This window comes from Zingiber officinale, chromosome 4B, assembly GCF_018446385.1.
Source record: "Zingiber officinale cultivar Zhangliang chromosome 4B, Zo_v1.1, whole genome shotgun sequence".
Lineage (NCBI taxonomy): Eukaryota > Viridiplantae > Streptophyta > Magnoliopsida > Zingiberales > Zingiberaceae > Zingiber > Zingiber officinale.
The window spans coordinates 83,749,173-83,820,294 of record NC_055993.1 but is presented as its reverse complement, the minus strand read 5'-3'; the positions used below and the strand labels follow the sequence as shown (position 1 = coordinate 83,820,294).

Below are 71,122 nucleotides of genomic sequence, written 5' to 3'. Positions count from 1 at the left end.
GCTATCACTAGGAAAGCTTCATCAAGGTTTTTCAAATCAATTTTAAAATACTTTTAAAACCATTTGAATTTAGGACCATAATCTTAGGGCTAGATGTACATGACTTGTACACAAGCTTTCCCTATGATCCTTAATTTCTTGAATTAGGGTCATCTAGGTACAAGGACAATGCACCTTGATCCTAACTCATGATCCTAATATCTCACACACATCTAAGGTGTATCAAACCACATTCAAGTCAATTTGATGTGAGATATGGATTAAGGTCAACTTAGGCTAAGTTCTCATGCATTTTCTAAACACAAATTTGATCTCAATATCAAAATGTGTTTTTCATCCTTAAATCAATTTCATTGATCATTAATGCACAAGATGATGACATGGCATATAATGATGTCATACATAATAACATGTGCCAATGTCATGATGTCATGGCATAAAGTTTGAAAACTTAAATAAAGCATGACATATAAACTAGCCTAAGCATTATCATGACATTTCAAATGATAATAAAATAAATATGATGTCATGTCATGGCATATGGCAACCAATCATGGCAAGTTAGCACAAATAAAATACCTAAATTCCCTATCTAAGTATCCTTAGCCTTAGCTAACTTAAAATCTAACCCTACATTGCCCATATATCCCTAAGAGAAAACCAAAATCCCAATTATGGTATTTCTCTAGGTTTTCTTAAATTGTGCCAAATAAGATTAAAATCGATATTTTTCAAATATGGCGCAATTTACTCTTCAAGGAGTAAATAATAATTCTTTTTCATTTTCAAAGGTTATCAAAACCTTGAAAATGCTCCTTGAGTGTCAATTTCCTCAAAGTTGGGTTAACTACCCTTCTAATTGGAGTTGACACTCTCTAACCCATCTATGGGATAGAGAAGATGCTCCTAGGAACCCAATACCTATTTGAGCTCATTGGGTTCACTAAATATTCACTAGGGATGACTTCCCTAGCAACCCTCCTAATGACCCTCTTAGGCTTTAAAGCCTTGGTCATTTGGGACTCATCAAGATCAACTCTAGGGGTGACTCCCCTTGTGACCTTGGTGGTGGTCTTCCTAGCCCTAGGTTTTGTTCCATAATCGAATGGAACATTATGATAAGTGGGCTTGACCACTTGGGACTTAGGTTTGTGACCCAAACCTTTCTTGTCCTTGGACTTGGGTTTTTGACCCCTAGACCCTAGAGTCAAATCCTCAAGAGCCTTTTCTAGAGAGTCAAGTCTTGACCTCAAGACTTGATTTTCTTTCTCTAATACCTCAAGCTTTAATTTATCATTTTTCTTTGAGGTATTCCTAGGCATATGTCTAGATGATTTTGGATTCCTACCTAGGTTTTCCTTAGCCTTAGATGGGTTAATTCTAGGGTTGGCTTTCCTAGTGTTATCCTTATCTAGGCTCACATGTTTGGCACCTAAGCATGTGTATCGATTTCTATAATTAACATGCTTATCATTCTTGACAATAGCAATAAGGCTACTAGCATGCATCCTACTAGAATTGCAAGAATGTGCCTTAGAGATTACCTTAGGGTTTGCCCTAGCTCCCCCTATACATGTGCTCGATCTCTTGTCCTTGTGAGATTGCCTCCCTCTCGGACATTGGCTCCGATAATGTCCCCTTCGCTTGCATTGGAAGCACACCACGTGCTCCTTGCCCTTGCGTGTTGGGACTCCGGCTTCCTTGACCTTTGGCGCCGGTGGAGTCTTTCTAACTCTCTTTGGACATTTACTCTTGTAATGTCCATACTCCCTACACTCAAAGCACATTATGTGTAATTTGCTAGAAATTAAAATGCTTGAGTTACCTAGGTTTGAGGGTGGATGAAAGCTCTCTTCTTCATCCCTTCCGGAGGTAGACGCTTCTTCTTCTTCTTGCTCCGAACTTGAAGAAGAACTCTCCTCCTCTTCTTCTTTAGATGTTGAGTGGCCCTCAACTTCTAAATCCATTCCTTCATGAAGTGAGCTCCTTGGCTCACTTGACTCCTCTTCATGACTTGAAGTGGAGTTCTCCTCATGGAGCTTTGCCAAGTTATTCCACAATTCCTTGGCATCGTTATACCCACCTATCCTACACAAAACATCATTAGGTAAAGAAAATTCAATGATTTTCGTTACCTCATCGTTGATGGTTGATTTGTGGATTTGCTCCTTCGTCCACTTCTTCTTCTTGAGAGGTTTTCCTTCTTCATCCTCCGGAGGAGTGAAACCTACTTGCACACACCTCCAATTCTCAAGATTAGTCATAAGATAATATTTCATTCTTACCTTCCAAAACGCGAAGTCGTCGCAATCGTAGAAGGGTGGAATGGTGATGTCCTCTCCGAGTTGATCCATCTCTAGCTTGTGCTCCCTCGGGTGTTAATCCGGCGAAGAGCGACCTCGCTCTGATACCACTTGTTAGGATCCTACGTACTCGGCTAGAGAGGGGGGTGTGAATAGCCGCCCCAAATCACTCGTTTCTTCCTACAATTCGTTAGCGCAGCGGAAAAATAAACTAGAAACAAAAGGAAGAATATCAAACCTTAACACAGCGATGTACGAGGTTCGGAGATGATGCTCCTACTCCTCGGCGTGTCCGTAAGGTGGACGAACCCAATCAATCCGTCGGTGGATGAGTCCCCGGAAAACCGGCTAATAAAAACTCTCCTTCTGGGTGGAGAAACCTCGCCACAGAAACTTCTTGCAACAGCAAGAAAAGAGTACAAGGAAAACAAGAAATAAAGTACAATACAAATGTAAACTTTCTTGCCTTCTCTTTGAAGAAGCAGCCGCTCCCAAGCGCCTACAACAGCAGGTGACCGGAAGCTCACGCGAAGCTTCAAAGCAGCTCAACAAAGCTCAGACAGCTAGAAGCGGCACCAAGAACAGGAAGAAGGAAGAAGAAGGAAGAAGGAGGCTCGCAGCAGCTCCTTTATAAACTGCGAAGAAAACGAAGAAACACGAAGAAATCTGGCGTTGCGTCAGCAGCTAGTGCCTGATCGATGCGTGGACCGATCGGGCTCCATGTGGATCGGTCCACGGACCGATCCTTCCCTCACTCCTCCACCTCCGATCGGTCCGGGACCGATCAGCTTGATCGGTCCCCGGACCGATCAGCCCTGCGCCTGCTCGGCTTCTGATCGACTCCTGATCGGTCACCAGACCGATCAGTTAACACACAGTATGCTACTGATGTGTTACTGATCGGTCACCAGACCGATCAGAATATTCTCGGTATCACTGGATCGATCACCAGATCGATCCAGCTCATGGTTTTCGCCCAAACCAAGTCCAAACCAACATCCGGTCAATCTTGACCTGTTGGTACATTGCGCCTAGCATCCGGTCACTCCCTTGACCTGCTAGGACTCCCCGCTAAGTGTCCGGTCAATCCCTTTTACCCACTTAGACTTTTCTCTCCGTACCAAGTATCCGATCACTCCTATGACCTACTTGGACTTCCCATCACCAGATGTCCGATCACCCTTGATCCATCTGGATTTTCCCTTGCCCGGCTTCACTCACCAGGACTTTCACCTAGCTTCACTCACTAGGGTTTTCACACTGCCTCACCTAGATTTCCACAAGCCTGGCTTCACTCACGTGACTTTCCAACCGCCTAACATCCCAGTTAGGACTTTCTCATTCACCTAGCTTCACTCACTAGGATTTTCACCTTCACTCACCGGAGTTTTGATGCCCGGCTTCACTCACTGGACTTTCACCTTCACCTAGCTTCACTCACTAGGATTTTCACTGGATTCACTCACCATTTCCACTGCCCGGCTTCACTCACGGGACTTTCAAATCCCTAACATCCAGTTAGGACTTTCCCACGGCTTCACTCACCAGGACTTTCCACACTGCCTAACATCCCAGTTAGGACTTTTCCATGCCAAGTCTCCATACTTGGACTTTTCCAGTGCCAAGTCTCCATACTTAGACTTTTCGCGTGCCAATCTCCCTGCTTGGACTTTTCCAGTGCCAAGTCTCCATACTTGGACTTTTTCCCGAATCAGGTCAACCAGGTCAACCTTGACCTAAGGTTGCACCAACAATCTTCCAAACATCTATTCTTGTCCCATATCAAGAATACAACTCTTCCACGAGTGTCAAACATCAACATGCAACTCAACTAGGTTAACCTTGACCTAAGGTTGCACCGACAATCTTCCTAAGTCAAACATCAAAATACAACTCGAGTCAGGTCAACCAGGTCAACCTTGACCTAAGGTTGCACCAACAGTGACGTGGTTTAATACTCAAGGGTGAGTATTGGATACAATGAAGGGTATGAGACCTTTATTGTAGTGTTGTGAACAACATGTGAGGTTGTGAACAACGTTGAGTAACTCTTCAGGGGGAGAGTTTTTGATGTATGCCAATAGGAAGAGAATATAGGGTTTAAGTTAGACCTTCATTGCCCCTCTAGAAAAGTTTGGGGGAGAATGCTCTCTCAGAAAGGGAGAGAATGAAGGAAACCCTCATTCATGCATTGACATGAAAAATAGTTGAGGCTATGGGATTAGCCTAACTTAAAAGTATTGTCAAATATCAAAAAAGAGAGATTGTTGGTGCAATATCCTTGGGTCAAGATTGACCAGGTTGACTAAGCTTGAGTTGGCTCAAGCTTGAGTCTTGATGTTTGAGTTTCGATGTTTGACAATATATGAAAATTGCAGAAGCAATCGTTCGATTGAGGAAATTATTGGAGTAATTCTCCTCTGGTCAAAGTTTAACTACTCTGATGTGAAGCAGAGTCAAGTAGGTCAAAGGGTTGACCGGATACTTTACTGGGAAAGTCTTAACTGGAGGTTAGCCAGTTAGAAATCCTAGTGAGTGAAATCAGGTGAAAGACCTAGTGAGTGAAGCTAGACGGGTGAAAGTCCCGGTGAGTGAAGCCGGGCAGTGGGAAAATCATAGTGAGTGAAGCTAGGTGGAAGCCCTGGTGAGTGAAGTCAAGCAGATGGAAAGTCTTGGTGAGTGAAGCCAGGTAGATAAAAAGTTCTAGTGAGCGAAGCTAAGCAGATGGAAAGACCTGGTGAGTGGAGCCAGACACGTGGAGATCCAGGTGGGTCAAGGTTGACTGGACACCTGGTGTTGGGAAGCCCAAGTAGGTCAAAGGATTGGCTGAATACTTGGTACGAGGAAATCTAGATGGGTCAAGGGTGATTGGATATCTGGTGGAAGTCCAAGTGGGTCATGGAGGACTAGACACTTGGCACGAGACGGTAAGTCTAGGTGGGTCAAGGTTGACCAGACACTTGGTGAAGAAGTCCTAGCAGATCAAGGTTGACCGGATGCTAGGCACGAGGAGTTCCAACAGGTCTCGGTTGACCGGATGTTGGATTTGGAGGCCCTTGAGCTTGAGTTAAGAAAGTCAAGGGTGGTTAATTGATCAGCTGATCGATTGGACCAAAGCTCAATCGATTAGTCGATCGATTGGGAGAATGCTGCGATAAACAGCAGCCTAATCGATCAGTCGATCGATTGGGGGTGTTTATCGCACAAACAGAAGTCTCCCCAACCGATCAGCCGATCGATTGGGCACCACCGATTGATTGGGGGCTGGAAATCGCGTGTGACGCGAGAAAGCTGAATTGTTCGGTCGATCGATTCAGGCTTTTCTAACAAAGAGCATAGAGGCGCTCTAAATCGATCAGCCGATCGATTCAAGCCTCTCCAATCGATTGGGATATGACCGTTACATAGGATATAGGTTTTGAACGGTCGAGATCACTGGGATCTGACGTGGCAATCGATTGGGAGGAGCCCCAATCGATTGGAAGCCCTAGAAACACAGATATAAAGGTGACAAAGTGTTTAAACGCGGCAATTCTTCTTCCGAATCTTCACACGATCTTCTCCGACACTTCTCACCAGTTCTTGGAAGCTCTTGGGGACAAGTGTTGGTGCACTTCAAAGGTTCAAGAGGCAACTACAAGCAACAAGTGAACAAGAAGAGAGTTTTTCATTTGTATTCATTGTATTTTTCTTCTTGCATTGAGTTGTTATATGTGTGAGTGTTGTATAAGGTTTCTCCACCTCCGATAGTTACCAAGAAGAATAGTTTTATTAGCGGAGTGAGTGTCGTGTGTCAACAGGGGCGTAGCCACCTTAAGGAGAGGGGGTTCGATCACCCCCTCTTACATTTTATTAAAAATTAATAGTATATATATATATATTTGGAAGTCCTTATCGTCACTTTGAGTAGTTGATTCATCATCATTCAATGTCAAAAATTGAAATGGATCACATATTTGAAAAGTTCATGACCTAAGTTATCCATTGGTATCACTTCTACGAGAAAATATCATGATTTGAAATGTTAAGTATTGAATTTTAAAAATAAAATATATAATAATAAATGGATGAACTAAATCGTAGGCACAAAATAAGGAAGCTAAATTAAAATTGAATTGAGTTTGAACAAAATTCAACGGGTATATATGGAGATAAGAATTATGTTGGTTCAAATTAGAATTGATTTGAAGTTGAATTATGACCGAACCAAATTTAATGTTTAAATGAGTTAGAACGATTTAAAAAGAATTAGGATATTTTTGACGAAACTTTCATTTTTTTTTCTCCCTCTTCTCCCTATGCATGTTACATCCTAACGTACCGTATGCCACCCCTTCGCCCATTTCTCTCTTTTATTTTTTTTCTTCCTCTTCTTCCTCATTTGCTTCTTCTCCTCTTCTCCAATGTTAGTAAACCTACAATTTTTTCCTCTCCTCTTCTAAAGCACATGAGCTTTTTTCTTCTCCTTTCTCTTCTCCAGCAAGCAAGAAATACAACACCAGTTGCTACCCTCTTCTAACAACAGCGATCAACCACCCTATCTTCTTCCTCTTGTAGTATTTTTTAGGATTTTATTGGCACGACAAAATAGTCATATTTTATCTTAGATTGCTCTCTTTGTGTTATTGCCGAGCTCACCGAAACTAGTCAAGGTTTCTAACGAAGAAAGTAAAGTTCTCTTATTTTTTTACTTCTTCCTCTCTATTTTATCTTCTCTATTTTTCTCAAAAGCAATGATCTTCCAAGAGTTGTAAGTTATTCCTTTCTCATTTCATGAATTTTTGAAAATTGCCCCTCCTAATCGAAAATCCTGGCTACGCCCCTACGTGTGTGGATCCTTGGATTAGTCACCTCTTCTTGAGGTAGATACCAAGTAAATGCTCTTGTTAGCGTTGTCAGTGTTTGCTTCGAGTTCTTTTCCGCTGCACATCATCACGAAGCATCAAGACAATGAACACGACGAGTTATTCACCCCCCTAGCTACAAATCAACCCTAACACCCAAAATCGGCTGATAGATCAAACGACCTCAGATTGACATGAAACTAGTTCCTATATGTTCATCTATCTCTCTGACTATATTCATGCCCTCAAATGTCAATTTAACTCAATATATTAAGAGCAACGATTTTTTGAACACTAATATGTTTAAAAAAGTCAATTCATGTTCAAAAAATTATGGCTTCCAATATATTGAGTCAAATTGATGTTTGGAGGTATAGATAAAATTAAGATAACTAGAGTAACACCTAGGATCTAGTTTCATGTCAATATGAGGTCATTTGGTCCATCAGTTGGATTTTTTTAACACGAATTAAAATTTTCAAATATTTTCATGTTCAAAAAATCATTGCTCTCAATATATTAAGTCAAATTAATACTTGAGGGCATGGATATAATCAAGAGATATAGAAGAATACATAGGAACTAGTTTTATATCAATCCGAGGTCATTTGATCCATCAACCGATTTTGGACAAAATCAGCTAATGGATCAAACAAGCTCGAATTGATATGAAACTAGCTCCTATGTGTTCATCTACCTCTCTTGATTATATTCATGCCCTCAAACGTTAATTTGACTCAATATATTAAGAGCAATAATTTTTTGAATATGAATATATTTAAAAATTTTAATTCATGTTTAAAAAATCATTGCTCACAATATATTGGTCAAATTGATGTTTGAGAGCAAAAATATAATCAAGAGAACTAGCTGAACATATAAGATTTAGTTTCATGTTAATCCAAGGTCGTTGGGTCCATCAGTCTGAATTTTTAAACACAAATTAAAATTTTCAAATATTTTGGTGTTCACAAAATTATTGCTCTCAATATATATAGTCAAACTGACATTTGAGGGTATGAATATAAACGCAACATTCGAGGGACGAGAAGCTAGAGCGGAAGCCTACTCAAGGAGAAAGCCAGAATTGGTTTAAATGAGCCCTATTTCGATTGGCCGCAATCACCCAGGCTATTGGAGCAGTAGAAGAGCAAAAGAAGCTGATGAAAACTATTGGAGGCACCCTCAACAGGAGTTGAAGTCGCCTCCAAGGCGCCCGCGCGCTTCTGCCACCTTCAGGCGGAAGGCACCTCCCATGAGCATGGAAGGCGCCCTCCGTAAGCATGGAAGGCGTCTTTGACCAGGAAAACTGACCGTTGCCAAGGGATAAAACTCTATCCCTTGGCGCCTCCCTGGAGGCACCCTCTATGTCCTTTGGAGACGCCCTCAAGCTACGAATAGAATTTCTAAGAGCTATTAAAAGGCCTGTAGAGCTAGAAAATAGAATAACAACTTCTGTAATCACTTTCCTAGTTATTTTTAAGTTTTCAGTGTGTGTAAAAGGTTTCTCCGTCTTCAAAGAAGAAGATTCTTAGTGAGCTTTTCAACCGTCTTGGATTAACAATCAAGTAGGTTGTAACCAAGTAAATAGTGGTCTTTTACTTATTTTTTTAAGTTGTTTATTCTGTTTTTAATTACGTTTCTAGTCTAAGTCCAAGGATCAGGAAGGGATTTTATTTTTCTATTTCAGGCAATTCACCCCCCTCTTGTCAGCCCCGCTACGCCAACAAGTGGTATCAAAGTTCAACTGTCTCAGAAGGACTAACCGCCGACTAAAGCATCAAAGATCAAAGACGATGGTCGGACCGACAATCTACCACCAAAATTTGAGGAAGAATTTGTGTCATGGAAGAAACTGTTGGTGCAATATCCCTTAGGTCAAGGTTGACTGGTTTGACCAAGCTTGAGTCTTGGTTATAGTTTCGATGTTTGACAATACATGTAGACACATGGACAATGCAGGTGCAGTTGTTCATATGGGGAGATTCTGATCAGGGACTGATCAGTGTGAATGAAGAAGAGTCAAGTAGGTATACCTGACTGGAAGGAAACCCTGGTGAGTGAAGCCAGGTGAAAGTCCTAGTGAGTGAAGCTAGGCAGATGGAAATCCTGGTGAGTGAAGCCAGGTGAAAGTCCTAGTGAGTGAAGCTAGGCAGATGGAAATCCTGGTGAGTGAAGCGAGGTGAAAGCCCTGGTGAGTGAAGCCAGGCAAGGGAAAATCCAGATGGATCAAGGATGATCGGATATCTGGTGTTGGGAAGTTCTGGCAGGTCAAGGGAGTGACAAGATGCTAGGCATGATGGACCAACAGGTCAAGGTTGACCGGATGTTGGTTTGAGAGGCTTGGGACTTGGTTTTGGGCAAAAAACCAAGAGCTGGATCGATCAGTGGATCGATCCAGGCCTTTCCTAGCGAACAAAGAGCCTCTGAATCGATCAGTGGATCGATCCAGAGGTCCCAATCGATCAGCCGATCGATTGGGACGTTGCTGCTTCGCACGATAAGCGCTGGATCGATCCGTGGATCGATCTAGGCGTTTTTCCATAGCACAGAGGCGCTCTGGATCGATCCGTGAATCGATCCAAAGCCTCCCCGATCGATTGGGAGTTTTCGAATTGATCGGGATCCCACCGTTGCGTTGTATTTGAGCTGCAGGCGGGCGTCTCCTTCAACACTTCTTCACCGATTCATTTCAGATCCTCACCAGCTCCTCCACAGCTCTTCTCAAGCTCGAGATCGCCAGTTCTTGAAGGTTCTTGGAGGTTCTTCCAAGTCAAGAGGCGGATCAAAGCAAGGAGAAGAAACTAGGGTTAGGGCTTTTGCACTCATTGTAAGCTTGTGAGCTTGTATTTCATTACCTTTCCCTTTCTTCTTGTATTGAGTCTTGTAGGGCTTCTCCGCCCTTAGTAGTTACCATAAAGGAGAGTTTTATTAGTGGAGGGTGTATGTGTAGGTGTGGATCCTTGGACTAGTCACCTCTTGTGAGGTGGATACCAAGTAAACCAACCGTGTTAGCGTTGTGTGATTTGTTTCTGTATTTTCCGCTGCACATCTTCGAAGAAACAAGCAACGCCGAACATCGGGCACGCGACGAGCTATTCACCCCCCCCCCCCCTAGCTACTTTTGGTCCTAACAAGAGTGGAGAAGCCCTACAAGACTCAATACAAGAAGAAAGGGAAAGGTAATGAAATACAAGCTCACAAGCTTACAATGAGTGCAAAAGCCCTAACCCTAGTTTCTTCTCCTTGCTTTGATCCGCCTCTTGACTTGGAAGAACCTCCAAGAACCTCCAAGAACCTTCAAGAACTGGCGATCTCAAGCTTGAGAAGAGCTGTGGAGAAGCCCAAGGAGACCATTCCCGGAACAAAGAAGAGCAAGGAGCACATTGTGTGCTTCTTGTGCAATCAAAAGGGGTATTACCGAAGTCAATGCCCTAAAGGGAAGAAGGTGGTCAAGGCTCATGGAAGAAGCTCAAGTCAAGGGGGAGCCTCCAAGGTAAAAAGAAAGGTAACTTTCATTGAGTCTACCCCTTTAAATTATGGTAAAAAGCATGATAGTTCTAACTTATATAATTTTAATGCTATTTACCATGAAAAAAGGAAGCATGATAGCGTTAAGGAAAAACATATAGCTTTTCATGCTAAAACCACTACACCTAGGGCTAGAAATGTAGGTAAAAGTCTAGGCAAAAACTCTAAGGATTTTAGCTACAAGCCTAGAAATAAAAATGCTCATAAATTTAATGGAAAACCAAAAACTAAGGACTTAGTGATAGAAAATCAAGTCTTGAGGTCAAGGCTTGATAAAATGGAAAAGATCCTAAAAAGGATGGAAAATATCCTAAAAGGGCAAAATGAGCATAGCCTAGGTCTAGGGGTACAAAAGTCATCCAATGGCCATAGAGGTTTGGGATACAAACTCAAAGCCAAAAAGGATGTGCCTAGTTATCATAGGGTTCCATATAGTTATGGAACAAGCCCTAAGTCTAGTGGGCAAGCCAAAAATACAAGGGAAGATATCCCTAGAAGTATCTTTGCAACCAAAGTGACTAAGACTTCTAAGAAATCTAAGAAAGTCACTAACAAGGTCACAAGGGAGGCTATCCCTAGAGTTGACCTAGGAAATGTGACCAAGGCTTCTAAGAAGCCCAACAAGGTCACTAGGAAGGTATCTAGGGAAGTTATCCCTAGTGAGTACCTAGAGCATCCAAGGAGCACCAATAGGTGTTGGGTTCCTAGGAGCATCTTCTCTACCCCATAGATGGGTTAGAGAGTGTCAACTCTAAGAAGAAGGGTAGTTAACCTAACTTTGAAGAAATTGACACTCAAGGAGCATTTTCAAGGTTTTTGTTAACCTTTGAAAATGAAATGGAATTATTATTCACTCTTTGAAAGAGTAAAATGTGCCTAATGGTGGAAAAATTGATTTTATCTTAAATGGCATAAATTGAGAAAACCTAGAGAAATACCAAGTTGAGATTTTGGTATTCTCTTAAAAATTTAAGGCAATTCGGGCCTTGATTTACGTGTTTACTCTTGAGGAAAAATGGAATATGCCAACATTTGAGGATATGCTAAATTTTTAAGTAGCATAAACAAATCAAGAGAAATAGAAATGTCAATTTAGGTTTTGGCACTTCTTTGAAGCATTTGGGGCAATCTAGGTTTAACGTTTTAAGTTAAAACAAGTGGAAATAGCTAAGTGGTTAAGGATACTTAGATAGGAAATCTAGGTATATTTTATTTATGCTAAACCTTGCCATGATTGTTTGCCCATCATATGCCATGACATCATGTCTATTTTTACATTCATGTCTTATTATGAAAAATCCAAAAATATCATGTCATGACATTCATACATCATGTAGTTATAGGACATTTTCTTTTGAAAAATTATTTCCTTTTGATGTATGTCATAACATAATCATGCATTAAGGTTAATTCCTTGTAATTAAGGACAAATGGCATTTAACAACACTTATTAACAAGTGACATCCTAGGTGGATGTCTAATATCTCTAAAATGCCTAGATAGATATGCATGATCCCTAGAATAGGGCAAAACCAAAATCTCACATCTCACAAAGACCTATAAGATGACTTGTATGTGTTTTAATGCACATTAGATACAAGTGAGATGTTAGGATGATGAACAAAACTCAATATGTTGATTTAGTGCATTCTTTTGAGTTTTAAGTTCATCAAAACATATAGTTATGTATTTTCCCATCATTGGGAAAGCTAATGTACAAGTCATGTGCATTAATCCCAAGGAATATGGTGGGAAATTAGTTTTGAAAATATTTTCAAAATGATTTTGGAAAACCTTGGTGAAGGCTATCTTTTGATAGTACTCACCATTGAATAGTTAGACATAAACTTGAAGAATACGCTAAAGTTTTAGCAAGTTTTCAAGCTTGTGTCAATCTTTGAAAATATGATGTATTTTCATAGAAAACTAGTTTTCCATGATAAAGTATACCCTAAACAATGTCTACACGAAATTTCATGATTTTTAAATTTTTGTAGAATTTTCTAGGGGTCTCTGAAGGTGACTGAAATCATTTTTCAGCAACTATCAGACCTCAATCGATCCACCGATCGATTGAGGGTCTCATTCGATCAGTTGATCGATTGGGAGCAAGCTTCTCGCGAACAGAAGCTTGCTGGATCGATCAACCGATCGATCCACAAGGCCTGAATCGATCAGTGGATCGATTCAGCAAGGTTCAATCGATTGGAACCCAACTCCAATCGATCCAAGTTGCTGATTTTGGCTGGGAAGGCCTGATTTCAGCATTTTGAACCTATGTTAGTCTAGGTAACCATTCCAAACCCCTCAAAATACATTTGTATACATAAAAAGGGTGTTTTCGTGTTGAAAACAAGGATGGATTGGTTAAGGAAGACTATATTAAAGTCTAGGGTGAGATTTGTTTCAAATTTTGAATATTTGAACCTCAAAGCTTCTAAATTTGGGTTTCCTAAAGGATTAGGGATTCCAAGTCATTGTTGGTGCAATGACAGAAGTTACCACCACGTCTTTAGGGGGAGGGACTCTTTAAAGGCATGAAAATTATTTTTCATGAACCTTGGAAGGTGGTTAACCTTCCGTTAAGTGGATAATGCTCAAGGATGGGCATTTGCCTACATTGAGGAAGAATGTAGGGTTAAGTATAAATGAAGGGAATGGGTCCTTCATTATCGTGTTGGTCACAACGAGTGAAGTTGTGAACAACGATGAGCAACTCTTCAGGGGGAGAGTTTTCAACAATGGGGCATTTGTTGAAGTGTGCCCAAAATTGAGGCACGGGTTGATGTGTGCTCAAAGATGGGTTGATGTGTGCCAATAGGGGGAGAATGTGTGGTTTAAGTTAGGCCTTCATTACCTATGGGGGAGGTCATAGGGGGAGAATGAAGGGAACCAACATTCATACTTTGGCATGAATGGAGTTAAGGCTATGGGATTAGCTTAACTCAGAATGGTCCAAACTTAAAGGTATTGTCAAACATCAAAAAGGGAGAGATTGTTGGTGCAATATCCCTTAGGTCAAGGTTGACTGGTTTGACCAAGCTTGAGTCTTGGTCATAGTTTCGATGTTTGACAATACATGTAGACACATGGACAATGCAGGTGCAGTTGTTCATATGGGGAGATTCTGATCAGGGATTGATCAGTGTGAATGAAGAAGAGTCAAGTAGGTACACCTGACTGGAAGGAAACCCTGGTGAGTGAAGCCAGGTGAAAGTCCTAGTGAGTGAAGCTAGGCAGATGGAAATCCTGGTGAGTGAAGCCAGGTGAAAGTCCTAGTGAGTGAAGCTAGGCAGATGGAAATCCTGGTGAGTGAAGCGAGGTGAAAGTCCTAGTGAGTGAAGCTAGGCAGATGGAAATCCTGGTGAGTGAAGCCAGGTGAAAGTCCTAGTGAGTGAAGCTAGGTGAAAGCCCTGGTGAGAGAAGTCAGGCAAGGGAAAATCCAGATGGATCAAGGATGATCGGATATCTGGTGTTGGAAAGTTCTGGCAGGTCAAGGGAGTGACAAGATGCTAGGCATGATGGACCAACAGGTCAAGGTTGACCGGATGTTGGTTTGAGAGGCTTGGGACTTGGTTTTGGGCAAAAAACCAAGAGCTGGATTGATCAGTGGATCGATCTAGGCCTTTCCTAGGAACAGAGAGCCTCTGAATCGATCAGTGGATCGATCCAGAGGTCCCAATCGATCAGCCGATCGATTGGGACGCTGCTGCTTCGCACGATAAGCGCTGGATCGATCCGTGGATCGATCCAGGCGTTTTTCCATAGCACAGAGGCGCTCTGGATCGATCCGTGAATCGATCTAAAGCCTCCCCGATCGATTGGGAGTTTTCGAATCGATCAGGATCCGACCGTTGCGTCGTATTTGAGCTGCAGGCGGGCGTCTCCTTCAGCACTTCTTCACCGATTCATTTCAGATCCTCACCAGCTCCTCCACAGCTCTTCTCAAACTCGAGATCGCCAGTTCTTGAAGGTTCTTGGAGGTTCTTCCAAGTCAAGAGGCGGATCAAAGCAAGGAGAAGAAACTATGGTTAGGGCTTTTGCACTCATTGTAAGCTTGTGAGTTTGTATTTCATTACCTTTCCCTTTCTTCTTGTATTGAGTCTTGTAGGGCTTCTCCGCCCTTGGTAGTTACCATAAAGGAGAGTTTTATTAGTGGAGGGTGTGTGTGTAGGTGTGGATCCTTGGACTAGTCACCTCTTGCGAGGTGGATATCAAGTAAACCAACCGTGTTAGCATTGTGTGATTTGTTTCTGTATTTTCCGCTGCACATTTTCGAAGAAACAAGCAACGCCGAACACCGGGCACGCGACGAGCTATTCACCCCCCCTAGCTACTTTTGGTCCTAACAGAAATGAATGGAGATATTCTTCAAAACCGATTTTGAAATATTACTAATAATTAAATACAGTTTTGTAGCTCCAACCCCCCCCCCCCCCCAAGAAGAAGAAAAAGAAGAATATCAGTGAACCAAGAAGGAGCAAGCAGACTTCGTAGCAAATTGACGAACCAAGTTCCACCTACTCAGCATACTTCCACCCCAAGAAGTAAATCGAATCGGAGATTTCAACTCAGCAAAGGAACTTTGGGAGAAGTTCCTGGAACTACACAAAGGAACTTCCAAAACAAAGCTTGCGAGATGGGACGTGCTCCGAAATCAACTAACGAACCTTCGGATCGAAGAAGGAGAGTCAGTAGCACAACTACACGGAAGACTCAAGGAGCTAATCACCGGATTATCAAACATCGGAGAAATGGTAACGAATCGAGACACGCAAAGGTATCCATTAAATGTGTTCCCAAGAACACCGGAATGGACATCTATAGTACACTCCTACTATATCTCAAAGGATCTCGAGGTAAGTACACTAGACAATCTCTTTTCCATTTTTGAATTACACGAATCTTGGTGTGCAAGACAAAAGAGATCGAGCTAGAACATTGCCCTAAAGGCAAGAACGAACGATTCTGACTTCGAAAAATTAATTGATGAAGACGAAGCTGCCCTAATGGTAAGAAAGTTCAATAAGTTTATTCAATCTAATAAATTTAAATTGCAGACGAATAAGGATTATCGAAGCAAAAGGAAGGTCTGTTGTTACAACTGTAATGAAGAAGGGCACATCAAGGATGAATGCCCTAAACTAAAGAAGAAGGAAAAAGAAAAGTACAAAAGACCAACATCCTCCAAACACAAGAACTTGAAGGCCACATGGGATGAATCATCATCCTCTGAATTCGAAGTTGAGGCTTTTTCAGGACTAGCCCTAATGGCCAACCATCAAGTAGAAGATGAAACCAGCTTAGAGATGAGCATCGATGAAGGGAGAAGGTCATCAGAAGAAAGCAGTAATAAAGGGGGAGCATCAGAAATTGAGGTAAGTAAGGTATGTCCTCTATCTCCCAAGCAGTCTTTTAACTTTATCAAAATTCTTTCTAAAGATTTAGTGAAGTTAGAAAAGAAAATTGTTGAGTTAAAATTGAACTTAGTTAAGACATGCCCCTTAGAATTATTTAACAATTTAAAGTTAGGAAATGATAAATTGAAAATGAAAATCGAAAGTTTGGAAAAAGGTGCATGCTTAAAACCAAATAACTTTCAAAAATCAAAACTTAGAATTTATGGAAGGTTAAATTGGTACATTAGAAAATATCAGGGACAACTTAGAAGAATTCCCAAAGGATATGTACCCCTTGATTCTTAGCTAACATAGTAGGAAGGAACCTATATTGGGTTCCAAAATCATACTTAGATTAACATTTTTTCTTTAAATCTAAGGCTTTCAAAAAAGTTAAATGTTTAAATTCTTTAGGAGGCTTTGTCTAGAAGTGGTTGATGATCTAATAACCAAGAAGGCCTAGTGCCTCGCCACAGTTTGGAAGACAATTACTGAATTGAATATTTAATTGACAAACTGATAAGCTTGTGAAATTAATGAAATGTTTTCAATCTTTGTCAATTATTTAAAAACTACAACTTAGAAATTGTTTTAAATTTTAGTTATTTTCTTATTGTACCCTTTTTTTGATGTGATCACAGGGGAAGGAATAGGTACAAGTTTAGGGGAGTTAGAATTTTTAAGTTTAGGGGGAGTTAGAATTTTTTGAATTCAACTAACTATATTTTATTAGATGTTGCAATTTCTTTTATTTGTAACTTTATGCTTAAAATGTTTGTTTTGCAAATTTTTTGATTGCATCTTATTCGTTATTATCCTAACTTGAACTTGGGTTGATGCACATCAAAAAGAGGGAGATTGTTGGATCCCGTGGTTATTTTGGTGTGATTAACCAAGTTAAGTTAGATCCTGTTTTGGTTCGATCCTTGTGTCTAAGTGTGCAGGAGCTTAGGAGTACAGGAAGTCGAGCGGAAGACGCAACTAGTGAAAAGGATGGCACGGGAAGGGAGCCGACGGGCTCGGTGCATCCGATGGACGAGGTGCTGCGGAAGAATACACCGGTGGACGAGAAGAACATACGTAACATTCAAGGGATGAGAAGCCGGAGCAAAAGCCTGCTCAAGGAGAAGGCCGAAAATTGGGTTCGAGTGAGCCTTATTTTGGTTGGTCGCAATCACCCAGGCGATCAAAGCAGTAGAAGAGCGAAAGAAGCTGATGGAAACTGCTAGAGGCGCCCTCAACAGTAGTTGAAGACGCCTCCAAGGCGCCCGCGTGCCTCTGCCACCTTCAGGCAGAAGGCGCCTCCCATGAGCATGGAAGACACCCTCCGTGAGCATGGAAGACACCCTCCGTAAGCATGGAAGACGCCTTCGACCATGAAAACTGACCATTGCCAAGGGATAAAACTCTATCCCTTGGCGACTCGCTGGAGTCACCCTCAAGTTACGGATAGAATTTTCAGGAGCTATAAAAAAGCCCCTGGAGCTAGGAAATAGAATAACAACTTCTGTAATCACTTTCTTAGTTATTTCTGAGCTTTCAGTGTATGTAAAAGGTTTCTCCGCCTTTAGAGAAGAAGATTCTTAGTGAGTTTTTCAACCGTCTTAGATTAACAACCAACTAGGTTGCAATCAAGTAAATAGTAGCTTTTTACTTATTTCTTTAAGTTGTTAATTCTGTTTTTAATTGTGTTTCTAGTCTAAGTCCAAGGTTTGAAAAGGGGTTTTATTTTTCTATTTCAGGCAATTCACCCCCCTCTTGCCGACCCCGCTACGCCAACACTTCTCTCTCTAGACCAAAGGGGAGAGACATGACATGTTTAAAAAAACATGTTATGCACGAAGTTGTTGTATCATGCAGTATCTCCTAATCATGTTGTATCAGCTTCTCTCTAGACCAAAGACAGGGAAAACTTGTCGTGTGACCGCAAGTGCATGATTATATCGCCAAGTAATAAAATATCGATCCCACAAGGATGCGGATTAAACACTAGCTGAGTCTGTGAAGCAAGTTATCTAGACTTCGAAATTCAGATGTCTGAGAACTAGAACGAGCTAGAGAGAGTAGGAAAGCATGAGGTCCAGACAGGATACAAGTGAGTAGGGGAAATTGGTTTAGAAAACAATTCTGGGATTTTGATTTTATCGTAATGGTAATTGATGTACTATGAATTGTTTATTTCCGATCCTTTATGTTTATGCTCTTGTAAAGAGTCTAACTAAATACCGGTCCGACCCCGCAACGGTTGCACTAGAGTGTTTACCCCTTTGGATTTCAATGCTATTAAGTAGAAAATGTAACGTAGAAATTCCGGTTAAAAGGATATCCCCTATTACATGAGGACTCTCGTTCATATAATCTAAATTACACAAATTACTTCCTGATATGAAATTGGTAAAAACTCATTAAGCTTTAAGTAGATAATCCCTAGTAGAGACTTGACCTTCATTTCAAGGAAATATTCTATAAGGTCCGGTTAAAGGGATATCATTTATCACTAAGGGTCCCCGGTCATACGATTTAAAGCATCTCCCCTACGTGTTGACCAATCCTTTACATTCATTCAATCAAACACTCAATTTATCAACCATTCTTCACACACACATTCAATTAAACAAGAACAAGGCATAAATATGTCATCACAATAGGAAATTGACAAATCCATAATGTTTACATCAACATCATATCACAATTACTCCCTACATCCTAGAATTCAAAGATCTACTTCATACTAAAGGAAATAGAACCGAAAGATATCAAAGAAAGCAAGGTACAACCCAAATCTAGATGAAGAGAGAAGAGAGCTTAGCAAGGGGAATCGGAGTTTTTAGGAAGATATCCTTGCTTGGATGATGGACGGGATGATGAAATCGGCCTCGGATCGTCGAAAAATCGCCAGAATCTACTATGGATTTGGACCTCGTGGCTTTCAAGATAGAACAGTGGAAGGTTGTGTGGACTATAACTAGAAAAGTTGAATAAGATATATATGTTGACAAAAGAGAACTTTTAGCCATTGTTAATGTAACGAACACAATTCAATTGATTTGAATATTACTTCCGTTACTGCTTTGCTATAGAAATGGAGGAACAAAGTCCATAAAGCCAACCCAAAATAGTTGTTTTGTTATAAATATAGTTGTTGGTCAGGAATGTGTGAAGGATATTCCCCTTAACTTTCACTCAATCTTGTAAAATGGAATTAGACCATGAAACAAGTTCAAGAACTATGCTCTAAACAGACCAAGGCATTTTAAAGATACATGTATTTCAGTTAATGGTACCAAAGCACTATTATTATCCAATCTGTTTGTGCCCTCACAGAGATATAGTTATTATTTTAATGAGATAAGATGACTTAGCTTCCTAGTATGTTTACAATGATTTCGTAATCATTTAGCATAAACTAAAATATTCAACTTCATGCATATTCTGAGTGCCTATAGTTGTTCAGAATGTAGCTAAATAAATCTTTTTTCCTGCTCAAATTCATGACTTAATATTACCAGTTATTGATTTCTGTGTGTTCATGCAGGGATTTGTGGCTATCTCTTGTCAACATATGAATCTAAAAACATGATGATATATATGAGCTAATCTCTCTCCTTTTTTTTAGGCTGAAAGAATTTTGCTGGTGTCTGGCAGAACAAGGGAAGCTGCATTGTGAGAGTCCATTGTAGGTCCAGGATGTTCTTTTTTTTCAATCCAATTGAAAACTGTGTTACTGCAATTGCTGAACTTTAATATCTGATAGTTTCTTTTATTTATATATATATATATATAATTAATTTTTAGAATTATTTGGTAGTTATTAAAAAGTAAATACTATTTTAAAGAAAATTTGCACATTTCAAAAGTGGACGAAACTCAAATAGCTCATTTCCCAATCTAAAATCGATTTAAAGATATTTTACATCATGAGGTTTCTAAAAAATTGAATACAAGACCATTATTTGTATCTATTTTTCTAACTAACAACAATGAAACAAAATTCGTGTATCTTTAATATGTCATTTATTTAATTCTAAGATGGAAGAAGAATACACTCATGCAAGTGAATCACATGAACAAATTCAATGAACTCCCAAGTCATTTGAAGGTACAGATCAAAGAAGAAGATGGTTCTATATAAAATAGTTGCAGTTTTGGCACTTTAGAAAGCTTTCTTTGACAACCTTCATTCTGTAATGTTCATAATCAGGATCAACATTTGTCAACTTTTACCAATCATTTTGGCTGCTGCTGATGATTTGTGCCAGCCAACACTAAAGGACATGCATCTTGTCATGCTTTCACATGCTGCACCAATCTGTATTTATTGACTCTAATCCTCTCGCTACCTAACCAGTTATCAAGGATTCTCTCTTAATTTCCACCATCATATCCAGATCTTCCTCTCTTTGCTACAGATTGAGAGTTTGACACCAACTTGACATGGCTGAATCTACTGCACTAGCACTTTACATTGCTATCTCTTGTCTCGCCTTTGTCGCATCGAAGATCATCGTTTCTTGTCTCCTCTACCGACGATGGACGCGCAAGCGTAGCATCATCCAAGACACTTTGTCAGGTTACCTACCTCCTAACAGCACAAGCTTTAGCCATCCATGGCGCAGTAGGTTCATTGCTGACTTGCATGGTGACAGGTGGAAAATTCGTCCTCTTTCGGTCTGCATCGACGCACTCTTTGAGCTCGAGGTTGTTCATTCAGAAGACCATGAAGTTGTCGAACAAGGACATCATCGGTTCCGGTGGCCATGGAACTGTCTACAAACTGACAATCAACGATACCACTGCCTTCGCTGTGAAGAGACTGAACAAAGGGAATTCCGATGCCAACCGTGGATTCGAAAGAGAGCTCGATGCCATGGGCGATATAAAGCACAGAAACATTGTTATGCTTCATGGATATTACGCTTCACCTGCCTTCAACTTCCTTGTGTACGAGTTGATGCCAAACGGAAGCTTAGACGCATTGCTTCATGGTATCGAAACTGATCTCTCTAACAGCTCGGAATGAATTCCATCATTTTGCAGTTTCATGCGTGCAATTCTGATGCAGGGAATAATTGGGGCAAAGCGAAACCGCTCGATTGGCCTACGAGACACAGAGTAGCTGTTGGGGCAGCAAGGGGCCTATCATACCTCCACCATGACTGTATTCCTCACATAATCCACAGAGATATCAAATCTAGCAACATCTTGCTGGATCATAACATGGAAGCAAGGGTTTCGGATTTCGGTTTAGCCGCGCTGCTCGAGCCAAACCAGAGCCATGTTTCCACAATTGTTGCAGGAACCTTTGGTTACCTTGCTCCTGGTGAGATGATCATAGACCAGCTTTATGCTTCAGATTCATAACAAGAGATTGGGTTCATTGTCTTGTGTTTATTTCAGAATACTTTGACACTGGCCGAGCAACTACTAAAGGAGATGTTTACAGCTTTGGTGTGGTTTTGCTCGAGCTTTTGACTGGGAAAAGGCCATCAGATGAATCATTTATCGAAGAAGGAACAAAACTAGTGACCTGGGTGGGTAAAATTGATGTAGAATTGAGTTGTTTCTTATAGGCATGTTTTTTCCCTTGTGATGCATGCTTTGTGTAGGTAAAAGGAATAATCGAAGTGAACAAAGAAAAACACGCGATCGATCGAGCTTTGGAATGGTATCCGATCGGAGAAGTAAAGCGAGTATTCGATATAGCAGAGAAGTGTCTAGAATCAGATCCATCAGAAAGGCCAACAATGGCTGAGGTACACAAAATGCTGGAGCAAGTTAGCACATCAGACAGACACCCTGACTGTTCCTAATTAGGTGCGCCTCTGAACACAATCTACTTGTTTCCTTTTTCTAGATCCGAGTTACTCTGTCACAAGCTTCTTCATTGTTTTCTGTAGACCTGAAACTTTTTTATTAGGGATGTAAACGAGTCGAATCAAGCTGAATAGTATTAGGCTCGAGCTCAACTTGTTTAAGTTATATTCGGGTTCGAGCTCGGCTCGAGCTCGAATCGAGTTTTTATCACAAGGCTCGAGCTCGGCTCGTTTTAGAATTATCAAACTCACGAATAATTCGAACTCGGGTCGTTATTAGCTAGATTATCAAAGTTAACGAGCCTAACTCGTTAAGCGAGCTCGGGCTCGTTTAGAGTTCGTTTTTGACTCGTTTTAGAGCTCGTTTTTTTGACTTATTTTAAAGCTCATTTTAAGGTTTGTCTTAGAGTTCGTTTTTTTTTTGACTCATTTTAGAGCTCATTTTTTGACTCGGTTTAAGACTTATTTTTTTGGTTCGTTTTAGCACTTGTTTTTTTAGCTCGGTTTAAGACTCGTTTTTTTTACTCGCGAACTTATAAACGAACATGTTCGTGAGCTCACGAGCTGAATATCCTTAAGCTCGAGCTCAGCTCGATAAAATTGTCGAGCTCGAAATCGAGTTCGAAATCGAGCTCGAGCTCGAGCTCGGCTCGATAAGATAAACGAACGAACTCGAACTAATTTTTTACCGAATCGAACTGCGAATAATTCATGAACCGTTTGATTTATTTATATCTCTATTTTTGATGCATGTTTTGTATTGTTCCATAGCATGCCTGCAAGCGATACTCGTCCATCAGTTCAATCTTAATCACATCTTAATCTTGATTAAAAAAATATTTTGACCATATTTAAATATTTTTATCTCATAAAAATGTGTCAATCTTAAATATTTTTTAATTTATTTTAAATGATGGCAGAATAAGAAGAGCATGACGATGATGAAGAGGAGCACGCTTTTGTTGGTAGAATAGAATATTCCAGTTTCATTCTTTGCTCGTCTTTCTAGGTGTGAGTGGAATCCATGTCTCTCTATATTTTAATCCCAACACCGTCCTTTAAGTAATCCATGTAATTAATTGCTAATATTTTCGGAATCAATCCACAAGAAATGATTAACCTATAACGTTAACATTCCCTTTTTTTCTAAAAAAATATTTACTCGATATCTTATTATCTTCAATTGGAAGAAAGTTATATGAAGTTTATTGTAAAATTATTTTTTTAGTCTTATTTTTAAAAAATGGCAAAGAGGATATAATTAAATTTTATAAGATTGGATAATATCAATTTTTGTTACCTTTTTTATCTTATTTTTTTTATTAAAATAATAAAAAAAATAAGAGATAAATGTTTAAGAAATTAAAAGAGATGCACTATAATTATTATTTATAAAAACATTGACAATTATAAGATACGGAGTACCCGTGTGGTCTAATTTGGAGATAATTTCAATGCGACAAATTAATTAATTCAATTAAAATTATATTTAATAAACATGAAAAGACTTTTCCAAAGGTAAAATTATATTACTTGTTGTCCACAGCTTTTTAGACAATTTTTTTTAAAATAATAATAACAATAAACAGGACTGGGATCCTCTGCAGAGTCTACTCTGCCAAATAGCTTAAAATCCGTGAGCCATCACACGAAGACCGAATTATTAGCCATCGTCGGATCGAAATTGTAAAATCTAGTTTTCTAGTGCGGAAGCACGGGATCCTGACGTGTGCCGCAATTCAAAGCTGATTTATTAGCAATAAAGTAAATCTGACGGTTTCCTTTTTTAAAAGCAATATTTTAAAAAATAATTGTAATATTTTCCAGTTACAATGTGAATTATGAATTAATATTTCCAGTCAGAAGATGGTTCAATTTTGTTATGTGAAGGTGCTAAATTTTCATTGCTTTATTGGAAAAATTAATATTTTATTTACTTATTTTATTGCTTCAAAATGATTTTGTTTTGCACTAATAAAAAAAAAAAAAATCACATTCTTATCCTCTAATCGGCAAAAATAAATAAATAAATAAATAAATTACACCCCAGTATAATAAATGGTAAGACTAGCGGAAATACTCAGGAGTATCTCGGTTTGAATCGAATTTGATGGAAAACTCGAGTTACCCATGTGTAAAAAAAAATTTTAAAAATTTCATAAATTTTATCTTTACGAGTACTCAACAGCATTTGAACAATTTTACAAGGACGGCGGCTACTACAAAGATAAGCTCTCTATGTAATGCTATAGTGCCTTCGGATATCAGTTGAAAACTTATGTGGGATTGGATCGGTAACCAACTAACCATAGGAATAGCCAGACAGTAACAATAGAAAATCTGAATTATTAAAAAATAAATAAATTATAATCAGCACAACAAATATTTATGTAAATATGTAATTATATTACAATACAAGGGGCAATATGTAAATAGCATAACTTATTCGACCGTTCCGCTTATTTGATCCCTTCTCATTGAGTTCCTTTCCCTTTTCGTCCTCTTCGGCTCCTCCTCTTCCTCCTCTCGCCGAATTGAAGAATTCACGAAGGTTTGCTTCTTCTTCTCCTTTCGATCTCTTCCTCGTCCTTTTTGTTGTTTGCCTTCTTCTTGGTGTTCGATCGGGGGCTCTGTCGAAGCAAGCTTTTGATGAGCACAGCCAGACCGTAGCATCAGGCAGTGTGAGAGAGGGAGGGGCCGGGAGATAGATCTATTATCTATACGTCCATGGCGGCCAACAAGTTCGCGACTTACTTGCACCGGAACACCCACAAGCTGGCGGTCATACTGGTGTACGCCGTTCTGGAATGGACGCTGATCGCGCTTCTGCTCCTCAATGGGTTATTCGCCTACCTCATCGCCCGATTCGCCGCCTACTTCGGCCTCCAGCCGCCCTGCGTCTTCTGCTCGCGGGTGGATCATATCTTCGAGAGCGACGGCGGCGGCCGCCGCCGGAGACTGGGCAGCGCCTGCCGCGACCTCGTGTGCGCGGACCACGCCGCTGAGGTTTCCGGGTTGGAGTATTGCGACCGCCACCGGAGGCTGGCGGAGGTCGGGGAGATGTGCGAGGATTGCTGCCCGACGACGTCGAGGCCGGCTGGCGCGCCGGCCTTGCTGTCGTGGATGAAGAGGAGTGAGGAGGGGGAGAAGGATCTGCGATGCTCGTGCTGTGGTGTCGTTCTGGAGAGCGGGTTCTACTCGTCCTACTTCCTAGCCAAGCAGTCTTGGGGCCTAGCGGAGTACGTGCAGACAGAGAACTTGGTCGATCAAGTGGAAGTCGACGATCAGGAAGTACTTGAAAAATCCGCCACCATGGGCAAGGAAAAGTTGGAAGAAGAGGAAGTGGTTGATTCCCACAGAGCTGAGATATTTCCAGGAGAAGAAGAGGAGCAGAAGAATGAAGAGGATGAGAACGAAGGGCAGCACGCTACCGCTGCTATCTTGGAGGAAGAAGAAGAATCTTCCCTTATCTCTGATGCTTGCCATTTGGTGCAGGATGCATCCATTGAAGTCCTCACTTCCACTCCAAGTTACATATGCGCCACCGAGGAGGATCGATTGGTCCCAATTGAGCTGATTGACTCCATGACCGAGATCCCGATTGTGTTGGTTCCTGAACTCAATGAAGTGAAGCAAACTGCAGGGCCTAATGATGCTAAGAGCAATATTGAGAAGGAATTGCATTCTTCTGAGGTACAAAGAGCTCAACAATCTACTATGACCCTAGATATACAAAGCATTTCAGAGGAGGAGAAAACAATAATATCTTCCGGAAAAATGGATGAAGGTATTGAAGATCATGAATTTTCTATGACTCAAGGCATGAGGACTGAAACAGATGATATACATCTCGAGAATTCTGTGGTTCCTCAATATTCAGAGCCCATTTCTGATCAACAAGTCATTGCTCCTCGGGCTACAACAGTTATCGCACTTGAAGGGCCGAGTGAGAAAGATCTTTCTGAAACAAAAGGTACCATGGTTCATTCTTAAGAAAGCAACTTTTATCAATTTTGTTAAGTTCCTTATTCATGTTTATCAACTTCAATAAATATTGCTTCACTTGGATTTTTCTAATTAATCTGAGAAGGGATATTATTATCGGTGCAGATAGTAATTCTGATATATCAATAGGGAGTGAGATATGTGACAAGGAACACATTGAAGGTTCTGATACTCACAAGCCAACTTTAGTTTCAGAAAGCACACAAGATCAAGGCTCAGTGGAGAATAATGAAAAGGCTACTGTGGACCAAGGTAACAATTCATGATCATTCTTTTGGCTTGATGTTCTAGATATTCACTTTTTTAAAAACTATATATCTTCAACTGTCTGCGCCTAACATATGGCCTAATTAGATTCACATTTGTTTATTGTAGAAGCAGCATTTTCTGAGAACCATATATCTGAATTTTCTGAGAACCATGAGATTAAAGAGGATAGAGCACCTGAGACACCAAATTATACTGATGGTATTCAAGGTATGAGTAAGAGGTTCCTGATTGACAGAAGAGAATCCGTGACAGAGTCCCTTGATGGGAGTGTTGCCAGTGAGTTTGAAGGCTGTGATACATTGAATATGGATGAGCTTAAAGCTGCTCTACAAGCAGAACGAAAGGCCCTGAGTGCATTGTATGCTGAACTTGAGGAAGAGAGAAGTGCCGCTGCCATCGCTGCTAACCAAACTATGGCTATGATAACCAGGCTTCAAGAAGAGAAAGCTGCTATGCAGATGGAAGCATTGCAATATCAGCGAATGATGGAGGAACAATCAGAATATGACCAGGAAGCTTTACAGCTTCTCAATGAGCTCATGATCAAGAAGGAGAAGGAAAACCAAGAGTTAGAGAAGGATCTTGAAATGTATAGAAAGAAACTGCTGCGTATTGAAGCCAAGGAGAGGAGACAAATGGGGTCCAATAAGGTGAATGGCAGGTGTCAAACACCTTCTGCATCTTCAAGTGCTGAAGACATAATTGTTGACTTCTCGATTGAATCCCATGAGAAGAATGAGTTTGCTGATAACCCTGAAGGAAACCATCAAAGTTTTCCTGCCGGTGATGCTCCAAGTCCAGGGACAGACCAAGGAACTGAAAAGCACCTAAACGCCCTTAAGGAATCATTGGCTGATTTCGAGGAAGAGAGGCTGTCCATTCTTGAGCAACTTAAGGTGTTGGAAGCAAAGCTTATTACAATGGAAGATGAGGAAGATCCTCAAGATTCAAAATCCATAGGGCTTGATACGGATGGTGTCCTACATGATTATGAGAATGGTTTTTCAGACAATCCAGAGGACAGGAAGCTGAATGGTGAACCGAGGAGTCTGGGTATTAAAGGAAAGAGGCTTCTTCCTCTCTTTGATGCAGCAGGTGATGAACACGCAGATGGTGCAGTTGATGCTGCTCCAGAAACACCTCCTAATATTGTAGAAGATCCACAGAAGCTTGCAATCATGGAAGATGTCGACAACCTTTATGAGAGGCTAGATGCTCTTGAGGGCGACAGAGAGTTTGCCAAGCTCTGCATCAATTCCTTGAAGAAAGGAGACAAAGGAATTCATCTTCTTCAAGAAATTTTAGAAAGTCTTCATGATCTGCGGAATGTGGAACTTCGAACGAGGAACTCATCTGTTGCTCTCGCTTCGTTGTCAACTTAATGTGCATAAAATCGAAGGTAATGCCAATAATGCTTATATCTTTTAATTGCATGTTGTTGGGAATAGGAAGAACCCCATTTGCTGTCATGTGCCTCATTTTCTAGGATTTAAACTTCCTGTATGTTTGTCCTATATTTTCTGTCCTCTACATACAATGACCACCATATTCATTCTATTCACTCTATTCATCTCAAGAGGAATGTACAAACTGTGTCAAACATCTGCATGTACACATACACTTTCTGATTTGGTCAAACTAAACAACTGCAGAAACTTCGAGATCCATCTCATTACTAATTCAGTTATGCATTTGAACAGATGGAGGCTATATGCTGGAGTTGAATTTTTCAAATTTGCTTATGACGGTCATAAGCAATGAGTAGGTCAATACTCATACCAGGCGAAAATGGGTTCCTGGTTCGGTATTTCGGTGGTTGCTTAAAGGGTGTAGAAGCAGTCTACTAATGGCTTCCTGGGCCCAAGTTTTTTTGTGGGGTCTTCATTTTATCTTCTTTTTTTTTTGTTTTTTGTTTTTATATTTATTTCCTTAAATTTGTTATTGTTGATGGTCCATCACTTCTCCTGAGGGGCAAGAGGGGTGAGTCAAGGAGGGAGGGTGGCTGCTTAGCCACTTCTCAGTCTGGTTGTGGTAGAAGAGTCATGGCTTGCAACTTTGCAAGCTGTGTATTATGTCATATATGCCAGTGCCAAGTCCAGACACAAATTACACAGTTGTTTAGATTGAAAAGAGAAAGCAGGGTGAGTGGAGGCCCTTAATTTTCTTCCACTTCTTTGCCATGTACAAAGGAAGTGGTAGTTGAATGATGATCAAAAGTATGATTTGAATTTGTTTATTAAGTTTTCTCCACCCTCTCTCTCTATACATATATATTCATATGCATGTATCAGATCTTACAGTCCAACTAATCTTAGGATAAATGGTTTAGTCTCGTATTATATCCACAGAGTAAATTAAAAAGTGCTCGTAATTATCCGTTCAAAGAGCAACCGGAAACTCGTCCTAAATGTAAATTGATTTTACTGATACTTTACACTGTTGGCTGGTTGCTTGTTTGTATCAGGACAGAGCCAGCTGGGTAATTACACCTAATCTTAAGGCGTGGGGGGCATCGCGAAGAGTTTATAATGAAAGCTTTCAAGGCCTGCACATGGAACTCACTTTCAAGGATTTATTCTTTTTGTTTTGTGGAGAGAAAAAATTAAATCTTGTTCACATTTTTTATTTCCACTTTAAGAATAAAATGGTAAATGAATTAAATATTTATGAACAAATTTGATTTTTGATTTATTAAAATTTAATTTAAGCTCCTTCAGTACATAGAAAGTTAATTAAATTATCGGCTTCAATGTTAATGAATAGAGTGTGCAAATGGGTAAGGAACTTTAAAAAATAATTCCTACTGTTTAGTCAAAAAATTTATAATCTGTTATATGTTGATCTCATAATTTATCTTCTTAGTTCATATAATATGGAGACAAATTATGAGAGATATCTGAAATGAGCGTAATCATCTTTTGCTAAAATGAACAAAGTGTGCAAAAGGAGGCTCGGATCAATTCCAGACAAGCACATGTCCTCGGGAAAACCCCTTAGTCACTTGGTGGTCGGCTATAAGCTGGCCCTGTAATTTACATCCCTTCACATAACCTAGGACGGATTATGAGGGGCGTCTGGGATAAGCATAATCATTTTTTGCTACAAGGAACAAAGTGTGCAAATCCCCTAGTCACTTGACGGTCAACTATAAGCTAATCTCATGATTTATCTCCCTTCACATAACATGGGGAGAAGCTGTGAGGGACAACTGGGGTGAACATAATCACCTTTTTACTACAATAAACAAAGTGTGCAAGCCCATGAGTTGGCACAATTGATATCTAGTGTTTATTTTAATAAATCTTGAGATCAATTTCTAACGGATGTAAAATGTCTCATTGAGTATCTGACCTCCCCCATACAAAGAGTCATTGCACTAAGGCAAAATGCTCTCTATAATTTACCTACCTATATCTTGTCGTGGGGCCAACGATATTGAGTCGTTTGGGATGAGTGATATCACCTTTTAATCCAATGGATAGTGTGCAAGTCTCCGTGGGTTGACACAATTGGTGCTTGCATGGATGGTTGCTCCAATAATTCTGAGTCAATTTTCAATAGATGTAAAATATCTCGTTGGGTGTCTAACTTTCACATACAAAAGATCGCTACGTTAAGACAAATGTCTCTCATGATTGACTCCCTTCCATAGAGTGTAGGACCACTATGGAGGGATCACTAAGGTGATAATTTTACCTTTTGCTTCAACGAACAAAGTGCATATGGCACTTTCTTAATTTCCCAAATATTTAAGGATTGATAAATTAATAGATAAATTTCTCTTAATATAAATTAATAAATAAATTTTCCTTAATATGCGTAAAAAACATCTTTGTAAAATCAAATCAATCACCCAAAATTTTTTTATAAAATCAAATCAATCACCCCATGATTAATCGAAATAAACTAAATACTTAATGTCAATTAATAAAACAAATGTAAAAGTATAAAAGTAATCATATTTATTAATAAAACTTTTGATTATTAATATTAACATTAATATGATGAATAAATAAACTTTTAAAATAAACCAGCGTATATTATCTAACTTAATAATTAATCAAACAAATTCAAAATTATAAAAATTTTAAACTGAACTGTCAAACTTAATAAACTCAAACTTATAACATAAGAAACAATGCCATGCTGGAATAACTTCTAGGAAGATAGGAAGCTGCTACATGATCATATTCTTGCATAATGAACATTCCATAAAGTCCTCTGCAACAGCTGGTTAAAACAAGTGTGCAACTGGATTCCAAATAAAATCAAATCTACAAATACAATAAAAAACACGAGAAACAGACTCCATTTCACATTCATTTGATGTGTTCAAAAAGGTCAACCTCTAGAATTATAAGCTCGACCACCAGGATAATGACCCCGACCACCGTAACCGCGACCCCTGCCTCCAGAAAATTCAGCTCGCTCCCCGAAAGAGTCGTAGTGACCTGAAACATATCCATGCGCATCACCAAATGCACTGATGGCATTGGCCGGCGAGCCAAAGCCACGAGCTTCTCTAGCTCCAGCATTACTCTGATAAGTATTACTCTGGTAGCTGTTAACATTAGCTTGTTGATATTGCTGATGGCGCACCTGTGACTCTTTTTGTAGGAACTCTTCCCTGTGAGTAGCTTGACGAACTCGTACAGCCAACAGTTTTTCTTGATATTTTGCATTGATTTCATCTAACCTCTAAGATAATACAAAAAAATTTGATAGTGTCATTTGAAATGCTTGCATACTGGAAATTGCACAAAAGAGATGGTAGATTTAGAAATACAAAAAATGAGAAGGAAATAGATGGTAAAAGGCGGTAGCCCAGCAATTATATTATTCAGCTAGTCTTGAACACTCTTTAGTGGACTTTCTAAGGGGTGCCAACTTGTGTCATCTCATTAATCTTGTTATGAATGGGTTGTCATTTGAATTAATACAAAGTGTATGAGATAACATAAAAAATCATTATATATTCTTAAAAATCTTAATTTTATAAAATGTGAAATTAACTAAAGGCACTAAATAATTATTTTATGACATAAAAAATACTAATATTTTTTAAAAAATGAATTTTTCTTTATAAACAGGTCATCAAATGCTTCCATGGATAGGAATGTCAATATGCCCCAGGTTAGCAACCATTTTTTAGAAAAGGCAATCTTAGTCTGTGATTATCATTGCCATTCACACATTTCTCCAAAGGGGGTGGCCTTGTCATCACCCATATAGAAAAATGTCGATTAAGCTTTTATGGTATGGTCATGCAATCCAAAGAAATATTAACACAGAAATGGCTTAGTAGTAGCAGTAGCAGTAGCAGTAGCAGTAACATAATTGTCATTTACATAAATAGCTCCATGCATATGGCTCAAAGCGTAAGAGGACTAAGCGTGATAGAAGCGCACTATGGTAGTAAATAAGGGGCAACTAAGAGAATGCATGCACGAAAAGACATCAATATCAAATTTAGAATATTTCAAAGCATAGACAACAACCCAATGATTTAGAAATAACATCTTTATTATTGACCAAACAAAAGAAAATAGTTTCTTTTACCAAGCCCTCCCCCCTCCCAAAATAGAAAGAAGACGAAAAGAAATAGCTTCTTCATCAACCAAAAATGAAAAGAAATAGCATCTTTTGTGTTACCTCTCTGTGCCTAGCATTTTCTCTGTCCTCTGCTTGTTGTTGCTCTTTACTCAAGCTTATGATATCATTAAAAAATTTCTGTTCAAGTCCTTCAAATGTTTGAGGAAAATTACTATCAAATCTCGTCTCCAACTCATCTTGTCGAGCTTGTGCTCTAGGATCCTTACTGGCCAGCATCTCCATACCTAATTTTGAATCAGATACTTGTTCCTCAAACAAAGTGTGAGAAATATCAGTTACTTGACCTGCGCAAAAATTAACATTTATTTAGTTCAAAGATAGAGTTAAGTAACTATTTCAATGAAAGAAAACTTAGCTATTTTGAGCACAAACATAATGCTTATGCAGATAATAAAAAACATGAGGCTACAAAAAAATGAAAACACCTTGTTTGTAACTTGATTTGATAGAGTGCGTCAACCCGGGAGAGAAGAATTAGAAAATTTAGAATCTTTTGGTCTTTCATTTAGTGAAGTCCTGAAAATCTTTATTTCTGGAAGAGATACAGAATGTGTGGTAATGCCTAAGTCAACAGCAAAATACAAATCTTTCTGCCTTCATGACATTTCTGTCCCTACAATAAACTATAAAGAAGAAAACTTGGCTTGCATTCTCCCTTGGTACGTAAAAGGTAGAGGGTTGCAATAGATCTTGATAGCAACCATAATAATGTATAAATCAAACTGTGAGGATGGATCCAAACTTTATTTTTTTACAAGTTGCAGCCACGCATTGCACAAATAGATATAAAGATTAATTACTTGAATTAAGTTAAATTATGATAAAAGGTGATACATGGAGGTGTCGGTTCAAAGTAAGGCAGTGATATGGAAGGTTAAAACCTAATGCTGTTATTAATGCAAAATGTTTAAGAAACATAGCACATCAAATTCTCAGCGAATAAATATTGCCAACTAATAGCATAGATCGTTGTCCATAGGTATAAGTAAACAGAAAAATAGGGCCTAATCTATGTGTAACAATTTTAGTCAAAGGGAGCTTGACATTATGTCTCCTCGACCTAGAAAGATCATCATGAGGAACAAGCTGTTTACACTCAGAATTCTGTGGCAAGTGGCATCCAGACATTCACTCAAAAGGCCAATAAAAGCCCAATAATACATAGATAGGACGACCAAGAAAGAGGATCCACGGATTATTATTATTATTATTATTATTATTATTATTATTATTTTATGGTTTTTGGTATTTTAGGTAATTTTGGTAATTTGAGTATTATTGACAATTTCTGTCTTTTTATATTTTTTTTGTATTTTAACTCTGTTTAGAGATTTTAGAATTAATTAGGAGTCTTTTTCCTTTTTTTAAGGATTAGTTTTTTTTTCTAAAAATTATTGTAGATTTTATCTCTTTTTTAGGATGAGTTTGTTTTTCACTTTTTCTTTTTCCTGTTGCGACTTTTTCTTATTTCTTAGGTTATTTAAACAAGAGTTAGGGCTCTTATAAGAAAGGGTTGTTATTGATTTTGGTTTTGATTTGAATAAAGTTTATTTTCATTTAAACCTAGAGACGACTTCTCTTTGTTTACGAATTATCTTCCTATGTCTTTCTCTGCAAACCTCTAATTTGAACGTCTCACCCGAATTTTCTTCCCTGCGTTAGTTGGTATCAAAGCCTTAGATCCATGGATGATCATCGTAATCGAGGTCAAGGTCGTGGTCGTGAAAGACAAGTTCCGGCTGAGGAAGTCTTGCACCAGAATGGAAGCATATCCTACGAGCTCATTGAAGATCTACAGAAACAAGTTACGGAGTTATCCCAACGTCTAGCGACACAAGATTTAGAAGATTGTGAGGTACGTGGTCGAGGTTGTGACAGGCAGGTTCTGGCTGAGGGAGTGTGCCTAGCTGAGGAAATCTCACATAGTGATCATAGTGCCCAAGATTTTAAAGGTCGTAAATTATTTTATTTTAATTTGAATAAAATATTTCTTGAGAAAGATATGGACGACAAAATTGAAATAGCCGTTGATCCAATTTACGTCGATGACGAGATCAAGTCGACTAGTGAGCCAATAGATGATGAGGCTGACTGCGCTATTCTCATCATCGATTCCACCACGGATGGCATCGAAGGCGATATCTCCAAGAACGGTTGGATCCATGAGAATGCTCTACTTGCTTGCACTCTTGGAGTTAAACAGATGATTTGCTGCTGTAACAAGATTGATGACGACATCATAGATGAAATTAATGAGGGTTTAACTATTAATGTCCAGGACATTGATGCTTACTGGCTTCAAATGAAGATATCTCAAGCTTATGAAGAAATAGAAATCACTTTGAAGATGCAAAATGCAGCAAGCCACAACAATGATCCTTTTATATCGCAAAAAAAACAATTTTAATCCAAGAAGCACAAAAGACTTGCTTATTTTTCAAACACGTGGTAGTAATGAATTACATGCCGGAAGGTTCCATTCTGTTCGATTCGCCAACCAGGCCCTTTTCTTGAAATTGACATACCATCCTGTTATGCATATGACTTGTGTGAACAAACTTGGTCAAAATTTCATGTATGGTCTCTTCAAATACATAGTCCACTACATGAAGGATACTCTCTACCATTCAGATATCAACTGATGGAATTGATGTGTTCGAAATTAATTTTCAACTTCTCAAGTTTGGAAAAAGTTACATTTGGATCAACGAAGATTCCCAAAGTTCAGAAGCTACTAGTAGATTTTGTCAATTTGGTGCCAGGAGAACTTCCTCCGGGGTTACCACCTGATGATACTAGTTGTTATTATTATTATTATTATAGGATTTTTGGTATTTTAGGTAATTTTGATAATTTGGGTATTATTGGTATTTTTTTTTTTTTTATATTTTTTGTATTTTAAGTCTGTTTAGGGATTTTAGAATTAATTAGGAGTCTTTTTCTTTTTTTTTTAAGGATTAGTTTTCTTTTCTAAAAACTAGTTTAGATTTTCTCTCTTTTTTTAGGATGAATTTTCTTTTATTTTTTCTTTTTTCTATTGCAACTTTTTCTTATTTCTTAGATTATTTAAACAAGGGTTAGGGCTCTTGTAAGAAGGGGGTTGATATTGATTTTGGTTTTGATTTGAATAAAGTTTATTTTCGTTTAAATCTAAAGGCGACTTCTCTTTGATTACGAATTATCTTTCTATGTCTTTCTTTGCAAACATTTAATTCGAACGCCGCACCGGAGTTTCTTCTCCTACGTCAAAAAGGTTGATCAATTACAATAACAATAAAGAGCATTGACCTCACCTCGAAAAAGCTAAGAAACCAACCTAGGAATCCAAATGAATATGAACCTCCACCTTAACCCAAACATCACCTTTACCCAATTTATTCCACTTCGAGCAAACCAAATTCAACTTTACCACCTCAATTGAACTCTAAACACCCCAATCCTCCTTTAGTTAATCCCTTGGAATCAAAATCTACATTGGGCTCCAGAATTTTAGCAATTTATCTATCTATTGTGATTTTACCCATAATGAGTATAAAATCAATTGGCCATCTTTTAGTATTTCAAGATCATCTTTATCATATATCAAAGCAGAGCTATATATAATTGCTTCTGAATAGTAATATTTATTTATTTTATCTTCTAGTAATGCCATCCATCCAGAAGATGAAAGGCAATTGTCAGGTTGAGAGCAAATTCACTATGAGCTGAAGTTAAGTACTTAAAGAAGAGAAGAAAACTAGAACAAAGTTTACTGGACTATGAAGGAAAATAAACCATGAACAATAGTGAAAGAAATTCCATGTCAAATCAAAGAAGTGCCTACCTTCTTTATACATTTGAGATGGAAGCTGATTTAAACCTGACTTTATCCCATCCCTATCCCACTGCCATTGTCCTTCTGCTTTAGAATACATATGTTGACGCTCTTCACCTGGCTGGAAACTACTAGACCCACCTGGATAATTTCTTGCACCAGAGTTGTGCAGTAATCTCTGTTCTGACAACCGCTGCTGCATCTGTGCAGTTATCATAGGATTAATGCCTGAATCAGTATATTGTCCTTGCCGCCTCATTTTTTTTACTGGAAAACCCACAAATTAGTTGCTGATACAAAGAATATAATAAAGACAAAAATGATATACAAAATTATTGTAACCACATCCTATAATACATGGGTAGAATCATGCAGCCAAGAGAAGATATATATAAAAAGAACCTGTGCTTCCCATAATGAAATATAAGTAAAAAACAGAAAAAAGGGGAGCTTTTTCTGCAAAGAAATGAAACTAAGGTGTATATACAGCACTATATTCTGAAAGAGCAGAGCTTGTCTTGCATGCAATACATGTATCATCAGACTGATAATTAGCTGATTCTGCATGTACTAAATTGAAAATGTATACACTATACACTAGACAACATTATGGCGCCGAGGAACATGGACATATGTTCAGTAATGTTTCCAGGTTAGTATAACATCACCAATTTATTAACTATTCCAGTTTTACTTTAGCAAAGCCATAAGGTGTGCAATCCTTGCATAATACAATTAGTAGATACTTTAATTGAATTTTTTAGTAAGTAATTCTTACTTTCTAGAAAGCTCCTGAAGAAAACTATTACAGAAAAAATAGTTATGACTCAGGATACACTTGGAAGTCTAAATAAAAATCTTGACAAAAAGATTTAAAGAATGTTATACACATGTAAGGGTATAGCAATATGGAAATTGTTCATTACAAAAATAAAGGCATCAGCTCCATATTACAGTATTCATATTAGCTAAGCCACAGTTATCAAAATCAGTTCATATCGATATGGATCACCCAAGTTAGGTCGGTATAAGCAAAAGTCAATCCAATATTTTCTGAGAAGTCAGCTATCTCATTTAGATTGATGGAGAAGTATAGAAAAAGTAGAGGCTCCAAGAAATTACCTAGAAATAAGCAAATTAACACCAAAAAATAAATTAAATTGATTGAAAGTTCATTGAATCATTAAAAAAAGGATTTAATAGGTTAACATTTGGTCAAAAAAATTTATTTTGACAAACTCAACTACTCGAGCCAACTCTACCTCCTCATTGCCTAAGATTTATTGTGGCATCAGTAGCACAACCATGCTATTGCATGTGATTAATAGCATTCTGATTTACCACTAAGTAGGCCAAGCACCTCATCCATCTCTTTTTTCAATTACTGTTGATCAAGAGACACTATATAGTATTGACCAAGAACAAACAGTACCTCCCTAGATCAGTACTGTCTCAAGAACTTCTTCACCAATTAAACACAATAGGATGACTCAACCTCAAATCCAAATGTGCTGAAATAAGCACATAAAAACACTATAAACAACCTTCAAAACTCTATAAACTTCATGTTGGAGTGCAATTTCCCTTTGGATCAATAATCCCATAAAAATAAATACCGGAAAAAAAAAGGAATTTACCTAGGTCAATATAAGCCTTGCTGTAGTTATGCCACTACTTGAAGATGTTGCTGTCAAAATCAACCTCGAAGGAAACCCTCGTGCCTCCCCTTCCGGAAGGCGATGACCAGGTTGAGAAAAGAGATAGTCGGCGGCGGGTACAAGACGAACACCAAGGTTCCGGCGTCTAGGGCTAGAGAAGAAGACGGTGTAAGAGGGAATGCCACTATGAGAGAAAGAGGAAGAGAGGGCTAGGGACGAGCTAGCCACCACAAGCGCTTTCCAGCCATCGATCGCATCTCCGGTGATATTAGAGCACCTCCGACGAGATCAAACGCGTGACGGAGGCGGAGGAGGGCGGAGTTCGGGAGCGATACCTCGCACGTGGGAGACGCATGATATGATATGGTTTATGGTCTAAAAATACCCCAAGCCAAAATTTAACTCCTTTTTTTAAAAATTCAAGAAATAAAAAATAAAACAGAATAAAAAATCAGTGTTAATCTACTCCAACTAAGCTCAATCAAATTAGTTAATTCAAAATTAGTCAAAAATCAAAAGGATTTATCACTAAAATATTTTTATCTTAACGTATAGATATTGTTGAGTAGATACAATGTTATTTTTTATTTCCAATATTATAATAGTAATACAATATATAAAAATTATTATTTAACTACTACAATTTGTAACACCTAATACAATATTGTTATAGTATTAAAGTAGTTACTTAGTTACTTCTACAATAGTTTTATAGTGATTTGATTCATTTAAAATAATTTTAAAAATTTTAAATAATTTAAATCAAGTGTGTTTTGATATAATATTGTCTAAAATTTAAAATTGAAAGTTCAAAATTTTAAGATTTAGAATTTAACTATAATTAAAAAATCATCTATTTCACACTTAAATCAGACTAAACTATAATTTCACCGCAAATACATTGTAATAATTGTTAAATAACTTCTACTAGTAGCGTTGAAATAATGGATATTTTATTATAAAATCATTGGAGAAACGTCTTTTGACCTTTTTTATAAGAAAAAAAATGTATCTTTTATGATTTATACAATTTGGGAGGCCTTTTTAATTTCAAAAATGAGACCAAAACTACCAAGCATGAGCCCAGTTGACCCCACAAGCCGATCAGCTCAACCATCCCATTTGGTTGCACCAGCTCAAGTGACTTGTATGACATGTTTCTACCTTCTTATAAGTTTGTTCGACATGTTTGATTTCAATTCATTTTGTTTGATTAGTTCGACTAGTTAAATTAATTTATCTAACTGCTCAACTAAGCTTGTTTGTCCATTTCAACTAGACCAACCATTAAATCGTTCAACACATTTGACTTGTCGAACCCTTCTAGTTCAATCGGTCTACACAGCCCATCCAAGCAAATGAATCTACCCAAGAACGAACCCAACTGTAGATAAGCAAGATCTTTCTAAATCATGTATACTTCAATAGGATTTTTACTCGAAAATCATATATAATTCTAACAATAGGAAATACAAATTGCATGTCCATGAATGTGAAGCGGAAAGGGAAAAAAAATCTGACAATCACGTGTATAATCCAACGATGCTTTTACTTGAAACTCCCTCTTGGTAATCTGGAAATGAAACCATCACATTTTTTAGTTCTTTGCAATATCTAACTTGCCATGAATTTTTTGATGAGACAACTTATGTTTTTCCTACTTGGCGGCGAGATTTGTGGGTGCTAATTATCAATTTCCTTAGTGTTTGCAGTTGGATTTGCACTTCCTCAAATCACATCTCTCAATGAGTGTAGTCATTATTCACTACTTCAAAATAATTGTACCTGAACCTTTTAGGTTGTCACATTGGAAAACAACAATACCAAATGTCAATTTATCGACAAAGAAAAAAGTGACGATCGGAATTTACCTAGGCATTCGTTGAATTAGTCCTTCACCAAAGTGGTCGAAGGCAATGGTCATCTACCAAGTCTCAGGATCCAGATCAAATATTAATTTCAAGCACACAGATTTCAATCATTCCACCTATTTTTGCTTGGTCAGTGTATGAATATGAATCTCCCATCCTCTAAAGGAAATGACATGAATTAAGATCTAGAAATAATTGTTAAATACATAATTTATTCATGTAAATGTACCTATGCTTCAAAAATACTTCCACTGGTTGATAAAGAACCCCCTAGCATACATTAGAAAAACATGTATTTGGATGAGATTGATAACCTTCTAACAATAATCTGAATCATTCAAACATATAATGGACTTTATACACACTTACATTGAGGTTGTCCCTTTAATTCAATCTTAAGGTGAGTTTTCTTAATCTTCATAAATGTCCTCTTGAAGTGATTGAATCTATGAACAGTAATCTATATTGAGTCCGTTCTTACAATATGACTCTGAAAGATAAGAAAGAAAATTTCATAGAAGTAATTTGCACAAGACTCATTCAAAATCAATTAACATCATGCAAAATGAAAGAATACTTCGAATGAAGAAGAATCCTACGACAAAGAAAAAAAAACAAATTTGACCACATGCATGTACAAAAAGTAATATAGGCAACAAAATTCCTCAATCTGATAAAAGGGGGGAGATAGATGAGATCACTTCCAGTAGTGGAAAGTGTAAATCAATCCCACTGCCTTTTGTCATCTATTCGTTGGCAACACCGGGTTTTCTACCGTCAGTGGTAACTACTTTCAATGGACTCGACCACAATTCAGATTTTGGCAACAAAATAATATGTGGATATTAACAGTGATCATGATGCTGGTAAAGATGACAATGAGATGCATCACGCCACTGAAGTAGCGCAGCCAATGCAAACAAGCTTGAGAATATGAATCGACAATGAGAAGCTAGCAATGTGTTGGGTGTGGCGTGCAGTCGGAGAGACAGGCAAGAGGTTTGAAATAGGCAATCATAGACCAGTGTGATTCTTGTAATTTGCACTGATGATTTTCGGTGCAATAGGTGTAAGGTACTATTGGTACAATGACAATGAGATACAGTCGACAAAAGTAATGCGGCGGATGGGGCAGTGGACACAAGCTCTGGCCCAGGCTTACAGTCTTATTATGCATAAACCAAATAAGTGAACAATTGAGGATCCAGTGTTGGGCATACATCACTCACTTCAATCTTCCCTTAATGAAGTTTAATATAATACAAAAATAGAGGATGCGGTGGGTGGTAGTTATTGATCATGGGCTCAACATATCAATCAACGTTAAATTAAATCCAGATAAATTATCTGGCCATGTGTAATTTAATTAGAAAACATAAAACACTGCAAAAGAAAGGGAGAAAGCAGTGACAGTTTCTTCATATTAGATATAAAATAAATTCATACATCCAGGACCACCACTTGGGCTTCATACAGTATGATGTTATTCTACCTAGGTAGTTTCACTGTCCGAACTGCAGTATAATTGTTGAATCCTTAACCTTGCTCCGTGCATATTTTTTTCTCTCCAATTCCTTGGTTAGAATATTATACATGTTGTTTACGTGTGAAGCCTGGCATTACCATTTTGTCAAAAATTAGATAATAAGGTATTCTATTTTGCCATTTTGGAAAAAAGATCATGCACCAAAAGACTAAAGGTGCTAGAGTCAAGGCAAATCCTTTCTTAAACATGTACCCAAGACATGGATGACCACTCTGTTTTACAGTTTGTTGTAAAAATATTTCCTAATCATATGCACTAATCTTTTCTAGTATTGTGGAATAGATTATGACATGATGGTCTTTTATCACAAAAGCAGAAAAACTACAAGATAAATGAGCGGGTGTTGCACCTGAGTAATTTATTATCAAGTGTCAATTAAAGGAGTAACAACCATTACTGGATTGTATGAAGGTGATATCAAATTTGTTAGAGAATAATTACAAAGTGATATGAAACAGAAAATGTCAATACAATTCAGTAGCTATAATGTCTATAATCCTTTTATGACATGTAAAATGCTAGTAAGAAAAGCTTTTGGTGGATTCCTTGGTGTTTAAGTGTTTTGATGGTTCCTCTATTTTCTTTTATGCTTAAGCTAAGTTAGAGTACCAAGGATTGACCCCGAGGGCGTAGCACAGACGATGGACGCATGACAACTCTGGCGTAATGGCAAGGAGTCGATCCCCCGGGGTGATGGCCGACATGATCAATCCCATCATGCGTTCAACGCTTGTATACCTGCATGAACCTCCCTCCATATCCGTGGGCCTGTTCTAGGGGGGTCATTAAGGTAGCAGATCTACCTTTTTTAGAGTACCAAGGACTGAATGCACCAGCTTTTGGTGGATTCTTTGGTGTAAAAGTGTTTTGATGGTTTCTCTATATTCATTCATGTTTAAGCTAAGTCATAACGGATAAATTCACTGCACCTAGGCAGGTCTAAGAAAGATTTGAACATCATCAACTTGACTATGTTTAATTTGAAAGACATGGATTTTAAGAAAGCAGATAGTATTGTGAAGTACATTTGTTCTGAATGGTTCTTGTTTCAATCACTCAAGACCCTTTATTCACAATTGATTTCTTTGTCTACCACCGATATTCTCAATATGAATCTAACCTATCAGATGTGTACTCGACAGTATTTATGCAAGTAACATTGAGGCGGAAAGAGATGGCTCATGGGCTTAATTGAAAATCCAGTGACTTGAAAGTTCTGCTGGTGTGCTTTTAAAACAAGCTCAATTCTTGTTTCTGAATTATTGGTTGATGAATTACGTTATCTGACTTAAAACGGAATGGTGTATTTTACATATGGTGGAATTTTCAATGAAAGTGGTCGACAACATGCTGATGTGATTTTTATTTTGTATGTTTTTATTTTAGTTTGAATTCAATTTCATTTGACATGCATATATAGGATTTATATGCCACTGGCTATGTTAATATGTTATGCCGATCTGGTGAAAGCATGGAAGTGGAGAACTCAAATTGATCAACAGTGTGAAGCAAGTCCTTTCAAGTTTAAACTAGAAAATATAGTAACATATAATGGAAGATAACAAGATACATCACGGTTAAAAAGCAAATCATTTGCCAAATTCTTCCTAAATGGAACCTTTTATGACATTTTTTCATAATATATATACACAAAACCGTTTTAAAATATATTTTCACATCTTAAGTACCAAACTCTTCACTCATGACTTAAGTGGCTTAACAAAAGACCACTCATCAAAAATAAAATCAGAATGTGATCTAACAAGACCAATCCGTGCAAAATGAAAATTCTAATACAATAACTTAAAAGAAAAAATAATAAAGTAAAACAGATCAACATACCCTAGAGTGGTTTTGTCCTCTGATCTTGATGATTATCCAAACAGAAACAAATTAGATATTGCAGACTGCCAGAACATCAACAAGGACAAAGATTGGTGATCCAATTCCAACAAATAGAACTTTCACAATGAAACCTACAACAAAAATAAGTAACTTCGACAACCAAAAATGGGAATATGCAGAGCATAAAAGAAAAAAATAATCATAAAAATATATGAGTTGACACATCAAATATCCAATATCAGAGCAAGGTCAGGTCAGGTGTTCAACAGAACAAGCAAGCATCTAAAACCAAGATCAAAAGCCAAATCATAAGAGATCTGCAAAGAAAAAGAAGAAAAACCCATGATTCAAATGCAAAACAGAAATGTCAACGAGGCGTAGCTGAGCAAGTAACAATATGGCGGTTGCGGTATGGAGCAAGGGTCGAATCCCGCGACGATGAAAATGTCCTCCCACATGGGGTTTGCTCAATATCTGATTTACTCCCTCCCAATGACGTGGACAGTCGATGGGGACTAATAGAAATCAATAAAACACCCTGAAGAAAGCAATAAATCCAGACTGGAAAAAAAACACGCTTAAATCACAATAATTACCTCGTAACCCACAAATAAGATTACTCAAAGATGACTTCCATCAGCAACCACTTGACCTTCATTCATTATGATGTGTATACATCCCCTCGGATGAGTCTAGTGGTTAGCGCATGAGGTGTTGCCACAATGAGGTCTGGGGTTCGAATCTCGGTAAAGACGAGGTAAATACCTCCCTTATGTGCTAGTCACTATTCCAAAGGCTAGTAGCCGCTAGTGATTTACCTCCTCCGTGTTGGCCTTGGGACGAGTTGGCGGGGGCGCTGAGGTTGAGCGTATTCGCCTTTTTGCCACAATTATGATGCATATACAATTACAGAAAACCACCTAGTTTCTTTGTCCCAGCCTGCAACATGCATTGATGTATCTTTATCTTTACTCTATCCATATTCTTTCTTTCTAGTTCCTTAATTAGATTACAGTATGTGTTTTGTTTAGATGTGAACCCCGTCATGACCATTTTCTCAAAAAATAAATAAAATTGTTCTATTTTGCCATTTCAGCAAAGTCCAAGCACCAACAGATTATATGCACTAGAGTCAAGGCTAATATCTTTCTTAAACATGTGCCCAAGTAAATACAAAAGGACTCTCACCCATTTCCATTTACAACAAAGTTTCAATAAGGGTGTATAAGTTTTGATCTCAGGCTTGCAATCAAATTCTTGCATTGAGAAGACTAGCTTTAGAGCATTCTCTGCCTCAGAGTAATCACAAGAAGCTGAAATTAAGGTATTGAATGTGGTCACATCTGGTAAGATGCCGTTTTTGCACATTTGCTCAAATATGTGATGTGCATCTCGCAATTTCCCTGACTTCCCCATCAAAAAAATCAAAGAATTATAGAATGAGGTATCTGGAGCACAACCATCATCCTTCATCATCTCAAATACCAGCAAGGCTTCTTGAATTTCTTTGGTCTTAGCTAAAGAATGCATTATTATAGTATATGTGACAACATTGGGTTGACACCCATGCCCACTCATCTCATTAAGAATTGCACTAGCCATTCTAAAGTTCTTTTCCAAGCAATAGCCTTCAATCAGAGAAGTAAATGTAATCACACAAGGGGTATAACTAAATTCTCTCATTTCCTCAATCATTCTTATAGCCTCTTCTATTTTTCGTGCTTTGCTCCATCCATGAATCAAAATATTAAAACTACTAGCATTAGGTTGTACTTCATCCCTCAATTCCAAAAATGCATCTCTTGCATGCTTAACACTCTTCTCCTTACACAAGGTATCTAATAGTGCATTCATAGCAATGGTATCTTTCCTAACACCAAAGCTCTCAATGCTTTTGAAAGTCTTTATGGCATCACCCCACCTACCGACTCCAGCAAGCCTTCTCATCACCTTGGTCATGGTAGTTAGTGACACTAAGCCTCCAAGACAAACCATCTCATTGATCAAACTCCATATCACATCAAATTGTTTTGATTTCCCTAAAATGTCAACCATCATATCATAAGAAATAGAAGAGTGTTTGAAACTTGCTCGAGCACCAGCCCACCTAAAGAAGCCAAAGGATGAAACCAATCATTGCTAAATCTCTTCATTATCATATTGATCAAAGCCTCAGAAATTTCTACATTGCAACCAACAAAAGCTTGGAAGAGATCTTCAAAAGACGAAAAGTTCAACCTTAAAATTTTACATATCTTATCAACATGATTATCGTCTATATTGCAAGGCTCCTTTCCATAATCTAACCTAGAGTCGGTGGTTTTCCTTTTGGAATCACTAGCTTCCAAAAATTCCAACTTAGTCTGGAGCACAAAATCATCGACGTCCACATAATTATGCTAGTCATGTAGGTCCCTAAACCAATCGGGAGCTCTGGTGAATCAGTTAAGTTCCGATAAAGACTGCAAGGCAATGAAATTCGTTATCGCATAGCAAATGAAGAAATCAAGAAAAATTGACCACATCGAGCCATCACACAGACATCTGTGCAATATTCCCTAAGTCAAGGTTGACCTGGTTAACTACGCTTGAGATTGCTCAAGCTTGAGTCTTGATGTTTGAGTTTCGATGTTTAATAATACATTGAAATTACAACTGCAATCGTTCATTTGGAGAGATTGTTGGTACAATTCTCCTCTGGTCAAGGTTGACCAGTTAGGTGTGAAGAAGAGTCAAGTAGGTCAAGGTTGAATGGATACTCGACTGGGAAGTCCTGGTGAGTGAACCCAGGCAGATGGGAAGTCCTGGAGAGTAAAGTCAAACAGTTGGGAGATCCTAGTGAGTGAAGTCAGGTGAAAGATCTTGTGAGTGAAGCTAGGCAGAGGAGAAGACCTATTGAGTAAAGCTAGGCAAAGGAGAAGTCCTGGTGAGTGAAGTCAGGCAGAAGGAAAATCCTAGTGAGTGAAACCAGGTGAAAGACTTAGTGAGTGAAGCTAGGCGGAGGAGAAGTCTTGGTGAGTGAAGCCAGGCAGTATAAAAATCCTGGTGAGTGTAGCCAGGTGAAAAACCTAGTGAGTGAAGCTAGGCAGTATGAAAATTCTAGTGAGTGAAACTAAGTGAAGGTCCTAGTGAGTGAAGCCAGACAGATTGAAAGACCGGTGAGTGAAGCCAGGCATGTGGAAATCCAGATGGGTCAAAGGTTGACCGGACACACGATATTGAGAAGTCTAAGTTGGTCAAAGGATTGACCGGATACTTGGCACAAGGAAAATCATATGGCTCAAGGGTGATCGGACATCCGGTGGAAGGAAGTCCAAGTGGGTCACGGAGGACCGGACACTTGGCACGAGACGGTTTATCTAAGTGGGTTAAGGAGAACCACACTTAGTGTTCAGAAGTCCAGCGAGAAGTTGGTAAAGAGAAAGTCCAGATGGGTCAAAAGTTGACCAAACTCTTAGCGGTCGTAAGTCTAATAGAAAGTTGGCATGGAACTAGGAAGTTAGGACGTAGTAAACTGACGAAAGACATAACTTTTGATTTGGATATCGGAATGAGGTGATCTCGGATGGGAAACGAAGCTAATTTCAAGCTCCACACAGTTTTCTGCTTTCCAATCGATTGGGGGTTCAATCGATTGATAAATCAATTAGTTGACGTGATTTTGTGCAGAAAAGGTCGAATCGATTGGGTAATCGATCAAAACTTCCCAATTGATTGGTCAATCGATTGGGAGAGTTCCTGAGCAAACAATGAGCTTCAATTGATCAGTTGATCGATTGAAATCTCCAATTGATCGGGCAATCGATTGGGAGGCTGGAAAATCGCATGATAACCCCGGAAATCACACGAGACATGTTGAATTGATTGGGCAATCGATTCAAGCAATTTCCAAGAGCACAGAGGCGCTCTGGATCGATCAACCAATCGAACCAAAGCCTCTCCAATTGATTGAGAGCAATTTAATCGATTGGCATCTGACCGTTGGCGTTGAATAAAGCCGTTGCGAGTGTTTTTTTCAGCACTACTTCGCCCGATCCTTCTTCACCGAGCTCACCAGTCACCGCCAGTTCTTGAAGCTTCTTGGAGCAAGGTGTTTTGCACTTCAAGGTCAAGAGACGTTCCAAACAAGAAAGAGAAGCTAGCTAGGGTTCATTGTATAAAATCTTGTAAGATTTACTTGTATTTGCTTTTTCTTTTCTTCTTGTTGTTGTGTGAGTTTGTACAAGGCTTCTCCACCTTCGGTAGTTACCGTAAAGAAGTGTTTTTACTAGTGGAGTGTGTGTCGCGTGTGGATCCTTGGATTAGTCACCTCTTCTTGAGGTGGATACCAAGTAAATCCTAGTGTTAGCGTTGTAGTGTTGCTTGTTTTTTCCGTTGTTATCATCACGAAGCAAGCAACAAGTGCGACGAGCTATTCACCCCCTCTAGCTACATATCAACCCTAACAAGTGGTATCAGAGTGAGGTCGCTTTTCACCAGAATCATCGCCAAAAGGGGCAACAAAGCTCGAGGGTGAAGAAGTTGGAGCAAAATTCATCAAGTCAAAGAATTCATCAAGAGCTCAACTTCAAGATGGAATTCCGAGATGGACTCGGATTTGACATAACGGTGCCTCCATCATTTACAATGACGAGCTTCGATTCCTGGAAATCAAGGATAAAAAATTTTCTTATGATAGAGATAGAGCAATGATTTGCTCTAATGGAAGGCTTTGAAACTCCAAAGAATTCAAAAGGCAAGATCCTCAAGAAGAGCAAATGGAGTCAAGAGCAAATCCAAAGGTGCGAGGCAAATGACAAGGTAATCAAATTATTGGTTAGTTTATTGCCAAGTCCATTTCTATGCAAAATTAGAGAATTTGGAGATGTTAAAGAATTGTGAAACAAATTGGCCAAGCTTCATGAAGAACCCTCCACTGTACCAAATCAAGAAGAATCCAAAGTGGGCAACTCATTGGATCAAGACCAAGAGGAAGAGGACATCGAAGTTGAAAGATGCTCAACTTCCGAAGAAGAAGTCCAAGACGCTTCATCCTCAAAGGAGTGCAATCAAAAGAACAAAAAGGGAGCATACTCTTTGTTTCATGTGCAAGAGGATGAAGATGATGAAGCCTCCACCTCTAGGATTGAGGGGGAGCTACATTCGATGACACCGGACCAAGAAGAAGGAGAAGCTTCTACTTCCAGGTCAAGCGAAGAAGAAAAAGATGGTATCACCTCCACAAATCAAGAAAAGTCAAATGGAGGGTCAAATGTCATTTCTACACGTGAAGATATAATTATTTCAATTAATAATAAAAATCATATTATATGCTTTGAGTGTAGGGGAAAAGGGCACTACAAGAGTAAGTGCCCAAAATTGGCCAAGAATAAAGGCCAAATGACAGACTCAAAGACCCAAGGCGCTCCTAACAAGGAGCACAGTAGTGTTTTTCTTGCAAGAAAAAACATTAAGCTGGATGTTCAGGGAAGAAGTGCTTGTACTTTCGGATTTACCCGATGGGCGAACCAAGAGGAAGGACACCCACCTCCAGGATTAGTTGAGTCTAAGGCCTTGACTGTGGATTATCAAAAAAAAGTCCTATGACCCTACATGTGTTATGTTATTGTTAAACAAAGACAAGGGGAAAAACCAATACAAGGTAAATGTGACATTGTACAAATTACCTCACGTCCAAATTGAGCAGGAAATTTCTTGTCATCAACAACATGAAACAGAGTTGAACAATCGGGGAGTTCCACATAGAACATACATGAATTGTTGTGGAATTGGGATCTCAACTGTTTTCTACCTTCACAATATCTAGTATCTGCAAAATAAAAACAAAAAAAAATTGAAATAGATGTTAAAAGAGACAACAATTTTGTCAAAAATGATAGAGATCAGGTCCACAAACAACACTGGTGGCTCATGTTACAAAAGAAACACAATCATCCAAGGGAGGACTATTGTGGTTTGATATTTAATTCCACTTTCATGACCGAGGACTATTGCGGAACTCTAGATCAGAGATATTCTTATTGGGATTCAATCAATTAGACTAGCTCATACTTTACTTGCTTATTGTACTAATGGATAATTTTTTTGTTAGTATTTTTACTCATGCTTCTAAATTGGTTTAACCCGATAAATCATTTCATGTGCTTATTGTAATATTTATTCCAACTAATAGCCAAAGAATCACTGATTCCATCAAACACAAGATGTAGCTCCTTCAGTTCATTCCAATGATGCAAGTTCAAACAGACTGTTATTATGTAGGAAAGAGAGATTGACATCAAGATCATCAATACGTAGAATCAAAAACACTCTGAACCTTGGATATGTAGATATGACGATTAAAGTTTACACACAGTTGTAACTCATCAACGTATTAGTCCTCTTAAAGAGTTTCCGCAAGCATTGCACAATTGCTTGATTCGCCTCATAACTAAATTGAACTGAAATGGCCACAAGGTGTGGTGAGGGTAACAATATGGCGGTTTTGTAGTATGTAGCAAGGGTTGAATCTTGGCAAAGCCGGTGAAAATGCCCTCCCACATGGGGTTTGCTCAATACCTATTTACTCCCTCCCAATGGCGTGGACAATCGGTGGGGACTAATAGAAATCAATAAAACACCCTGAATAAAGCAATAAATCCAGACTGGAAAAGAACAAGTTTAAATCACAACAATTACCTCGTAAACCACAAATGAGATTACTCAAAGATGACTTCCATCAAGAACCACTTGGCCTTCATGCATTATGATGCTTATACAATTGCTGAAAACCACCTAGTTTCATTGTCCCAGCCTGCAACATGCATTGTTGTATCTTTTACTTTACTCTATCCATATTCTTTTACGAAATCAATAAAACACCCTGAAGAAAGCAATAAATCCAGACTGGAAAAAAAACACGCTTAAATCACAATAATTACCTCGTAACCCACAAATAAGATTACTCAAAGATGACTTCCATCAGCAACCACTTGACCTTCATTCATTATGATGTGTATACATCCCCTCGGATGAGTCTAGTGGTTAGCGCATGAGGTGTTGCCACAATGAGGTCTGGGGTTCGAATCTCGGTAAAGACGAGGTAAATACCTCCCTTATGTGCTAGTCACTATTCCAAAGGCTAGTAGCCGCTAGTGATTTACCTCCTCCGTGTTGGCCTTGGGACGAGTTGGCGGGGGCGCTGAGGTTGAGCGTATTCGCCTTTTTGCCACAATTATGATGCATATACAATTACAGAAAACCACCTAGTTTCTTTGTCCCAGCCTGCAACATGCATTGATGTATCTTTATCTTTACTCTATCCATATTCTTTCTTTCTAGTTCCTTAATTAGATTACAGTATGTGTTTTGTTTAGATGTGAACCCCGTCATGACCATTTTCTCAAAAAATAAATAAAATTGTTCTATTTTGCCATTTCAGCAAAGTCCAAGCACCAACAGATTATATGCACTAGAGTCAAGGCTAATATCTTTCTTAAACATGTGCCCAAGTAAATACAAAAGGACTCTCACCCATTTCCATTTACAACAAAGTTTCAATAAGGGTGTATAAGTTTTGATCTCAGGCTTGCAATCAAATTCTTGCATTGAGAAGACTAGCTTTAGAGCATTCTCTGCCTCGGAGTAATCACAAGAAGTGAAATTAAGGTATTGAATGTGGTCACATCTGGTAAGATGCCGTTTTTGCACATTTGCTCAAATATGTGATGTGCATCTCGCAATTTCCCTGACTTCCCCATCAAAAAAATCAAAGAATTATAGAATGAGGTATCTGGAGCACAACCATCATCCTTCATCATCTCAAATACCAGCAAGGCTTCTTGAATTTCTTTGGTCTTAGCTAAAGAATGCATTATTATAGTATATGTGACAACATTGGGTTGACACCCATGCCCACTCATCTCATTAAGAATTGCACTAGCCATTCTAAAGTTCTTTTCCAAGCAATAGCCTTCAATCAGAGAAGTAAATGTAATCACACAAGGGGTATAACTAAATTCTCTCATTTCCTCAATCATTCTTATAGCCTCTTCTATTTTTCGTGCTTTGCTCCATCCATGAATCAAAATATTAAAACTACTAGCATTAGGTTGTACTTCATCCCTCAATTCCAAAAATGCATCTCTTGCATGCTTAACACTCTTCTCCTTACACAAGGTATCTAATAGTGCATTCATAGCAATGGTATCTTTCCTAACACCAAAGCTCTCAATGCTTTTGAAAGTCTTTATGGCATCACCCCACCTACCGACTCCAGCAAGCCTTCTCATCACCTTGGTCATGGTAGTTAGTGACACTAAGCCTCCAAGACAAACCATCTCATTGATCAAACTCCATATCACATCAAATTGTTTTGATTTCCCTAAAATGTCAACCATCATATCATAAGAAATAGAAGAGTGTTTGAAACTTGCTCGAGCACCAGCCCACCTAAAGAAGCCAAAGGATGGAAACCAATCATTGCTAAATCTCTTCATTATCATATTGATCAAAGCCTCAGAAATTTCTACATTGCAACCAACAAAAGCTTGGAAGAGATCTTCAAAAGACAAAAGTTCAACCTTAAAATTTTACATATCTTATCAACATGATTATCGTCTATATTGCAAGGCTCCTTTCCATAATCTAACCTAGAGTCGGTGGTTTTCCTTTTGGAATCACTAGCTTCCAAAAATTCCAACTTAGTCTGGAGCACAAAATCATCAGCGTCCACATAATTATGCTAGTCATGTAGGTCCCTAAACCAATCAGGGAGCTCTGGTGAATCAGTTAAGTTCCGATAAAGACTGCAAGGCAATGAAATTCGTTATCGCATAGCAAATGAAGAAATCAAGAAAAATTGACCACATCGAGCCATCACACAGACATCTGTGCAATATTCCCTAAGTCAAGGTTGACCTGGTTAACTACGCTTGAGATTGCTCAAGCTTGAGTCTTGATGTTTGAGTTTCGATGTTTAATAATACATTGAAATTACAACTGCAATCGTTCATTTGGAGAGATTGTTGGTACAATTCTCCTCTGGTCAAGGTTGACCAGTTAGGTGTGAAGAAGAGTCAAGTAGGTCAAGGTTGAATGGATACTCGACTGGGAAGTCCTGGTGAGTGAACCCAGGCAGATGGGAAGTCCTGGAGAGTAAAGTCAAACAGTTGGGAGATCCTAGTGAGTGAAGTCAGGTGAAAGATCTTGTGAGTGAAGCTAGGCAGAGGAGAAGACCTATTGAGTAAAGCTAGGCAAAGGAGAAGTCCTGGTGAGTGAAGTCAGGCAGAAGGAAAATCCTAGTGAGTGAAACCAGGTGAAAGACTTAGTGAGTGAAGCTAGGCGGAGGAGAAGTCTTGGTGAGTGAAGCCAGGCAGTATAAAAATCCTGGTGAGTGTAGCCAGGTGAAAAACCTAGTGAGTGAAGCTAGGCAGTATGAAAATTCTAGTGAGTGAAACTAAGTGAAGGTCCTAGTGAGTGAAGCCAGACAGATTGAAAGACTGGTGAGTGAAGCCAGGCACGTGGAAATCCAGATGGGTCAAAGGTTGACCGGACACCTGATATTGAGAAGTCTAAGTTGGTCAAAGGATTGACCGGATACTTGGCACAAGGAAAATCATATGGCTCAAGGGTGATCGGACATCTGGTGGAAGGAAGTCCAAGTGGGTCACAGAGGACCGGACACTTGGCACGAGACGGTTTATCTAAGTGGGTTAAGGAGAACCACACTTAGTGTTCAGAAGTCCAGCGAGAAGTTGGTAAAGAGAAAGTCCAGATGGGTCAAAAGTTGACCAAACTCTTAGCGGTCGTAAGTCTAATAGAAAGTTGGCATGGAACTAGGAAGTTCGGACGTAGTAAACTTCCGAAAGCCATAACTTTTGATTTGGATATCGGAATGAGGTGATCTCGGATGGGAAACGAAGCTAATTTCAAGCTCCACACAGTTTTCTGCTTTCCAATCGATTGGGGGGGGGGGGGGTTCAATCGATTGATAAATCAATTAGTTGACGTGATTTTGTGCAGAAAAGGTCTGAATCGATTGGGTAATCGATCAAAACTTCCCCAATTGATTGGTCAATCGATTGGGAGAGTTCCTGAGCAAACAATGAGCTTCTGAATTGATCAGTTGATCGATTGAAATCTCCAATTGATCGGGCAATCGATTGGGAGGCTGGAAAATCGCATGATAACCCTGGAAATCACACGAGACATGTTGAATTGATTGGGCAATCGATTCAAGCAATTTCCAAGAGCACAGAGGCGCTCTGGATCGATCAACCAATCGAACCAAAGCCTCTCCAATTGATTGAGAGCAATTTAATCGATTGGCATCTGACCGTTGGCGTTGAATAAAGCCGTTGCGAGTGTTTTTTTCAGCACTACTTCGCCCGATCCTTCTCGACACTTCACTGCGACATTTCCAGAGCTCACCGCCAGTTCTTGAAGCTTCTTGGAGCAAGGTGTTTTTGCACTTCCAAGGTCAAGAGACGTTCCAAACAAGAAAGAGAAGCTAGCTAGGGTTCATTGTATAAAATCTTGTAAGATTTACTTGTATTTGCTTTTTCTTTTCTTCTTGTTGTTGTGTGAGTTTGTACAAGGCTTCTCCACCTTCGGTAGTTACCGTAAAGAAGTGTTTTTACTAGTGGAGTGTGTGTCGCGTGTGGATCCTTGGATTAGTCACCTCTTCTTGAGGTGGATACCAAGTAAATCCTAGTGTTAGCGTTGTATTTGTGTTTCTTGTTCTTTCCGTTGCGTATCATCACTAAGAAACAAGCAACGACGAGCGCGACGAGCTATTCACCCCCTCTAGCTACATATCAACCCTAACAAGTGGTATCAGAGTGAGGTCGCTTTTCACCAGAATCATCGCCAAAAGGGGCAACAAAGCTCGAGGGTGAAGAAGTTGGAGCAAAATTCATCAAGTCAAAGAATTCATCAAGAGCTCAACTTCAAGATGGAATTCCGAGATGGACTCGGATTTGACATAACGGTGCCTCCATCATTTACAATGACGAGCTTCGATTCCTGGAAATCAAGGATAAAAAATTTTCTTATGATAGAGATAGAGCAATGATTTGCTCTAATGGAAGGCTTTGAAACTCCAAAGAATTCAAAAGGCAAGATCCTCAAGAAGAGCAAATGGAGTCAAGAGCAAATCCAAAGGTGCGAGGCAAATGACAAGGTAATCAAATTATTGGTTAGTTTATTGCCAAGTCCATTTCTATGCAAAATTAGAGAATTTGGAGATGTTAAAGAATTGTGAAACAAATTGGCCAAGCTTCATGAAGAACCCTCCACTGTACCAAATCAAGAAGAATCCAAAGTGGGCAACTCATTGGATCAAGACCAAGAGGAAGAGGACATCGAAGTTGAAAGATGCTCAACTTCCGAAGAAGAAGTCCAAGACGCTTCATCCTCAAAGGAGTGCAATCAAAAGAACAAAAAGGGAGCATACTCTTTGTTTCATGTGCAAGAGGATGAAGATGATGAAGCCTCCACCTCTAGGATTGAGGGGGAGCTACATTCGATGACACCGGACCAAGAAGAAGGAGAAGCTTCTACTTCCAGGTCAAGCGAAGAAGAAAAAGATGGTATCACCTCCACAAATCAAGAAAAGTCAAATGGAGGGTCAAATGTCATTTCTACACGTGAAGATATAATTATTTCAATTAATAATAAAAATCATATTATATGCTTTGAGTGTAGGGGAAAAGGGCACTACAAGAGTAAGTGCCCAAAATTGGCCAAGAATAAAGGCCAAATGACACTTAAGGGCAAGAAGAAGCCCAAGGAGACCGCTCCCACAACAAAGAAAAGCAAGGAGCACATTGAGTGTTTTTCTTGCAACCAAAAAGAACATTACCGGAGCCAATGTTCAAAGGGGAAGAAGTCCCGCTTGTACTTTCGGATTTACCCGATGGGCGAACCAAGAGGAAGGACACCCACCTCCAGGATTAGTTGAGTCTAAGGCACTGACTCGTGGATTATCAAAAAAAAAAGTCCTATGACCCTACATGTGTTATGTTATTGTTAAACAAAGACAAGGGGAAAAACCAATACAAGGTAAATGTGACATTGTACAAATTACCTCACGTCCAAATTGAACAGGAAATTTCTTGTCATCAACAACATGAAACAGAGTTGAACAATCAGGGAGTTCCACATAGAACATACATGAATTGTTGTGGAATTGGGATCTCAACTGTTTTCTACCTTCACAATATCTAGTATCTGCAAAAATAAAAAACAAAAAAAAATTGAAATAGATGTTAAAAGAGACAACAATTTTGTCAAAAATGATAGAGATCAGGTCCACAAACAACACTGGTGGCTCATGTTACAAAAGAAACACAATCATCCAAGGGAGGACTATTGTGGTTTGATATTTAATTCCACTTTCATGACCGAGGACTATTGCGGAACTCTAGATCAGAGATATTCTTATTGGGATTCAATCAATTAGACTAGCTCATACTTTACTTGCTTATTGTACTAATGGATAATTTTTTTGTTAGTATTTTTACTCATGCTTCTAAATTGGTTTAACCCGATAAATCATTTCATGTGCTTATTGTAATATTTATTCCAACTAATAGCCAAAGAATCACTGATTCCATCAAACACAAGATGTAGCTCCTTCAGTTCATTCCAATGATGCAAGTTCAAACAGACTGTTATTATGTAGGAAAGAGAGATTGACATCAAGATCATCAATACGTAGAATCAAAAACACTCTGAACCTTGGATATGTAGATATGACGATTAAAGTTTACACACAGTTGTAACTCATCAACGTATTAGTCCTCTTAAAGAGTTTCCGCAAGCATTGCACAATTGCTTAACAGATTCGCCTCATAACTAAATTAGAACTGAAATGGCCACAAGGTGTGGCTGAGCCGGTAACAATATGGCAGTTTTGTAGTATGTAGCAAGGGTTGAATCTTGGCAAAGCCGGTGAAAAATGCCCTCCCACATGGGGTTTGCTCAATACCTATTTACTCCCTCCCAATGGCGTGGACAGTCGGTGGGGACTAATAGAAATCAATAAAACACCCTGAATAAAGCAATAAATCCAGACTGGAAAAAGAACAAGTTTAAATCACAACAATTACCTCGTAAACCACAAATGAGATTACTCAAAGATGACTTCCATCAGCAACCACTTGGCCTTCATGCATTATGATGCTTATACAATTGCTGAAAACCACCTAGTTTCATTGTCCCAGCCTGCAACATGCATTGTTGTATCTTTTACTTTACTCTATCCATATTCTTTTTTTTCCAGTTCCTTGATTAGAATACAGTATGTGTTTTGTTTAGGTGTGAACCCCGTCATGAACATTTTCTCAAAAAATAAACAAGAGTGTTCTATTTTTCCAGTTCGGCAAAGTCCAAGCACCAACAGATTATATGCACTAAAGTCAAGGCTAATATCTTTCTTAAACATGTGCCCAACTAAATACAAAAGGACTCTCACCCATTTCCATTTACAACAAAGTTTCAATAAGGGTGTGTAAGTTTTGATTTCAGGCTTGCAATCAAATTCTTGCATTGAGAAGACTAGCTTTAGAGCATTCTCTGCCTCAGAGTAATCACAGGAAGCTGAAATTAAGGTATTGAATGTGGTCACATCTGGTAAGATGTCGTTTTTGCACATTTGCTCAAATATGTGATGTGCATCTCGCAATTTCCCTGACTTCCCCATCAAAAAAATCAAAGAATTATAGAATGAGGTATCTGGAGCACAACCATCATCCTTCATCATCTCAAATACCAACAAGGCTTCTTGAATTTCTTTGGCCTTAGCCAAAGAATGCATTATTAAAGTATATGTGACAACATTGGGTTGACACCCATGCCCACACATCTCATTAAGAATTGCACTGACCATTCTAAAGTTCTTTTCCAAGCAATAGCCTTCAATCAAAGAAGTGAATGTAATCACACAAGGGGTATAACTAAATTCTCTCATTTCCTCAATCATTCTTATAGCCTCTTCTATTTTCTGTGCTTTGCTCCATCCATGAATCAAAATATTAAAACTACTAGCATTAGGTTGTACTTCATCCCTCAATTCCAAAAATGCATCTCTTTCATGCTTAACACGCTTCTCCTTACACAAGGTATCTAATAGTGCATTAATAGCAATGGTATCTTTCCTAACACCAAAGCTCTCAATGCTTTTGAAAGTCTTTATGGAATCACCCCACCTACCGGCTCCAACAAGCCTTCTCATCACCTTGGTCATGGTAGTTAGTGACACTAAGCCTCCAAGACAAACCATCTTATTGATCAAACTCCACATCACATCAAATTGTTTCGATTTCCCTAAAATGTCAACCAACATATCATAAGAAATAGGAGAGTGTTTGAAACTTGCTAGAGCACCAGCCCACCTAAAGAAGCCAAAGGCTGGAAACCAGTCATTACTAAATCTCTTCAACACCGTATTGATCAAAACCTCAGAAATGTCTACATTGCAACCGACAAAAGCTTGGAAGAGATCTTCAAAGGACGTGAAGTTCAACCTTAAAACTTTACATATCTTATCAACATCATTATTGTCTATATTGCAAGGCTCCTTTCCATAATCAAACCTAGAGTCGGTGGTTTTCCTTTTGGAATCACTAGCTTTCAAAAGTTCCAACTTAGTTTGGAGCACAAAGTCATCGGCGTCCACATAATTATGATGGTCATGGGGATGCCTAAACCAATCAGGGAGCTCAGGTGAATCAGTGAAGGTCCGATAAAGGCTGCAAGGCAATGAACTTCGTTGTCGCACAGCAAATGAAGAAATCAAGAAAAACTGACCACATTGAGCCGTCACACAGACATCTATGCAATAGTCCCTTGGTCAAGGTTGACCTGGTTGACTACACTTGAGATGGCTCAATCTTGAGTCTTGAAATTTGGGTTTCAATGTTTGACAATATATGGAGATTGTAGGTGTAATCGTTCATTTGGAGAGATTGTTGGTATAATTCTCCTCTGGTCAAGGTTGACCAGTTAGGTATGAATAAGAGTCAAGTAAGTCAAGGTTGAACGGATACTCGACTGGGATGTCCTGGTGAGTGAACCCAGGCAAATGGAAAGTTCTGGTGAGTAAAGTCAGGCAGTTGGGAGATTCTGGTGAGTGAAGTCAGGTGAAAGACCTAGTGAGTGAAGCTAGGCAGAGGAGAATGTTGGAACCCCAAGGTTGTTTTGGTGTGATCAATAAGTTAAGTTAGGTCCTGTTTGTTTCTAACCTTGTGTCTAAAGTGTGCAGGAGCTAGGAACACAGGTAGTCGAGCGGAAGACGCAGCTAGCGAGAAGGACGGCAGTCCGAGGGACGAGGTGCTGCGGAAGAGTACACCGGCGGACGAGAAGGAAGCGCGCGGTGATTCCGAGGGACGAAAGCCTGAGCGGAAGATTGCTCGGGGAGCAAGAGACGCAGCTAGCGAGAAGGTCGACGACCGAGGGACGAAGACTGCGGATGAGTACGCTGGTGGACGAGAAGGAAACACGAGGCAATTCCGAGGGACGAGAAGCCGGAGGGAAGCCCGCTCGAGAAGACTGGAAGTTGGGTTCGGGTGAGCCCTTTTCCGAATGGCAGAGATCACCCAAGTGAGCGGATCCGGGGAGAAGAACCGGACCGAGGCGGGACTGAACCAGAGAAGATGTCCCGGACGAAAAAGTCAACGGCTGTTGACTTTGGGCTCCGGGGCGCCCGGATCCTGATTTTGACCAAGATCGCGATTTTCGCGATCTGAACGTTAGGGGATAAAGTTTTATCCCCCCAGGGCGCCCGGAACCCTTCCAGGCGCCCCGACCAAGGCTATAAATATAGCTTTGGTCCAGAAGCTTTAAATCATCTCAGTAATTAGCATTCCAAACACTTGTGCGCTCACTATTCTAGTTTATCTTCTGTTTTTGTGCTTTCACCTGTGTAAGAGGCTTCTCCGCCCGAAGGAGTTTTTTAGTGCGATCACTTTCCTTGGATTAACAACCTCCCCGGTTGTAACCAAGTCAAACACGGTGCCTCGTTTCTTTCTTGTATTTCTGCTTAGCTAATTTTATACAAGTGTTAGTTTAAGAGTTCGAGAAGGGTCTTTGTTGTTTTTTTTACAGGCTATTCAACCTCCCCTTCTAGCCAGCCCAACGGTCCTACAAGTGGTATCAGAGCCAAGGCGCTTCAGGAGGACTAACCGCCGAACGAAGCAACGAGATGGCCGGACCAAGCATTCACCCGTCGAAATTCGAAGGGGATTTCGCCACTTGGAAAAAACATATGCAGGTATTTCTTACAACAGATATTGAATTATTTTTAACAATGAAACTTGGCTTTCAAGCTCCAGAGGACAAGGAAATAGATAAATGGACAAAAAAGGAGCAGGCCGACTTCGTAGCGAATGGCAAAGCAGAATACCATCTGCTAAGCGTTCTTCCGCCTCAAGAAGTCAACAGGATCGGTAAATACAACTCTACAAAGGAACTTTGGGAGAAGTTCCTCGAGCTGCACGAAGGAACGTCCGAAGCTAAGCTCGCCAGAAGAGATCTGCTTCGCAATCAGCTCACCAGCCTGCGACTTGGGGAAGACGAGTCAGTCGCACATCTATACTCGAGAATAAAAGAAATTATCATCGGTCTTTCGAATCTCGGAGAAAAGGTAAGTAACCGAGATTCGCTCAGGTACGATTTAAATTCCTTTCCTAGAAATACCAAATGGGCATCATTAGTAGATGCATTTTACATTTCTAAAGATTTAGAAAAGATTTCATTAGAAGAATTCTTTTCAACATTTGAAGTGCATGAGTCAAGATGTGCAGGAATGAAGGAGCCTAAAAACAACGTCGCCCTCAAAGCCTCGAGAGACGAACCAGAATCGGAATCCTCTCTCGACGACGAGGAAATGGTAATGATGGTAAGAAGATTCAAGAAACTTTGTAAATCCAGATCTACTAACCATCCGCAGGGAAAGAGGAGAAGAACGATCCGCTGCTACCACTGCGATGAAGAATGGCACGTCAAGGATAACTGCCCCAAGCTGAAGAACAAGGACAAGGAGAAGGGTAAGAAGCATATCCAAAAGCGAAAGGCCCTAAAGGCGACGTGGGACGATACATCATCCGAATCAGAAGTCGAAGCTTTCTCCGGACTCGCACTGATGGCGAGTCATAAAGACGACGACTGCGATTCAAGCTCTTCCGAAATAAGCATCGAGAGCATCGATGAAGGGGGAGACACGTCAGAAGAAAGCAACAGCTCAAGGGGAGAAACGGACAATGAGATCGACAAGGTAAGTCAGGTACGATCTCTTCCCCCCAATAAAATATTTAAGTTCGTTAAACTTTTAACAAAAAATTGCTGCAAATTAGAAAGTCAAAATAAAAATTTAAAAGTAATTCTAGCTAAGTCTTGTCCCTTAGAAGATTAGATAAATTAAAACTAGCAAATGAAAAATTGAAACTTGAAAATGATGATTTGAAAATGCAAGTAGATAACTTGAGAAACCATGCATGTTCATCTAAAACCAATGTTAGAAGATTTAATAATTTAAATTGGTACTTTAAATATCACCCTGGACAAATTAGAAACATTTCAAGAAAATATGTTCCTAAAAACTTTTTAGTTAATCCAGTAGGCTGGAACCTATATTGGGTTCCAAAGTCATGCTTAAATTAATTTTAAAATTAAAATTACGCCTTAGGTGAGAAAATTAAACAAAGAATTTCTTTATGAGGCTTTGTCTAAGGAAGTGGTTGTTGCTCCAATAACTAAGAAAGCCTAGTGCCTCGCCACAATCTGGAAGCCAAAATATTGAAATAAATGTTTAATTAACTTACTAATGAAGCATTAATACAAGAATTAATTAGTGCTTGAAAAAGGTTATTCAAAACATTTTATTTCAAATTAGAAATTTACTTACTTAGAAATTTTTTTGCCTAAGTCAATATTTAAAAAAAAAATACTTAAAAATGTAAGTTAGGATTTTTTAAATTAAAATTTTTTTAGGATTTTTTATACTTAGAAATATTCTCAAAAATCATTTTTTTTCTAAGTTAAGAACTTTTTTCTTGAAACTAGAAATCTCAGCTTAAATTACTTAGAAAAATTTTCTAAATCTCTTAAAAAAACTTAGAAATTTTTTTTAGAAATACTTTTTTAACCCTTAGATTGTTTTTCTTGGAACCTCATTTTTTTGTGATCAAAGGGAGAGAAGGGAAAGTATAAGTCTAGGGGGAGGTAGATAGATTTAATTTGATTTTATCTTTTCTATCTTTTTACACTTAAATTGAAAATTAAGTTAATTTACTTAATGTTATTTAATGTCTATTTTAACCCTAGCTTAACTTGGGTTGATCACACCAAAAAGGGGGGGATTGTTGGAACCCCAAGGTTGTTTTGGTGTGATCAACAAGTTAAGTTAGGTCCTGTTTGTTTCTAACCTTGTGTCTAAAGTGTGCAGGAGCTTAGGAACACAGGTAGTCGAGCGGAAGACGCAACTAGCGAGAAGGACGGTAGTCCGAGGGACGAGGTGCTGCGGAAGAGTACACCGGTGGACGAGAAGGAAGCGCGCGGTGGTTCCGAGGGACGAAAGCCGGAGCGGAAGATTGCTCGGGGAGCAAGAGACGCAGCTAGCGAGAAGGTCGACGACCGAGGGACGAAGACTACGGATGAGTACGCTGGCGGACGAGAAGGAAACACGCGACAATTCCGAGGGACGAGAAGCCGGAGGGAAGCCCGCTCGAGAAGACCGGAAGTTGGGTTCGGGTGAGCCCTTTTCCGGATGGCAGAGATCACCCAAGTGAGCGGATCCGGAGGAGAAGAACCGGACCGAGGCGGGACTGAACCAGAGAAGAGGTCCCGGACGAAAAAGTCAACGGTTGTTGACTTTGGGCTCCGGGGCGCCCGGAACAGTCCGAGGCGCCCGGAACCCTTCCGGGCGCCCGAACCCTGGTTTTGACCAAGATCGCGATTTACGCGATCTGAACGTTGGGGGATAAAGTTTTATCCCCCCAGGGCACCCGAAACCCTTCCAGGCGCCCCGACCAAGGCTATAAATATAGCCTTGGTCCAGAAGCTTTAAATCATCTCAGTAATTAGCATTCCAAACACTTGTGCGCTCACTATTCTAGTTTAGCTTCTGTTTTTGTGCTTTCACCTGTGTAAGAGGCTTCTCCGCCCGAAGGAGTTTTTTAGTGCGATCACTTTCCTTGGATTAACAACCTCCCCGGTTGTAACCAAGTCAAACACGGTGCCTCGTTTCTTTCTTGTATTTCTGCTTAGCTAATTTTATACAAGTGTTAGTTTAAGAGTTCGAGAAGGGTCTTTGTTGTTCTTTTTTTACAGGCTATTCAACCCCCCCCCCCTTCTAGCCGGCGTAACGGTCCTACAGAGAAGACCTAGTGAGTGAAGCTAGGCAAAGGAGAAGTTCCGGTGAGTGAAACTAGACAAAAGGAAAATCCTGGTAAGTGAAGTAAAAATAAAGACCTAGTGAGTGAAGTTAGGCAGAGGAGAAGTCCTGGTGAATGATGTCAGGCAGTATGAAAATCCTGGTGAGTGAAGCCAGGTGAAAGACCTAGTGAGTGAAGCTAGGCAATATGAAAATCCTAGTGAGTGAAGCCAGGCAAATTGAAAGACCTGGTGAGTTAATCCAGGCACGTGGAAATCCAGATGGGTCAAAGGTTGATCGAACACCTGGTATTGAGAAGTCCAAGTAGGTCAAAGGATTGACCGGATACTTGGCACAAGGAAATCAAGATGGGTCAAGGGTGATCGGACATCTGGTGGAAGGAAGTCCAAGTGGGTCACGGAGGACCAAACACTTGGCACGAGATGGTATATCTAAGTGGGTCAAGGAGGACCGCACTTAGTGATCAGAAGTCCAATAAGAAGTTGGCAAAGAGAAAGTCCAGATGGGTCAAAAGTTGACCAAACTGTTAGCAGTCGTAAGTCTAATAGGGAGTTGGCATGGAATTAGAAAGTTCGGACGTAGTAAACTTCCGAAGGCCATAACTTTTGACTCAGATATCGGAATGAGGTGATCTCGGATGCGAAACGAAGCTAATTTAAAGCTCTACACAGTTTTCTTCTTGCCAATCGATTGGCCAATCGATTGGTTGTCGTGATTTTGTGCAAAAAAGGTCTAGATGGATTGGGTAATCGATCAACACTTCCCCAATCAATTGGAAGAGTTTCTGAGCGAACAGTGAGCTTCTGTATTGATTAGTTGATCGATTGAAACCTCCAATCGATCGGGCAATCGATTGGGAAGCTGGAAAATCGCACGATAGCCCAGGAAATCAAGCGAGACATGTTGAATCAATTGGGTAATCGATTCAAGCAATTTCCAAGAGCACAGAGGTGCTCTGGATCGATCAAGCGATCGATCCAAAGCCTCCCCAATCGATTGAGAGCAATTCAATCGATTGACATCCGACCGTTGGCGCTGAATAAAGCCGTTGCGAGCGTTTTCTTCATCACTACTTCACCCGATCCTTCTCGACACTTCACTGCGACATTTCCAGAGCTCACCGCCAGTTCTTGAAACTTCTTGGAGCATGGTGTTTTTGCACTTCCAAGGTCAAGAGGCGCTCCAAACAAGAAGGAGAAGCTAGCTAGGGTTCATTGTATAAAATCTTGTAAGATTTACTTGTATTTGCTTCTTATTTTCTTCTTGTTGTTGTGTGAGTTTGTACAAGGCTTCTCCGCCTTCGGTAGTAACCATAAAAGAGTGTTTTTAACAGTGGAGTGTGTGTCGCGTGTGTATCCTTGAATTAGTCACCTCTTCTTGAGGTGGATATCAAGTAAATCCTAGTGTTAGCGTTGTATTTGTGTTTCTTGTTCTTTCCACTGCGTATCATCACCAAGAAACAAGCAACGATGAGTGCGACGAGCTATTCACCCCCCCTCTAGCTACATATCGACCCTAACAAGTGGTATCAGAGCGAGGTTGTTCTTCACTGGAACCATCGCCGGAAGGGGCAACAAAGCTCGAGGGTGAAGAAGTTGGAGCAAAATTCATCAAGTCAAAGAATTCATCTAGAGCTCAACTTCAAGTTGGAATTCCGAGATGGACTCGAATTCGACACAAGGGTGCCTCCATCATTTACAATGACGAGCTTTGATTTTTGGAATTCAAGGATCGAAAATTTTCTTATGATGGAGATAGAGCAATGGTTTACTCTAATGGAAGGCTTCGAAGCTCCAAAGAATTCAAAAGGCAAGATCCTCAAAAAGAGCAAATGGAGTCAAGAGCAAATCCAAAAGTACGAGGCAAATGACAAGGTAACCAAATTATTGGTTAGTTTATTGCCAAGTCTAATTTTATGCAAAATTAGAGAATTTGGAGATGCAAAAAGAATTGTGGAACAAATTGGCCGAGCTTCATGAAGAACCCTCCACTGTACCAAATCAAGAAGAATCCAAAGAGGGTAACTCATTGGAGCAAGACCCAGAGGAAGAGGACATCGAAGTAGAAAGATACTCAACTTCCGAAGAAGAAGTCCAAGACGCTTCACCCTCAAAGGAGTGCAATCAAAAGAACAAAGAGGGAGCATAATCTTTGTTTCATGTGCAAGAGGATGAAGATGATGAAGCATCCACCTTTAGGATTGAGGGGAAGCGACATTCGATGACACCAGAGCAAGAAGAAGGAGAAGCTTCTACTTTCGGGCCAAGCAAAGAAGAAAAAGATGGTGCCACCTCCACAAATCAAGAAAAGTTAAATGGAGGGTCAAGTGTCATTTCTACACGTGAAGGTATAATTATTTCAATTAATAATAAAAATCATATTATATACTATTAGTGTAGGGAAAAAGAGCACTATAATAGTAAGTGCCCAAAATTGGCCAAGAATAAAGGCCAAGTGACTCTTATGGGCAAGAAGAAGCCCAAGGAGACCGCCCACACAACAAAGAAAAGCAAGGAGCACATTGTGTGCTTTTCTTGCAACCAAAAAGGACATTACCGGAGCCAATGTTCAAAGGGGAAGAAGTCAGTCAAGCCAAAAAGAGGAAGCACAAATCAAGGGGGAGCTTCCAAGGTAAAACCCAAAGTATCATTTATTGAACCTACCTCTTTAAATAATGGTAAAAAGCATGTTAGCTCTAATTTATTTCATTTTAATGTCATTTACCATAAAGATAGGAAACATGATAGAATTAAGGAAAATTATGTAGCCTAAGATGCTAAAATCACTCAACCAAAGGTTAGTAGGGTTGAAAATAATTTAGGCAATAACTCTAAGGATTCTAGGTATTTGCCTATGAAAAAGAAAAATCAAGGTGTTAGTGAAAAATCTAAGGTTAAGGTGTTATGGAGAGAAAATCAAGTCTTGAGGTCAAGACTTGATAAATTGGAGAGGACCCTTAAAAGAATCACAAATGAAACACAAGGGCCCAAGAATCAAAACCTAGGTCTAGGAAAACAACATGGGTTATCCAATGGTCATAGAGGTTTGAGATACAAACCTAAAACCAAGAAGGATGTGTCTTCTTATCATAGGGTTCCATATAGCTATGGAACCAACCATAGGTCTAGCAGTCAAGTCAAGGATATATGGAAAGTTATCCCTAGGAGTATCTTTGCTATGACAAAAGTGACTAAGACTTCTAAGAAGTCTAACAAAGTCACTAAGAAAGTCACAAGGGAAGTAATCCCTAGAGTGGACCTAGAGAAGGTGACCAAGGCTTCTAAGAAGCCTAACAAGGTCATTAGGAAGGTAACTAGGGAAGTTATCCCTAGTGAGTACCTAGAGCATTCAAGGAGCACCAATAGGTTTTGGGTCCCTAGGAGCATTTTCTCTAGCCCTTAGATGGGTTAGAGAGTGTCAACTCTAATTGGAAAGATAGTTAATCCAACCTTGATAAAGTTGACACTCAAGGAGCATTTTCAAGGTTTTTATTAACCTTTGAAAATGAAATAGATTACTTGTTTACTCTTTGGAAGAGTGAAATGTGCCAAGCTTTGAGGAATTTAATTTAATTTTGATTGGCACAAATAAAAAGAGCACAAGAAATGCCAAGTTGAGATTTTGACATTAACTTAAGGAATTAAGGGCAAATTTAAGCCTTTTTATAAATTTGTTTACTCTTTGGAAGAGTAAAAAGTGTCTAAACTTGAGAAATTGAAATCCAATTTAAATTGGCAAAATTGGGAGAGGTGTAAGAAATGTCAAGTTGGGTTTTGGTGTTTTCTTAGAATGTTAAGGGAAAGCTAGGCCTTAATTTAAAAAATTGATTACTCTTTGAAAGAGTAAAGTGTGCCAAACCTTGAGGAATTATGTGTAATTTTAATTGGCATAATAAATTAAGAGTAAAAGAAATGCCAAAGTTGGGCTTGGGCATTTTCTTAAGAAGATATGAGCAATCTAAGATTATTCTTAGGTTTAGCTAAGGATTTAAGAATACTTAGATAGAAAATCTAAGTATTTTATTTAAGTTAATTGTCATGCTTTGTTTGCTCATCACATGTCATGACATCATTTTTGCATTCATCCCTTATTATGAAAAACACAAAAATATCATGTCATGTCATACATACATCATGTAATTATAACAATTTTTTTTTTGAAAATTATTCATTTTTATGTATGTCATTACTCATCATGCATTATTTTGAATTCCTTGCAATTAAGGATAATGACATTTACTAACAAGTAACATCCTAGGTGGATGTTCATAATCTAAAATGCCTATATAGATTTGCATGATCTCTTGTTTAGGGCAAAATCAAACTTTACATCTCACAAAGACCTATAAGGTGACTTGTATGTATTTTAGTGCACATTATATACAAGTGAGATGTTAGGATGATGAACAAAACTCAAAATGTTGATTTTGTGCATTATTTTGAGTTTTAGGTTCATCAAAACACATAGTTATGTGTTTTCCAATCATTGGGAAAGCTAATGTACAAGCCATGTGCATTGAACTCAAAGAACATGGTTGGATATTGGTTTTGAAAATCATTTTAAAATGCTTTTGGAAAATCTTGATGAAGACTATCTTTTGGTAGTAATCATCATTGAAAAGTTAGGTACAAACTTGAAGAAAACACTCAAATTTTTACAAGTTTTCAAGTTTATGTCAATCTTTGAAAATAGGAAGTATTTTCATAGAAAACTATTTTTCCTTGATAGTGTATACCCTAAGTAATGTCTACACGAATTTTCATAATTTTTATAATTTTGTAGAATTTTTGGGGAGTTTCTGAAATTCACTGAATTGAATTTCAGATTTTCAGTGCTCCAATCGATCACCCCGATCGATTGGAGTGCCTCAATCGATCGGGTGATTGATTGAGAAGGCATGTTGTCGCGAGCAGAAGCTCGCTGGATCGATCCTCCGATTGATCCACACAACCTGAATCAATCCAGTGATCGATTGAATCCGGTTCAATCGATTGAGACCCCACCTTAATCGATTGAAGTGTTGATTTCGGCTGGGAAAGTTAAATTTCAGCATTTTAGACCATTTTTAGCCTAGGTAATCATTCCTAACCCCTCAAAACTTATTTGTATATATTTAAGGGGAGTTTTCATGATGACAACAAGGAGGGATTGGTTAAAGAAGACTAAGTAAAAGTTTAGGTTAAGGTTTAGTTTTATTATTGAATTTTTGAACCTCAAAACTTCTAAATTTAGGTTTCCTAAATATTTGGAGATTCCAAGTCATTGTTGATGTAATGACAGAAGTTTGAAGCATGTCTTTAGGGGGAGTTACTTTTTAAGGACATGAAACTTATTTTCTAAAACCATTGAAGGTGGTTAAACCTTCGTTTAGAAAAATAATGCTTAAGGTTGAGCATTGAAAAATGATAGAGAGTGAATATCTTCATTGAGGGGTTGTGGATGCTCTAGGATGAGCATCATAATGTGGAATAATGCTCCAGGGTGATCATTTGATACAGTGAAGGATATGGGACCTTCATTGTTGGATTGGTTGACGCTCAAGGGTGAGCGTTGAAGATAATGAAGGGTAGGAGACATTCATTATGGTGTTGTGAACAACGAGTGAAGTTGTGAACAACGGTGAGTAACTCTTCAGGGGAGAGTTCTTTTTTATGTGTGTCAATAGGGGAAGAATGTAGGGTTAAGTTAGACCTTCATTACCTAAAAAGGAAGTTTGCCCTCTAGGAATGGGGGAGAATGAAGGAAACCCTCATTCATACTTTGGTAGGAAAGGAAGTTGAGGCTATGGGATTAGTATAACTTAAAGGTATTGTCAAACATCAAAAAGGGGGAGATTGTTGGTGCAATATTCCCTAGGTCAAGGTTGACCTGGTTGACTACGCTTGAGATGGCTCAATCTTTAGTCTTGATGTTTGGGTTTCGATGTTTCACAATACATGGAGATTGCAGGTGCAATCGTTCATTTGGGGAGATTGTTGGTACAATTCTCCTCTGGTTAAGGTTGACCAGTCAGGTGTGAAGAATAGTCAAGTAGGTCAATGTTGAACGGATACTCGACTGGGAAGTCCTGGTGAGTGAACCCAGGCAGATGGGAAGTCCTGGAGAGTAAAGTCAGACAGTTGGGAGATCCTGGTGAGTGAATCCAGGTGAAAGACCTTGTGAGTGAAGCTAGGCAGAGGAGAAGACCTAGTGAGTAAAGCTAGGCAAAGGAGAAGTCCTGGTGAGTGAAGCCAGGCAGAAGGAAAATCCTAGTGAGTGAAGCCAGGTGAAAGACTTATTGAGTGAAGCTAGGCGGAGGAGAAGTTTTGGTGAGTGAAGCCAGGCAGTATGAAAATCCTGGTGAGTGAAGTCATGTGAAAGACCTAGTGGGTGAAGCTAGGCAGTATGAAAATCCTGGTGAGTGAAGTCATGTGAAAGACCTAGTGGGTGAAGCTAGGCAGTATGAAAATCCTAGTGAGTAAAGCTAGGTGAAGGTCCTGGTGAGTGAAGCCAGGCAGATTGAAAGACCTGGTGAGTGAAGCCAGGCACGTGGAAATCCAGATGGGTCAAACGTTGACCGGACACCTGGTATTGAGAAGTCCAAGTAGGTTAAAGGATTGACCAGATACTTGGCACAAGGAAATCCAGATGGGTTAAGGGTGATCGGACATCTGGTGGAAGAAAGTCCAAGTGAGTCACGGAGGACCGAACACTTGGCACGAGATGGTATATCTAAGTGGGTCAAGGAGGACCGCACTTAGTGGTCAGTGTAGGTGCAGCGGAGATCGACAAGAGGGGGGTGAATTGCTGAAAATAAAAATGAAACTACCCTCCTCGGATTTCAACTCAGAATAAATACAGTAGTAAAATAATAAAGACAGAAAATAAAAGCAGAAACAGAAGTTTAACCTGGTTACAACCAAGAGGGTTGTTAATCCAGGACAGTGAAAAGCGCACTAAGAAAATTCTCCTTCTTTGAATGCGGAGAAGCCTTTTACACTCTAATTGCTCAGAACTACTGCTAGGAATTGCTTACAGATTGATTGCTTGGGTTGTTGTTGAATTCCTAGCTCCAGGGGCCTTTATATAGCTCCTGGAAAGTCTATCCTGAGGGTCCAAGGCGCCTCCAACAAGGTTCAAGGCGCCTCCAGCTCGGTCAGCGGATAAAACTTTATCCACAACCCAAACGGTCAAATCTGACCTGTTGAAGGCGCCTTCAACAGGGTTGAAGGCGCCATCATGATGGAGGCGCCTCCAAGCTAGCAGCACAATTTCCAGCTTGGTTTTTCCAGCTTCCGACGCACCGTTCTTTTTGGGTGATTGTGGCCAACCGGAATAGGGCTCACCCGAACCCAATTCCCGGCCTTCTCCTCGAGCAGCCTTCCGTCCCGGCATAATGTCCCTCGAACGTCGCGCACGCTCTTCACGCCCACCGGAGTACTCTTCCGCAGCTCTCTCGTCCTTCGGACGCACCGAGCCCGTCGGCTCCCTTCCCGTGCCGTCCTTCTCGCTAGCTGCGTCTTCCGCTCGACTTCCTGTGTTCCTAAGCTCCTGCACACTCAGACACAGGGATCAAACATAACAGGACCTAATCAACTTGATTGATCACATAAAAACTACCACGGGGTCCAACAGTCAGAAGTCCAACGAGAATTTGGCAAAGAGAAAGTCCAAATGGGTCAAAAGTTGACCAAACTCTTAGCGACCGTAAGTCTAATAGGGAGTTGGCATGGAATTAGAAAGTTCGGACGTAGTAAACTTTCGAATGTCATAACTTTTGACTCGGATATCGGAATGAGGTGGTTGTCGCGATTTTGTACAGAAAAGGTCTGGATCGATTGGGTAATCGATCAACACTTCCCCAATCGATTGGAAGAGTTTTTGAGCGAACAGTGAACTTCTGTATCGATCAGTTGATCGATTGAAACCTCCAATCGATCGGGCAATCGATTGGGAGGCTGGAAAATCGCACGATAGCCCTGGAAATCACTCGAGACATGTTGAATCAATTGGGCAATCGATTCAAGCAATTTCCAAGAGCACAGAGGTGCTCTAGATCGATCAACTGATCGATCCAAAGTTTCCCCAATCGATTGAGAGCAATTCAATCGATTAGCATCCGACCGTTGGCGCTGAATATAGCTGTTGCGAGCATTTTCTTCAGCACTACTTCGCCCGATCCTTCTCGACACTTCACTGCGACATTTCTAGAGCTCACCGCCAGTTCTTGAAACTTCTTGGAGCAAGGTGTTTTTGCACTTCCAAGGTCAAGAGGCATTCCAAACAAGAAGGAGAAGCTAGCTAGGGTTCATTGTATAAAATCTTGTAAGATTTACTTGTATTTACTTCATCTTTTCTTCTTGTTGTTGTGTGAGTTTGTACAAGGCTTCTCCGCCTTCGATAGTTACCGTAAAGGTGTGTTTTTACTAGTGGAGTGTGTGTCACGTGTGGATCCTTGGATTAGTCATCTCTTCTCGAGATGGATACCAAGTAAATCCTAGTGTTAGCGTAGTATTTGTGTTTCTTGTTCTTTCCGCTGCGTATCATCACCAAGAAACAAGTAACGACGAGCGCGATGAGCTATTCAGCCCCCCCCCCCCCCATATTGACCCTAATAGTCATGTGGATGCCTAAACCAATCAGGGAGCTCTGGTGAATCAGTTAAGTTATGATAAAAACTACAAGGCAATGAAATTCGTTGTCGCACAGTAAATGAAAAAATAAAGAAAAACCGACCACATCGAGCCATCACATAGACATCTGAAATCCAAACCGAGCAAGGAATTGTAGACAGCTTTTCCTTCTCAGACAAAAAAAACTGATATTTGTCTGATATTTTACACTGACCAGACCTGACATATAAGAAATAAACCCATTTGTATCACTTTTCGAATCATTCAGCAAGTTCACAAGTTACAAGTTTATAAATCAGATTTCACAACAATAAAATGAGAATTTGATAAAAGAAACAACTCAATGTTTATTTATCTCAAAATGGGAAAGTCATATTTATCTCAAAATTCTGTGCAAGAACTTTGAAGATGTCTAGGTATCAGAAATCCTTGTTGGAGATCTTGGTTAAACGAGTAATTACCAGAAGAAGGGTTCTACTAAATCAATCTACAGGATCAAAAGCATCAAATCCCTCCTTGAATTCTCTTGCCATTTGTTCTTCTTCTTGCTTGCTAAGCTTACAATTTCACCAATCAGCTCGATCTGCCATATTTAACATGCCTGCCATCACCTGCAACATTTTACC

At 39.3% G+C, this 71,122-nt stretch overlaps 5 protein-coding genes and 2 pseudogenes across 11 annotated transcripts in view; 2 read left to right on the top strand and 5 right to left on the bottom strand.

Moving 5' to 3' along the window:
• The first annotated feature begins 20,305 nt into the window (after nt 1-20,305).
• On the top strand, nt 20,306-23,004 carry LOC121977656 (receptor-like serine/threonine-protein kinase At1g78530). The gene is made up of 6 exons (XM_042530113.1): nt 20,306-20,647; nt 20,724-21,062; nt 21,140-21,397; nt 21,475-21,608; nt 21,684-21,891; nt 22,811-23,004. Exons 1-5 carry the CDS (start codon nt 20,512-20,514, stop codon nt 21,885-21,887), a joined length of 1,071 nt encoding a protein of 356 aa, XP_042386047.1. The 5' UTR covers nt 20,306-20,511; the 3' UTR covers nt 21,888-21,891; nt 22,811-23,004.
• A 1,367-nt stretch (nt 23,005-24,371) lies between these two features.
• On the top strand, nt 24,372-28,772 carry LOC121975338 (myosin-binding protein 3-like). 3 transcript variants are annotated; one of them, XM_042526931.1, is made up of 4 exons: nt 24,372-25,863; nt 26,001-26,147; nt 26,277-27,564; nt 27,866-28,415. In XM_042526931.1, exons 1-3 carry the CDS (start codon nt 24,618-24,620, stop codon nt 27,545-27,547), a joined length of 2,664 nt encoding a protein of 887 aa, XP_042382865.1. In that variant the 5' UTR covers nt 24,372-24,617; the 3' UTR covers nt 27,548-27,564; nt 27,866-28,415. The 3 variants fall into 3 exon arrangements, with proteins under 3 accessions (XP_042382865.1, XP_042382864.1, XP_042382863.1); XM_042526930.1 differs by lacking the exon at nt 27,866-28,415 and adding an exon at nt 28,630-28,772 and having other exon boundaries at nt 24,373-25,863; nt 26,271-27,564; XM_042526929.1 differs by having other exon boundaries at nt 24,373-25,863; nt 26,271-27,564.
• Nucleotides 28,773-30,294: 1,522 nt separating this feature from the next.
• On the bottom strand, nt 30,295-37,616 carry LOC121975337. Of its 3 annotated transcripts, XM_042526927.1 has the most exons (5): nt 37,479-37,616; nt 37,230-37,401; nt 35,602-35,859; nt 31,818-32,062; nt 30,295-30,863 (listed from the first exon to the last, which is right to left on the bottom strand). In XM_042526927.1, the coding sequence occupies exons 3-5, from the start codon at nt 35,849-35,851 to the stop codon at nt 30,507-30,509; spliced, it is 852 nt and encodes a 283-aa protein (XP_042382861.1). In that variant the 5' UTR covers nt 35,852-35,859; nt 37,230-37,401; nt 37,479-37,616; the 3' UTR covers nt 30,295-30,506. The 3 variants fall into 3 exon arrangements, with proteins under 3 accessions (XP_042382861.1, XP_042382860.1, XP_042382862.1); XM_042526926.1 differs by having other exon boundaries at nt 37,230-37,616; XM_042526928.1 differs by having other exon boundaries at nt 35,602-35,794; nt 37,230-37,616.
• A 5,802-nt stretch (nt 37,617-43,418) lies between these two features.
• LOC121978352 lies at nt 43,419-48,424 on the bottom strand (annotated as a pseudogene).
• A 1,318-nt stretch (nt 48,425-49,742) lies between these two features.
• On the bottom strand, nt 49,743-51,318 carry LOC121978351 (annotated as a pseudogene).
• Nucleotides 51,319-55,604: 4,286 nt separating this feature from the next.
• LOC121978350 (pentatricopeptide repeat-containing protein At3g22670, mitochondrial-like) lies at nt 55,605-63,443 on the bottom strand. The gene is given in 3 exon segments (XM_042530708.1): nt 55,605-55,769; nt 55,771-57,297; nt 63,405-63,443. Coding segments are annotated over 3 exon segments (1,674 nt in total). The 3' UTR covers nt 55,605-55,661.
• Nucleotides 63,444-70,723: 7,280 nt separating this feature from the next.
• LOC121975336 (pentatricopeptide repeat-containing protein At3g22670, mitochondrial-like) overlaps nt 70,724-71,122 on the bottom strand; it is a 5,592-nt gene continuing 5,193 nt past the window's right edge. For all 3 annotated transcript variants that reach the window (XR_006110304.1, XM_042526925.1, XM_042526924.1), the window contains one exon: nt 70,724-71,107. The gene's annotated coding sequence lies outside the window, so the exon portion shown is untranslated. The remainder of the gene's footprint in view (nt 71,108-71,122) is intronic.

Coding starts and splice junctions, on each gene's coding strand:
- LOC121977656 (XM_042530113.1), top strand. CDS start 20,512: ATGGCTGAATCTACTGCACTAGCACTTTACATTGCTATCTCTTGTCTC. Junction 20,648..20,723: donor CATCCAAGACACTTTGTCAG/GTTACCTACCTC, acceptor GCATGGTGACAG/GTGGAAAATTCGTCCTCTTT. Junction 21,609..21,683: donor GAACAAAACTAGTGACCTGG/GTGGGTAAAATT, acceptor TGCTTTGTGTAG/GTAAAAGGAATAATCGAAGT.
- LOC121975338 (XM_042526930.1), top strand. CDS start 24,618: ATGGCGGCCAACAAGTTCGCGACTTACTTGCACCGGAACACCCACAAG. Junction 25,864..26,000: donor AGATCTTTCTGAAACAAAAG/GTACCATGGTTC, acceptor TTATCGGTGCAG/ATAGTAATTCTGATATATCA. Junction 26,148..26,270: donor AAAGGCTACTGTGGACCAAG/GTAACAATTCAT, acceptor TGTTTATTGTAG/AAGCAGCATTTTCTGAGAAC.
- LOC121975337 (XM_042526926.1), bottom strand. CDS start 35,851: ATGAGGCGGCAAGGACAATATACTGATTCAGGCATTAATCCTATGATA. Junction 32,063..35,601: donor ATCTCAAATGTATAAAGAAG/GTAGGCACTTCT, acceptor ATTTTTGCGCAG/GTCAAGTAACTGATATTTCT. Junction 30,864..31,817: donor AAAATGCTAGGCACAGAGAG/GTAACACAAAAG, acceptor GTATTATCTTAG/AGGTTAGATGAAATCAATGC.